The sequence below is a fragment of the Mirounga angustirostris genome, unplaced genomic scaffold, assembly GCF_029215605.1.
Source record: "Mirounga angustirostris isolate CCGP_5_RB_7025 unplaced genomic scaffold, mMirAng1.0.hap1 SCAF_3, whole genome shotgun sequence".
NCBI classification, from domain to species: domain Eukaryota; kingdom Metazoa; phylum Chordata; class Mammalia; order Carnivora; family Phocidae; genus Mirounga; species Mirounga angustirostris.
In genome coordinates this window covers 13,439,601-13,500,548 of record NW_026991711.1, presented here as the reverse complement: position 1 = coordinate 13,500,548, position 60,948 = coordinate 13,439,601, and the positions used below count along the sequence as shown (strand labels likewise).

At 39.9% G+C, this 60,948-nt stretch overlaps 1 protein-coding gene across 1 annotated transcript; it reads left to right on the top strand.

The window, feature by feature from the left end:
• The first annotated feature begins 732 nt into the window (after nt 1–732).
• Nucleotides 733–35,980, top strand: RAP2A (RAP2A, member of RAS oncogene family). The gene is made up of 2 exons (XM_045869623.3): nt 733–1,318; nt 32,090–35,980. Exons 1-2 carry the CDS (start codon nt 1,005–1,007, stop codon nt 32,325–32,327), a joined length of 552 nt encoding a protein of 183 aa, XP_045725579.1. The 5' UTR covers nt 733–1,004; the 3' UTR covers nt 32,328–35,980.
• Nucleotides 35,981–60,948: the final 24,968 nt, after the last annotated feature.

Genomic DNA, 60,948 nt, shown 5'->3' with positions numbered 1-60,948 from the left:
GCAACGTCGCCGGGCGTGCGCCTGGCTTCCGCGGACTCGCCTTCGCCACCTCGGGCAGTGGGCAGAGGGGCCATGCAACCCCTCCCTCAGCGTTCTGAGTCTTAAAAGAAAGCTTCGCTCCGTTGTATTTATGTTCGTTCCCTCAAAAAGGCTTCTCGTTACGTTGATGCAGGATAAAAACCCAAACTCTCAGTACTGAGAGACTGGGTGGTGTCAAGCAAAATCCCTCACCAACACCTCCTTTTGAGCCTTGCCCGTTTCTTCTTTTCACTCTCCGCCTCACGTTAAAGCCTGCAGATTGCTCCGGCCCCGCTAACATCTTGTCTCCCCCAAATGCCGAGCGTGGGATTCTCCAGTTGACCAGGTTCCCGGCTCAGGCAAGCGAACTGCGCATGCTCAGGACGCAGGCCCTGGGGTTCGACGGGGCGTGCGGGGTAGGGTGGTGTTGGGCGGCAGAGGAGGTTGTTTATCTAACCGCGAGCGGAGGCTTCCGCACGGCGCAGTCTCCCGGGAGCGCGCGCGGCCGGTCGCCTAGGCGACGGGGAGCAGGGGCGGGGCTGCGCCGCGGAGCCCCGCCTCGTGTCGCCGAGCCCCGCCCCCGGCAGCGCTGCGGCTCCCGCTCGGGCGCGCGCTCCGGCAGCCGAGGAAGCTGCGGTGGCGGCGGCGGCAGCGGGCGGGGAGCTGGGCGTGGAGGCGCGAGGGGCGGGGCGGGCGGGTGGCACTGCGGGCCCGCGGCTTGGGCGGCTCCGGTGGCTCCGGCGGCTCTCGCTGGCTGCTCGTGCTCAGTGCCTGCCGGCGCCCGCGGGCCGCGTTGCCGCCCGGCTCGGCCCATGCCCAGGGCTGCTGCTCCCTCCGCCGGCGCCCGGGGGGTCGCGGCGGCCGTGAGGTGGGGGCGGCCGCGGGAGGCGGCGGGGCCGGCCGCCGGCGCAGGGTCCGGGGGCGCAGCGCGGCGGCCGTAGGTCTATGTCGCGGGCGGCGGCGGCGGCGGCGGCCGCGGAGGGACGATGCGCGAGTACAAAGTGGTGGTGCTGGGCTCGGGCGGGGTCGGCAAATCCGCCCTGACCGTGCAGTTCGTGACCGGCACCTTCATCGAGAAATACGACCCCACCATCGAGGACTTCTACCGCAAAGAGATCGAGGTGGACTCGTCGCCGTCGGTGCTGGAGATCCTGGACACGGCGGGCACCGAGCAGTTCGCGTCCATGCGGGACCTGTACATCAAGAACGGCCAGGGCTTCATCCTCGTCTACAGCCTCGTCAACCAGCAGAGCTTCCAGGACATCAAGCCCATGCGGGACCAGATCATCCGAGTGAAGCGGTGAGGGGGCCGGGGGGAGCGGGCAGGGGGCTTCGCGGTGCTGCCGGCAGCCGACGTCCCGGGGCCAGAACTCCCCCGTGCTCTGGGTGGCCGTGGACAGGGGGAGCTGTCTGGGGAGATGGCTCTGGGGGTCTCATGCTCTATAATAATTTTTTTTTTTTTGCCAGCATCACCACCACCATCATCTTGAATCTCAAATTTGAGTGCTTTGTTTCACAACTCAAATTTGGCATCCCGTGAACCTACAGCACAGCTCTTTGTCTCTTGGATATTATTAGTAGCACTTGTGCAGAACCCCAAAGGAAACAAAGTTTAAAACTTGCAGTGGGAGAAAGGGTTGGGTAGGTTTGTGTTGGGAAAGAGGGGAGCTCTGCAGGCATAGTGGAGACATTTTCAGATTGAACAACAACAAAAAAATCTACCTTGGCAATATTTGACAGCAAAATTGCTCACACATATATGGTAAAAATGTCAAGTCCAGAGGAAAGACACCTTTCTCCTCTCTTAAAAGATTGAGTGGTGCCAAGGCGTTTTACAAAAATGAACTGTGCAATTAAGACGAAACTTTAAAGGCATTAAATTATTTGAAGACGTCCTAACAGTTCAGTGAGGTTGAGAGAGTTATTAGCATATAGGAGCCCAGATATGCCATTTACGTTAAAGAATGCGGCTTAACTTTTTTTTTAATCCAACTGCCTTATCCCCTCAAAAAAAAAAAAAGAAAAAAAGAAAGGGAAAAAAGCATTCCTGGAAACAAAACTGAAGTTTCTTCAAAGGTGTAACTCAAGTATTAGCTAATTTAAAGTTAATGCAAACAAGCTCTTTCCTGATATAAACTCTTTTTTTTTTACAGTGTGCATTTTGAAAATATGGCTTGTAGCTTAAATGGCTTAAAATACTTGTTTTCTCTTAAATATTAGTATATATTTTCCTATAATTTCAAGCATCAAAAATGTAATAATAGTTCAAAGTTTTAGCAAATTTTTCTAATTACTAGTTGCACATTATTGTTCTGTGTGATTCTTATTAGCTAATAATTGTTAATAATTTTGATATAGTGTAATTTTTTTTTCTACCTAACTCTAGCTTTAGCCCTAAATTTGAAGACATTTACTGAAAGATAGTTGTAAGTGAACTGTAGACACAATCACGTTGTAAGTCAGAGTCACTTATTTTGAAAGAGCAAAGACCAAGTCATGTGTACTCAGTAGGTACTCAAAAATTCATTACAAGAGGTGGATTTTTAATGCAACATATGATCAAAGGGGATGCCCTGTCCCCATCCCCCTTTAACTCATTGCGCATACACTTTAATAGCTAAAACAAAATTTTGTATATTATTTCTTGCTAAAACTCAAACTAGAATAAAATGAATATTTTCATGGTCTCTGTTGCCGTTCTAAGATCTGTAAATCTGATAGTTTTTTACTTCTCCAGTCTCATTTTCTTAAAGTTAATTGCTGTAGATAACAAACGAGCAGTTTTGGTGCTAAATTTAATAAGTGTATACTTAAGGGGCTACATTGCAGTGACTGAAATCCTTAATTAGTACGCCACCCCCCATACTACTAAAAAAAAAATACAGAACAGGGCAGTCTAATACATTGTCACGTGTCAATCTTAAGCCATATACATACATCAAATAATAAAGTGAATGCCCCAGCTGCTCCAAACTTCATATTTAAGTGTAGACATATAATTCAAACATTGATAAAAGGGCAAACTTCTTGACAGAAGCCTAGGGGACAGAATATGGCAGAATATCCTCAGATAGTTTAGTCCACATGATTTTGTAGTTTCTTATGATTTAGTGGAGATTACTAATAGTGGGCTAATCTAAACCTGGTATGGTGAAACTATTTATTTGTTTGCACCACAACCAAGGTGCAAAAAAAAAAAGTAAAATTCTACTTGCCTAGGTGTCATTTTACTCACTAGTCTCAGTTCTTGATGTAAAAAAACCATGGGTCAGCTGACGTCAAGTTCATAAACTCTTTTCACTGGAATTCATCCATCATATCCGTAAGGACCCCTTGGGCCCTTCTGTGTTCTGACATTCTATACCTCACCCTAATTTTATCATCTGGCCTCCCAGCCTATAACATATTATAAATAACTTACATAGAAAGAGAGGATCTGTGTATATTATGTATATTAGAAGATAATAGATAATGCCTATATGATGCTAAAGTAAGCATTAAATGTGCTAGTAATTTAACTCCTCCCACTTGAGAATAAAACATGATTTTCGGGGCACCTGGGTGGCTCATCGTTAAGCGTCTGCCTTCGGCTCAGGTCATGATCCCAGGGTCCTGGGATCGAGCCCCGCATCGGGCTCCCTGCTTAGCGGGAAGCCTGCTTCTCTCTCTCTCACTCCCCCTGCCTGTGTTCCCTCTCTCGCTGTGTCTCTCTCTGTCAAATAAATAAATAAAATCTTTAAAACAAAACAAAACAAAAAAACATGATTTTCAAATAAGTAAATTTTCTGTTCTTTTTGGGAATCAGTTTTTAAATTAAGCAGTTGCTATAGGAAGTATTCAGTAATTATTCCCTCCTCTCTGCCCACTAGCTGCTTTACATATTACAACAGTTGTTTGGGGGTATTTAATATCACCATAATGCCAGTGACAAAAGTGAAGTGCAGAGAGATTCGGTATTTTACCCAAGACCAGTCACTGATGGAAGGATTTAAACCAAGATCTGTTACAATCCATGTACTCTTCTTCTATACCAGGCTGGCTTTGAACTTGTTATTTACTGGCAAATTAATACCCAGCTTTTGGTCTAGGGTGGCATTGTTCCATACAAGTATAATGTGAGCCACAAACGTAATTTAAAAATTTCTAGTAGCTTATTTTTTTAAATTATAGCAGATAAAGTTAATAAGGCATTTTTTAATGTACTATTTGCCATTTTAATGTGTAACCAATATTCAAAAATTGAGATATCTTACTTTCCTTTTTATTCTAAATTTTCCAAAATCTGGTGTGTAATTTACACTCACAGCACATTTTAATTCAGATATATTTCAGGTGCTCAGAAGTCACGTGTGGCTGCAGGCTACCATATTGGGCAGTACAGGTCTAAGGTGTATATATTGCAGGGAAGCAGTAAGCCTCAGTTTCCTTATCTGTGAATGAGATGCACCCTTCAAAGTCTTTATTAGGATTAAATGAGATAATTTATTTTAAGGTGTCCAACACAATACCTTGAACACAGAAATTGCTCCAAAATTCCAGCTATTCTTTTATTAATAACCTTGTCACCCTATCTTCTTTAAATTTTATCCTTGATATAAATGTAATTTTAGAGGAAATAAAGTTGTGACTGCCTTTTGAAATTCATCGCCTGATGTAGACAAGATGAGAATAAAAAGCAACTGGGATTAAAACAACCCTTGGAAAAATTTTGCTCATATATTCTCAAAATATTTTCCCTTATTAAAGGCCTTATGGGAAAGGGGAGGAGACTGAAGATTTAACTTCAAGAATAGCACCAATTCATGGCCAGTGACAGTGAAATGGAGCTTTTTATTGGATTGTTCTTGTATGGAATGTTGTGCTCTTAGAAAATGTAGAACAAGCCCATACTCCCTCAAGTGTTTACAGGTGCAGAGGCATTCATCTACTTACACTACCTCCTGTCCAAGCCAAGTGGCCCAACTAAAAAGGCTGTATTTGTTAATTCACATACTTTCCTTTTTCAGCTTGACTTCAGATGAGAACACACACTCAAGGAAGTGTGATAGGGATATAGAATATGTTTCAGTTGAAATAAAACTAGAATTTTTTCTGATTTCATAATTGCTTCTCCCATTCCTCCCCGGGTAGGCCATGATCCTGACTTAAAGTGTCTTGGAACATGCCGTTCAAGGCCTGTTGTTCTCAGAATAAAGCCCAGAAATCTTCTACATGACCTTCCGAGGCGCAGCATGCTCCTGCCCGTGTCTGCCTTTCCGGCCTCACCTTTTCAATCTCCTCGTCCCTTAGGTTCCAGCACCCACACCTGCTTTTAGTTCCTTGAAAGTACCTGTCTGGGCTTTCCTTGTACATGTAGCATTTACCTTTTGCAGTTAATTCCTACTCATTTTCACCCCTACTTAAAAGATTTCCTCCTCAGGGAAGCCTTCTTTCCCTTCCCAAGCTGAGTTAACTCCTTCCTGTGTTCCCACACTGGATGAAATGTCATGCCTCACGCCTTCCCTGAATCATGCATACCTCAGACCTCTCTGCTACCCTGAACTTCCCTCTTCTTGTAGCACTCACCGAAGTTGAACTATTTGTGTGATGATAGACGTGCAGTTGGTCTTTCTCATTAAACTCTAGTCCTGTGTGGCTAGCACAAGCTCCTGGCAGAGAGGAAACGCTCAAGAAAAAAGTGTTGAAAGAAAACCAGTGTTTGGAAAGAAAATTATTTTTATTGTCCTTTAGCCTTGGTATCCCTGAACATTTTAATTTTATAGGTGGGAGAGACGATTCTTAAAAGTCCGTTTTGCACGTGGAGTAGGTGGTATCCCTTCAGCTCTTAACATTCTCTCACAGTACTTGTACCTACTTGGGGTGACAAGGGAAGGGGTGAAGTTTAATAAGAATCTCGAAGCATCAGGAGCTCCAAAGCCTTCCAGATGGAGGAAGTGGCATGGAAAACTCATACAGTATTTGTTGGCTGTTAAATAGACCAGATTGGCTAAACTAGGAATTCATATACAAGTGTGAAAGGAGGGAGGTAAGGCTAAAAAATGTAAAGCTAAGTTACAGAAGGTTAAACAGTTTGGACTTGATCTTGTAGTAAAGGACCGTGATCAAAATTGGTATAGAAATGATAACATGGAGATGATGTGATAGAAGGTTTGGTGACAATAGACCAGAGTTAGGGGGAATGATCCTGCAATATTGTGATCATCTATCCTAGTTTTTGTGTGAAGTAGAAAGATTCTGAATTAGCATGATATCTGCAGGAACAGAAAGGAAAGAAGGGATGCGAATAATACTGTAAAGAATGAATTAAACTTAGTTGGGGGGGAGGGTCAAATGTAACCTTGGACACTTTGAACATGAGTGAACGGGATTACAGAGGAATAGTGGGGGGACATTATTTCTGTGTTGGAGATGGTAATCATCCGTATAGATGCACCTAATAAGTAATTAGAATATTTGAATAAAGCCTGAAAGATCACTTTACATATGAATGTAAGGACTCAGGATCCTCCCTGTAGTTCAGATGTGGAGAGTAGATGAGACCTCCTGGGTAGAATAGAGAGAGAGAGAAATGAATGGATATGGCCAGAAATAGAATTGTAAATGAATATGGCCAAGGATAGCACTTGAGAGTTAAGATATATAGAGGAGGCTTCACACGTTACTATATAGGCTAGAAGGCATGGGGGGAATTTTAAGATTGGGAAAAAGAGAACAGGAAGAGACAGCTGATTTGCACTACCCAAAGTGAAATTCGTTACTATTTTTTTTTTTTACTAATATTTCTATATGATTTAAGCGATCACTTTTAAGTGACCAAACTGATCGTTTGCACTTTTTCTCCTCACAATAAGTATCCATAAAAACCTTCTCTAAAATAGAGGCAGATGGCCAATTGCTACACATAGATCTTGACCCATGACAGATTGGTGCTGTGGAGCCAAAACCAGGGAATACATCAAATGTTTGTCCCAAGTAAGTGGAATATCTAGAGTCTCCCACCACTCCTTCCTCCACAAACACCTTCTTCCCCAGTTTGATACCTCTAGTAACCAAAATTGTCATTGGAAGCTGGGCCTCCAAAGTACAGAGCACCTAGAAGTCATGAGTCACTTTTTATAGCCCCAAGTATTGTCTTGCTGAAGGGGAAACTTGTATTTGCCACATTATGAAATTAGAACATTACAATATCGTGCCTTTCTCTTTGCTATCCCGAGATTGGAATTGTTTAAGTTCACTTTGCAGATGGAGCAGATGATCTCCCTTCGGCTCTAACATGCTGTTGGTACTTCTCTCTAGTGGGCGCCATGAGGGAAGAGGTAGGGTTCAATATGAGCCTTAACGAATGAGCAACCTGTGACCCGCAAATCTTGTCTAGTTAAGATTTGGTGATAATTGTGTCAATGAAATCTATAATCAGAGGGATCATTCCTATAATTTTTTTTTTAAAGGGAAAGGGGGCAAAAGTAATTTAAGTAGCCAACCGTTCTACTACTGCACACAGACAAAATACATCGCCTGTCCCTGCATATTGACATAACTCCTCCGGCAGGAACAAATGGATGATTTGAAGGTGACCTCACTGACCACCCAATGAGAAATATTTGGGTCACCAGGCAAGTGGATGATGTTGACTCTCTAGCACTCTTTAGGAAAAGGTGGAGTAATGAATAGGTAAACACTAAGGAGAAGGTGGAGGAACTGATAAAATGTCTCTAGATGACTCAGCCAACAGGAAGACCCAACTAAGTTGGAATCCTGTTATTTGTTAAAGTTTTCCAGTTAGTAATACATTTGAGTGTTTTCTCTGGGTCCTCTTCCACTAAATTATATGTCACACTAAAATGCATAGATTATACATTTATGTATATTTCTAAGCAATAAACTTTACATAAAAGCATGTACACCATACTTAATTCGTGAGGTGTTGTTTGTTTTTTGTTTTTTTTTTTTATCAAGGGTAATTTTGGTTACACAGTTTTTTCCTTAGCCATTGTCTTTAAACCTAAGCCCCTGGGGAAGGATGTGTGATTCTACTCTAGGGTTTTTGTTTTTTGCTTCTGTTTTCACTTTTCCTTGTTAATCTGTTTCTCTCTCTCTCTCTGTTCTTACCCACTATTTTATTATGTACTTATATTTTTCTGGCTTATGGAATAAAAAGAATTGTAATACTCTACAGTTTTTTTGGAAAAATATCTGGGTTTGGATATGAGTAGCCTCTAATATGAGATAAAACTGATGGAGACAGAATAATTACAAAAGTATAAATGTAGAGATATTATTTCCATAGGAAATGCATCATGAAATTTTAAGAGTGTGCAGAAATACTTTTTATTTCTTACTTTCACAGTTGTGGTTAATTATATTAAAAATTATTCTCAGCCTGGCAGAGAAAAGTTAAGTTTCTTAAACATACTGTTATGCTTTACCAGATCAAACTGTGCCCTTCAGTAGAATAATACCAGTAATGGTAATGCAATGATCTTAGACATCTACATTTCCATAAAGTGTGTAAGTAAAATGTAGATATGTTGGTAAAGTTTAAGGTTATCAAAATATCTAAAAATAGCATATCTCTAGTTGTTAACATGGTATATACCGAATACTCTTTCAATAGATTTAACTTTATACTTCCAAAAGATTGAAATCTCTTTGGAACTATTGGGCCCAATATTCCAACTATTTCACCTTTTATTCTTGTAGGAAAACCCTAATAAAACACCTACATTAGCCTGATTTTTAATACATTTCAGTTTATATTAAAGGTCACAACTGTGAAAAAAAATTTTTTTAGGCCTGTGAGTCAAAATAAAATTATTGGGTATCTGAATCAAATATCAGCAGCATTTTGTATTGAAATCATGGTTTGGTAAGTCCAGTAACAAAGCAACATTGGGAGTCTTCGAATCTGATTCATTTTATTACTTAATGTTGAAGATACTGCATATTGCTGAAAACTCTTATCTGAATAAGCTATTTAAAATAGATGACAGTGTGTAAATTAAGTACACTTGTGAAGTATACATTCTTTTTACTCAAAATGCTCAAATATATTCACTGTCAGAATTGGATAGATTATTGTTTTTGCTTTGTTCTGTTTTTTACTTTCTCTAATAATCTTTCTTTTAATATGTTTAAGGTTTGAAAACATACCAAAATTGATATTTTAAGGGCAAATATAATCTATAATTTTTGTGTTTTTAAAATTTATTTTTATTGAGATATAATTGACATACAACGTATTTAGTTTTTTTTCCACTTAGTAGAATTATGCAAGAGAAACATTGTAAAATTTATTTAAAACATTTAGAAGTGTCACTCCCCATAAAACATGATAATTTGATATGTGTATACATTGCAAAATGATCACTACAATACGTTTAGTTAACATCCATCACCATTCATCGTTGCAATTTTGTGTGTGTGTGTGTGTGTGTGATGACAATTTTTACAATTTTCTCTTACCAGGTTTCAGATATACACTACAATATTGTAACTGTAGTCACCATGCTGTACATTAAACCTCCAGGACTTACTTATCTTGTAACTGGAAATCTGTACTTTTTTACTACCTTCACCCTTTTCTCTCTCTCTTTCACACACACACACAAACACACATGCATGCATGCACGTGTTCACATACACACCCACCCATCCTGCCAACCACTTATCTGTTCTCTGTGAGTTCAGGTTTTTGTTTTCTTTTGTTTTAAGATTCCACGTGTACATGAGCTCATACAGTATTTGTCTTTCTCTGACTTATTTCACTTAGCATAATGTCCTCGGGGTCTATCCATTTTGTCTCAAATGGCAGGATTTCCTTCTTTTTTATGGCTGAATAATATTCTTTTTGTGTGTCTGTGTGGATATATGTGTATACAGACAGACAGACATACCACATTTTCTTTATCCATTCATCCATCAATGGACACTTAGGTGGTTTCCATGTCTTGGCCACTGTAAGTAATGCTTCGGTGAACATGGGGTGCAGATATCTCTTCGAGATAATGATTTTGTTTGAATAAATACCCAGAGGTAGAATTGCTAGGTCATATGTAGTTCCACTTCTAACTTTTTGAGGAACCTCCATACTGTTTTGCATGGTGGCTGCACCAGTTTGCATTCGCACCAGCAATGCACAAGAATTCCTTTTCTCCACATCCTTGTCAACACTTGTTGTTTCTTGCCATTTTGATAATTACCATTCTGATAGGTGTGAGGTGCTATCTCATTGTGGTTTTGAGACGCATTTCCTTGATGATTAAATTACCATTTCATGTATTTGTTGGCCATCCATATGTCCTCTTTGGAAAAATGGCTTTTCAGATCCTCTGCCGATTTTTTAATTGGGTTGTTTGTTGTTTCGTTTCTGTTGAGTTGTATGAGTTCTTTATATACTTTGGATACTAATCAGATCTATGTTTGAAAATATTTCCTCCCATTTCATAGATTGCCTTTGCATTTTGTTGATGGTTTCCTTTGCTTTGTAAAAGCTTTTTAGTTTGATATAGTCCCACTTACTTATTTTTGCTTTTGTTACCTTTGTTTTGGTATCACATCCAGAAAATCATTGCCAAGACCAGTGTCAGGGAGTTTTCCCCCTATATTTTCTTCAGAGTTTTGTGGTTTCCGATCTTATGTTCAAGTCTTTAATCCATTTGAGTCGATTTTTGTGTATGGTGGAGATATTGATCCAGGGTCATTCTTCTGCATGTAGCTGTCCAGTTTTTCCAGTACTATTTACTGGAGAGATTATCCTTTCCCTATTGCATAGTCTTGCCTTTGTTGTTGTGAATTTGTTGACCATGTATGCATAAGTTTATTTCTGGGTGTTCTAGTCTGTTCCATTGATCTGTGTGTCTATTTTTATGTCAGTGCCATACTGTTTTGGTTGCTGTAGCTTTGTAATATAGTTTGAAATCAGAAGTGTGATGCCTCCAGCTTGGTTCTTCTTTCTCAGAGTTGCTTTGGCTATTCAGGGTCTTTTGTGGTTCCACACAAATTTTAGATTTGTTCTATTTCTGTGAAAAATGCCCTTGGGATTTTGATAGGGATTACATTGAATCTGTAGATTGCTTTGAGTGGTATGGATATTTTAACAGTATTCTTTCAATTCACGAGCACAGAATATCTTTTTATTTATTTGTGTCTTTTTCAGTTTCTTTCATCCGTATCTCACATTTTTTTTAAATTGTTATTTCTGTCAAAAAACAAAGTATTGAAAAAATAACACATCTCCCTGTCTACTTCTATGTATTCTCTCAGCAGTGGCTTTCACATTTTCTTAATCATGGCCCTCAGTAAGAAATACATTTTACATTGTGACGGTACACACAGCATAAATACAAGTTTCATGAAATAATAGTTAAATTTGTTATGTTCCTTGTATTATATTTTCTATTTTATTCTTATAATTTTATTTCATTGTTTTTAAATGTTCCTCTTGATCCACTAAATTGATCTCATCACTCACAATTTGACAACTGCTATCCTAGAATATTTGTACTCTAAGGAAAATAAATAGAACTATCTCTGTAATTGTTGGAAACAGCATTTATCTTTTCCTGCTTTTCCAGTTTCCAACAACCCTATATAAATGCTACAAAAATGAAGTGCTTCCTAACATGAGTTAGTAAATGCACTCTCCATTACAAAGAAAGATAACATTTAGTCACTAAACAAAAAGACATGTAAAGTCTATCTTTGAAGAAGCATTTATTTCTGTTGGTTGTGCATATTAGAAATATGGGGACCTCTTTCTCATTTGTCGTGGAATTTTACTCAATCTGGTAAGGCAGGAGAGGTCCTGCCTTGTGAAGACTTTAAACAGAAAGAGATGTAGTAGGATTCAGCCCGGGATGTGTGCTTATTACAAGGATTATCCATCACTACAACAGGTTGCTGAGGAGGTTTGGGAAAGTGATCTTTATTAGAGCTTTGGTGCATCTGTCCAGGATGACATTGATTCAGCTCTCCCTTTAACAGTAAAAATAGATGAAGATGACCATAATTATATATATCTTAATATCACTTAGTAGAATTACCCAAGAGAAAGGTTATAAACCTTTACTTAAAGCATTTAGGAGTGTTATTTCTCATTCTATTCTAGGAGCAACCCTTAAAAATTAATAATTCAGATGTGGAAATACTACATCATATTAATAATTCAGTACATATTAGTATTTTCTGCTTTATTAGGTATCTTTACAGCTTTCTGTCAATGAAATCTTAGAGAGTGTTTTTCTCTATTCTGGGATGGAGAATTTTGTTGTTTTATTCTGAGTTCTAAATTCATCCATCGTTAGATTTCCAGTGATTATAACATACTGCATATATGATAATTGCTCTAACTTATTATTTTATTTTACCACGCATACTGATCTTATTTATGAAGACAGTGTTAATCCAGTTAAAGCTGATTCGCGGTACTTATTAGTCACATGATTTGGGGCAAGTTAACATTATCTGCACCTCAACTTCCTCAACTTCTGTAATATGGGTATAATACTAACGAGATAATGAATGTAGTGTTTCTTTACATAGTAACCCTAAAATATCCGTAGTAAAGTTTCCCCAAAAATCACACACATAGGAATGCAACTCCAGCATTTATCTGACTTTATAAAACAGTGTACTGCCACATGATTTCTTAAGAATTAGACTCAATTGCGATTGCCTTACCATATCTAGATAAACTATATAGCCAATCTGGTAGTGTTTTTCCATCTTTTTTCCCATTGCTTTCTATCTGTGTCTGAAGTTGCTAGTACAGTATGTTACAGAAATTTAGCATAGACCCTGAGTGTTTTGTCTTTGCCTTCCCGTAGAGACTCTGTTGGCTATAAATGGTGACAGTATGTTTTTGTGACTCACAAAGAATTGTGATGATTTTTAGTACATGTATTTTAAGCATAAGGAGTACTTTATAAAAAGTGATGAGACATATAGGGCGCCTGGGTGGCTCAGTTGGTTAAGCGACTGCCTTTGGCTCAGGTCATGATCCTGGAGTCCTGAGATCGAGTCCTGCATCGGGCTACCTGCTCGGCAGGGAGTCTGCTTCTCCCTCTCCTGCTCCCCCGTCTTGTGTTCTCTCTCTCTCTCAAATAAATAAATAAAATCTTAAAAAAAAAAAAAGTGATGAGACATAAGTATTTGTTAAATAACACGTCTTTAAGTTGATAATGATAATAGACCTTTTTATGAATACCAAAAACTATACAGGGGGTGAAGACAATTTTAACACTCTATATGGCCAGTTTAGATAGGTAGACAGAAGACAGATGGCTAGTGTAGAGAGAGAAATATGTTGACAGCTTTTTAACAATTTGATTGCAGAAGTCTTATCTGTCTTTGTATAAAAGTCATCACTGTCAACATTAAATACTATAGTTTAACCCACTTCATTTGCATAACATTGCTCTGGGCGTTATGCAAAATCAGTACAAGGTAGTATCTGTCCTTCTGGTATGCCAAAATGTTCTGTAAGTGAATATATATTTGACAGTGTTGAGTTGATGGTATATAGAGAGAGGGACAAAATGCATTCTCTAAAACAATTTGATTTCTAAGTTTCAAAATATTTTTCCACCAGAAAACATTGCTTTTACTAGGCCACCTTTTCTAAGGACTTTTTCATGCATTGTAACTTGTAGAAATGAAAAATTTGTCTCTAAGAGTAGTGCCCACAATGATACATTCACTTTGTTATGTTTAGTATATTTCGATCCTCCCTGGAAATGAAATCTTAGTTTCTGTTTGTATTTGGTTATAGAATGGTTTGAGCAGAATTGTTATTTTAGGAAGCATTAGAACAGAAAACTGATTTGTGGAAAATTGAGAAAAAAACAATAGCTAGTCGTCAGGGAAGATAGCTGGGAGCCTAGCTAAAGATAAAAGTTGATTATCAAGGATAATCTAATATAAAGAAACAAAAAATAAGCTTTATCTTTATATCATTTTTTGTTTTTGCATTTAGCAAAGTAAGTATCCAACTACAGTGTATATAAAATTATACTGTCCAAAATATCATTCCCCCCCCCACCCAAATGATCCACATACACTCAAGACTATTCTTTATCTGCTTTGGAACCAACACTTCAAACAAACTTTGGCCACCGGTGATGTTGGTACAGTGAAGGGCTGGATGCCCGTGGTAAGACAAATAGTTAAATACATTTATGCACACATACATGAAACCTAACTGGAAATTAAGATAACTTTTTTTAGTTTATTTTGAAGAGCAAGGGATGAGAAAAGAATTTCTCCGTGGTTAATTCAGTTCGTGCATACTGACTAATATAATACTACTAATGAGACAGAACTTTTTTTTCCAGTGGTCTTGCATTGAGGAGCAGTAATGTTTGCATAAAAAAAAATGTCTGTTCTTGCTCTCAAATGGCCATTAACCAGTTTCAGCGTGCTGGGTCCTTAGTGAGGAAGGCTCTAAACAGAGTGTTCATCTCAGTGATGGAGCTGCCCTGCGGAGCGCTGGGTGGGAAGGACCCTCCAGCAGCGTGCGGGCTCAGCAGGGTGAATGCTGTGCCTACCAGCCGTAGTTACCCTGAGGGAAGCAGCCAGTGTGGCCTGTTCCCATCCGTGCCTAACATGTCAGCGCCCTGATTATGAGAGCATACCTCCCAGAGGTACATACATTTGAAAGGCTGCCCTTGATGACAGACAGTGTTTATTCCTAAGGCCTTTCTGAACAGATCATCTCTTTTGATTGAGGGAAACACTTGGACATTGATGGAAGGAAAGGGTTGTTTGGGGGAAGGAGATTTGGTCCATGGCTCTCATCAACACATCCTATTAAAATAACAAGTCTGGAAGCTTTTCTTTTTGGCCATACTGATTGGCTCCAAACAATCCCATGCATCTTTTCCTTTGATTAAGTATCACTGCTTTGATCTCGTCCCTTTTTTCCAGTGGTGACCCTGTGTCTCTGTTTACCTGGGGCAGTTCAGGTGTCTGTTGCTGTGGCACATTTTTGTACAGTGCCCATTTCCATCTCAAGAGTATCCCTGGGCAATAGATTATATGGTCATTCTAGACTCTTAACCTCAAATTCCCTGTTTTTAGAATCTATCACCATTTAAATCCCATTTTTACATATATTTTTGTGATATCTAGTCTATATAGAGTCTGTTTTTTTGACCAACATCCTTTTGTATTGCATTTGTTGATGTGGGTCAACAAATCCTGATAAACTGGGACTTTTATTCCGTTTTTAAAGATGACATTTTTTCCTAAACACGCTGGATTAAAGATGGCTACAGAGTCTTTACACAACTCCCATCGAGAGGAGGCTCTGTCTCCCCTCCCCTTGAGTCTGGGCTGGCTGGTGACTACTTTGACCAACAGAGGATGGCCGAAGTGATGCCAAGCAAGTTTTGGGCCTAGTCACTAAGAGGACTAAGCAGCTTCCACTGTGGTCTTTTGGAACCCTGAGCTGCCATGAAAGAAGTCCAGCCAACGTGCTGGAGATCCCATAAAGAGGGCTGAGACTACGATGGAGAGTAGCCAGCCCACCAGCATTCCAGGCCTGTGGTGAGGGCCATCTTCGACCCTCTGTTCAGCCCAGCCGTAACTGAACACCACTGACTGTGCCCAGTCAGTGCCACGGGGAACAGCAGAATTGCCCAGCTGAGCTCTGCCTAAATCCCTGACCCATACCATCATAAAATACAGTAAAATGAGGGTGGCTGGGAGGCTCAGTCGATTGAGCGTCTGCCTTCGGCTCAGGTCATGATCCCAGGCTCCTGGGATCGAGCCCTACGTCGGGCTCCTTGCTCAGCGGGGAGCATGCTTCTCCCTCTCCCACTCCTCCTGCTTGTGCTCTCTCTCTCTCTCTCTAATAAATAAATAAAATCTTAAAAAAAAAAAAAGAAAAATAGTAAAATGATTATGTTAAGCCATTAAGTTTGGGGGGGGGGTTTTATGCAGCAGTAGTTATCTGAAACAACAAAACATTTATAGGTACACATGTTATTTTAGAAGTTATTTTGATAAAAGAGTACTATTGATCTTTTGGATTTCTCTGTGAAGATCTTTAAAAAATATTAACGATAAATGATAAGTGAATCCATGAGTTGATGTATCTTAACTCTTAAGAGGTGGCAAATTGATGTAAGCACCTACCACCTGCCCTCACATTTACCCAGATAAACAGGGCCCTCACAATTTATCTGCCCTGTGTCATTTTACTCTCCCCACCCACACATAATTAACTTTGAAGATCACATTTGATTTTATTGAGAATGTAACATATTAGGGGCGCCTGGGTGGCTCAGTCGGTTAAGCTTCTGACTCTTGATTTCGGCTCAGGTCCTGATCTCAGGGTTGTGAGATCCAGCCCCACGTCAGGCTCTGCACTGGGAGTGGAGCCTCCTTGGGATTCTCTCTCTCTCTCTCTTTCTCCCTCTCTCTCTGCCCCTCCCCCACCAACCTCTCCTCCTCCTCCTCTAAAAAAAAAAGAAAAGAAAAGAATATAACATACTAAAGTTTAGTTTCAGCAGAAAATCTTAAGTATATTTGACATATACTGCCATCTAATTTAACAAAAAAATTTCCTTCCATGTATTTATTTGGTGGTAGACTGCTTTGATTTTGATTATCAGGCATCTGGCACATAGAAAGTTGTTGAATTAATGAATATAGGTCCCTTCAGGTCATTACATTCTGCATTTTGGCCATTTTCCTCCCAAATATCTGGAGACACCCTCCCCCTCCCCCCACCACGAATCAGATGAAGCATTTCAGTATCTAATGCAAGGTATAATAAAGAATAAAAAATAAAATATTCTGGATAGTGTTCATCCAAAAATGCTTTTCTCAGACTGGTGACCAGGGATATTGTTTCTGTGACATTTCCACTGTGGTCTATACGCAAAAACTGTTGTATTTGAAGATCTTCATTTTATGTACTCCTCTGTTTGCATATTTATAAAAGAATTGATTGCAGCATTGCGATAGAGGTACGTAGATAGAAAACATTCCTAGCCCTTGTTTTCCTGAAGGCCCAGATCTGACTGCAAAGGGAGCACGGCTGGTGTAAAGCAGACGCCAGACTTTATCCCAGAGCTCCTAACTCTCTTCGGAGTTTTGTTTTGTGTTGTTCTCTGTTTTCTTTCATTATCTCACTAGGGCTGAGCCATGGCTCATATCTAATGACTTAGCAGTGTTTGGAGTGAGAAGATGACTAGAATAAGAAAAGGTAACTTCTGTTTGGAGAAGATGGGAAATTGTCAGCCTTTGATAGTAGAAGGAATCACATTTACCCTGTTTTTTTCTCAAATCGAATGGTCTTCGATAGACGGTTAGATTGACTCATCCTTGCCAGACCAACCGGAGCCAGAGATAGAGGAGAGAAGATTTTATGTAACATTTTTCGTACGTTTTTTACAGATCTATCACCACAATTAAGATTCTAGAACTAACTTAACTAACAGATGGTTTGAGCGAATTTTGAAAAGAATAATTAGCATTTCTGTAGTATTTTACAGTATCCATAATACTTTCATGGCTAATTCATGTAAACTGCCTAGTGGTGTCTGGCACCTAAGCCATCTACAGATGCCAGCTATTATTAGGAAAATCACCACCGTCGTGCTCCTCAACATAATGCCTGAGTATCATTAATATTTCTGTGTCACAAATAAGGAACCTGCGGCTCAGAAAGGTCACCTGACATCCAAGGGAGCAGAGCTGGGCTTTTTCTAGGTCCCCTAAATCCCAATGCAGTTCTCTCTCCCTTAAAATAATGCACTCCATCAGGATTTTAGCCAGGGGCCAAATTGTGGTTGACCTTGACTCTTAGCCTAGGGATAAGCTTTATCTAGTCATTGCAAAGCCAACACATTTTTTTTTCCTGAGGTAGCGGGTTCAGGGGGATGGGGAGAAAACTGTGTGCAATGTTTTAAGATAAATATCGTGTCAGTGGCATAAAGGATAGAATACAGAGGTGAGGAGTTGGAGGTGGGATCAGCTAGGAGACTATTGCATAGTTCAAGGGTTTCTGTAGCAGGAATGAAAATGAAGGGACAGATTTTCTCACATCCAGTAATCCTTGCTCTCCCCATCCTCTGTACTCACTGTACTAGACCTGTTACAGCCCCTCATCCCAAACCTGATTACTATTAAAGGCTACTGAAGACTTTTTGCTTACCAGCCATTCTTCCTTGCTGGCTCCCACAGAGACTTTTTACAACTATTTCTAATTTCTTTTACTTCGGTGTTGGTTTGAATCATTGTCTGTAGCTCATCCTTCTCCTTTGGCTGCTGGTGAGCACCCTAACCTCTGCCAATAGTGGTAGTTTACAGCTCTTTCATTGTGCATTTGTTTGGTTTTGCATTTTCCATCTGTCACCTGTTATTCTCCTGGTTCAAAAAAACCCAAAAAAAACCCTTTTTAATAGATATCACCAGTTGGTCTTACGCTGGTTGAACCAACCAATTATAGCATCATGTGTAACTGATGTGTTCTTCCCCCAAGGTCTTTATTGCTGGAGAGAAGAAATCCTAATTCTCTTGTCTAGAAACCAAGCTTTCTAGACATCCGATGTGTTGGGTTTTGAGGTTAGCTTTTTCTTTCAGTTTTATTTGGTGCTGTTTGTATTGTAACCTGGAAAGTACGAAATATTTTGATATCCTTTGGTGCTGTTTGTATTGTAACTTGGAAAGTAGAAATGTTTTGATATCCTACTACAATCGTAGAACAATCTCCCAGGACAAATACTGCTCTATTCACCATTTAAAAGTTCCTAAAAAGTTTAGCTCTTCATAGCTTTGCTGCATCTTTTTTTTTTTTTTAAAGATTTTATTTATTTATTTGAGAGAGAATGGGAGCGAGCACATGAGAGGGGGGAGGGTCAGAGGGAGAAGCAGACTCCCCGCCGAGCAGGGAGCCCGATGCGGGACTCGATCCCGGGACTCCAGGATCATGACCTGAGCCGAAGGCAGTTGCTTAACCAACTGAGCCACCCAGGCGCCCGCTTTGCTGCATCTTTAAATCTTCTTCATTCAAAAGTAGCTTTTAAACAGTATTTGTAATTGATCTTTAACTGTGTACCAGAGACATGGGAGTTTTCATTCGTAAACATTTTTGTCAGAAATTCTGAAATGAAGAGGTGCCAAGAAGATGTATTCTGTAACTTAACCTGGTAAAAATGTACGTAACAGTTCAGAAAACTTGCTGTTCCTGAGCACTTGACTCAGTGTAGTCTCTTCAAGTACAATAGTTAGACCTGTTTTTAAATGCACAGGTTTCAGATTGCAACTCTCACTGAAGGTAAAACGCATGTTTTATGTCTGAACACATTTATTCCTTTGATAGATGAAAGCTGTGTGTTCTTCATATATGCATCCAAGCTTGAGTTTTCCCTGCTATTTAAATTATGTAGGAAGACCCGTACTTTGCTGACAGATTTTTAAAATGATATATTTTGATTTGGTGACTGAATATATATTAAAATACAGATTGAAATTTAGCTACACATTAAAGTATCAAAGATAGACCAATCACTGCTTTTTTCTACCTTATTTTGGGTATCGTGAATATTGCGCTTTAAAAAAAAAAGAATCAACTGGTTTATTCAGATAATTTTTTGCATTTGGTTTTTAAGTGACAAGATTTTAGGCCTCTAATTGTAAACACTTCCTTACAAATAACACATTATTGGGGTAGAAAATCTCCATTTCTAATAAATAAAAAGCCAAATTAAATGTGTAGTCATCTCTGTATTTTTTCTTTTTAATAGAGGTATTTGAAGTGCTGTGGTTATCTTGATAAGCCTGAAAAGAACTGTGCTCAGATGAATCCAATTTATAGATCGGAGAGTGAAGAAAATGTTCAAAATTATTATCATTTGTATTTCCAATGACATGTACTTCAGTATTAGTATTCCTTACGCTTTCAGTCTTCAGCCAGTTTCGAATATAAATTAAACAGCATAGAACCTGGATGAAATTTAAAATTGATTAGCAGCGTTCAGCTGAGTAATAAACTTAACTATCAACTGAATCATGCGCTTTATGTGCCTTAAACCCCGTAGCCAACATGCATGCTCACTCAGTTTGTCTTGAAGGTTATTTTCTGTTCCTATTTTAATGAGGAAATCATTTAGATAATTATCTTATTTATTGATTTTCTTTTTGCAGTTTCAATTTATTTTTTTTATTGAGGTATCACTTCTGTGCTGTAACGTGCATCCATCTTAGGGGTCCAGCTGGACAAATCCCAGATGAAGAGGCAGGACAGACATTTCAAGGAACAGCAGTTTCCCTCATGTTCCGTCCCTGTCACTTCCATACTGAGAGACCAACACAGATGAGTTGTGTCTACTCCCGAGCTGCTGACTTCTGTCCTTCAGCATCCTCTTTGTGAGAGTCATCCATGTTACAGATAGCAGCAGGTAATTCCTCCCTGAGCTGCAGTAGTCCCCTTGTATGTATACACCATGGTTTCATTCTCTCTCCTGCGCATGGGCATTTGGGTAGTTTCTAGATGGGGGCTATTTTGATTAATGCCTCTTTGAAGATTCTGCATACATGGACACTTTCTCTTGGTGTATACCTAGGAGTGGAATTATTGGGTTGTAGATGCATACGTTCAGCAGTAGTAAATACTGCCAAGTGATTTTCCAAAGTAGCTGTACCAATTTCCTCTTCCACGGATCCTATCAGTCTTTTTAATTTTAGCTAATCTGGTAAGATTCTAGTGGTACCTCATTGTGGTTTTAGTTTTTGTTTCCCTGGTGTGTGATGATGTTGAGCACCTTTTCACATACTTAATGATCATGGGTGTCGTCTTAAAAGAAATACCTGCAAGTGTTTTGTCCATTTAAAAACTGTATTGTTGTTTTCTCTTGTAGAAATTCTGTATACATTCTGGATAGAAGTCCTTTGTTAGATACGTGTGTTGGAAATACCTTTTCCCAATTTTTGGCTTACCTTTTCACTTGCTTAATAGTTTCTTTTAATGACCATAAATTCTTAATTTTAATGAAGTCTAGTTCATTAACCTTTCCTTTTATGGTGAGTTCTTTTTTGTGTCCTATTTAATATATTTTTCTAAGACTCTTAAAGACTTTAATAAAATAATAATTTAGAAAGAGCTAAAAAATGTACATTTATAGTGTTGCGTAATTATCATTCACAAACTTTCAGAATTAAAATGTCCAAGTGTTTGGTAAGATTTGAAAGCTAAAATATCATTCTCTTTTTATTAATAATTTGAGAATATATAGGAAGACCTTCGAAGACCAATTTGAGTGGCAAATGATTTTTATCTTAAACAGTAGAAGAAAAGTTTGTCTCTGGAGACAACATACATCTTTAAAGAAACTCACAGGTATAGTCAGTAAATGATAGGTGGAAATCCAGAAAATATTAAGGTAAACATGAAGTGAATAACCTGAGTAGGATATTTTAAAAATAAAACTTTCATAGGAAAAAGAAGTAGCTAATTCTACGGGAAAATAATCATTTTGTAAACTTGAAGCCAAGAGGAGGTGATCTTTAATGCTTATTAAGAACTCCATGATAAACCAAAATCTTCTTAGTAAGCAGTAGTGATTTGATAACCAAGATCATTTTAAACATGGTCACAGTGAAAGTGTATTAGAAACAGGGTAATAGGCATATGGTAGTTCCCTTTGGGGTCCTATGTTCTTAGTCGTGAGATAAAACTATACTTGTAAAAACAATAGCTTACCTATGAATCATTTCTGATTTCTCTTTGCCAAAACCCCACTGCCTGCTCTGTGTCTTTCAACCAGTCTATTAGTATATCTTGTTGGTACAAACTCCAAATGTATTTTATATCTTCTTTCTTTCCATTGTCATTGCCATCATGCCAGTTCAAGTGCTTGTTGTCTCATGCCCAGAACACTGCAGGTGTCTCCTATCTCCCTGCTCCTGTTGTGCCCCCCGGATCCATTCTCTGCCTATTAGCCACACTGATCTTAACACACACGCTTTGTAACTTCCCTGCTGAATGGCCTTCAGTGGTTTTCTCCTGTTCTTATAATAGTGGCCATCGGTCCTTTTGATCCCTCCTACTCTCTCCTCTTGCTCTTTATGATGTAACCATGCCAGTCTCCTTTTTGTTCCTGAATAAGCCTGCTTCCTTCCTACTGCCTTTTATATTTTCTTCTGTCTAAAATGTTTAATTCCAGGTTTTTCCCATGGTTCATTCAACTTCCTATCTTCAAGCTTGTGCTTCAATTTCATCTTCCCCGCAATGCCTTCTTTAATCGCCCGGTGTAATTAATAGTGGCTTGCCCAAGTTAACTGTATAATAATCACCATCGGTTTTCTTCGTAACAGCCATCACGATCTTTATATTGTCTGTTTTATAGTGGTTCCTCCAACTTGAATGTAAACTTCAGGGACCTCTCATTTGTCTTATATCCCTAGTCCCTCACACAATGCCTAGTGGATACTCAAGAGATACGTTAATGAAAGTCTGTGCACCCCAAATTCTTAATGGTGTAAAATGTAAATGAGAGTTCAGACAAATGAGCTAATTCATTACAAAAGTAAGGGAAGGTATTTATTAAAAGAGATGAAATTTGAGTGGTAGTTAGAATTTGATTGGTGGGAAGTGATGAACTGCTGAATTCTGCACCGGAAACTAGTATTGCCCTGTATTTTAACTAACTGGAACTTAAATAAAAACTTGAAAAAAATCAAAAGGTAATAAAAATAACAATTTGGGGCGCCTGGGTGGCTCAGTTGGTTAAGCGACTGCCTTCGGCTCAGGTCATGATCCTGGAGTCCCGGGATCGAGTCCCGCATCGGGCTCCCTGCTCAGCAAGGGGTCTGCTTCTCCCTCTGCCCTCTTCCCTCTCGTGGTCTCTGTCTCTCATTCTCTCTCTCTCAAATAAATAAATAAAATCTAAAAAAAAAATAAAAATAAAAAAAAATAAAAAAAAATAAAAATAACAATTTGATTGGTGAGGGCCACTACGGTCAAATGACCGCCGTGAACAAGGAAACAGAATTTAGAGCAGAAGATTCTCTTTGGAAAGTTGTAGGAAGTAAGGTTGAATTAGATATGAAGGGCAAGAGTTTGGCTAGCTGAAGAACTAAACAGAAAGGTTTAGGTGTGATATGGTTAACAGTGGAAGCTAATGTCAGCCCCTGAGGAGGGGCTATGATTTTTCTCTGTGACGTGCTTTAACTGTATCCCACAAGTTTTGGTGTGTTATAGCTTCATTTTCTTTCTCTTAAATCTTTTCTAGTTTTCCTTGTGATGTCTTCTTTGACCCATGGGTTATTTAGAAGTGTATGGTTTCCAAATATTTGTAGATTTTCTAATATCTTTCTCTTACTGATTTTAATTTAATTCTGTTATGGTCTGAGAACATATCTTGTATCATTTCAGCTCTTTGACATTTGTTACAGTTTTTATTAGCTCAAATATGGTCTATCTTAGTGACTGTTCCCCACACTTCAGGAGGAATGTATTCTGCTTTTAGTGAGTGGAGTATTCTATCAATGTTATTAGATAAAGTTGGCCAATAGCCTTTTGCACTGCCACACAGTTCTCACAGTTGTGGTCATCTTCCTGGTAAAGTGGGCAAAGAGAAAAGAGAAGGAAAAACCGAGATTTCCCATATAACCCCTGGACCCCACACATGCATAGGCTCCCCCATTATCAACAATCCCCACCAGAGTGGTACATTTGTTAGAATTGATGAACCTACATTGATACATCATAATCACCCAAAGTCCATAGTGTTTACTCTTACCTTAGAGTTTACTCTGTGTTATACATTCTGTGGATTTAGACAGATGTTTAATAACTTGTATCCATCACTATGGTATCCTACAGAGTATTTTCACTGCCCTAAAAATACTCTGTGTTCCACCTATTTATCCCTTCCCTTCCCCATCCCAATTCCTGGCAACCACTGATCTTTTAACTGTCTCTATAGTTTTGCATTTTCCAGAATGTCATATAGTTGAAATCATACAGTATGTAGCCTTTTCAGATTGGTTTCTTTCACTTAGTAATGTGCATTTAGTATTCCTCCCTTTCTTTTCATGGCTTGATACCTCATTTCTTTTTCATGCCAAATGAAATCCCATTGTCTGGATAGACCACAATTTATTTATCCATTCATCTACTGAAGGACATTTTGGTTGCTTCCAAGTTTTGGCGGTTATGAATAAAGTTGCTATAAACATCCATGTGCAGGTTTTTGTGTGGACATAAGTTTTCAGCTTTTTTGGGTAAATACTAAGGATTGCTGGATTGTATGGTAAGAGTATGTGTAGTTTTGTAGGAAACCACCAAAGTGGTTTTAACATTTTACATTTCCACCAGAAATGAGAGTTCCTGTTGCTTCATATTCTCACCAGCATATTTGGTGGTGTCGGTGTGTAGTCGGTGTGTAGTAATATTTCATTGTTTTAATTTGCATTTCCCTGATGATGTATGAGGGTGGAACATCTTTTTATACGCTTATTTGCCATCTGTATATCTTCTTTGATGAGGTGTCTGTTAAGGTCTTTGGCTTGTTTTTTTATTGGGTTGTTTTCCTGTTGTAGTTTCAAGACTTCTTTTTATATTTTGGATTATAATCCTTTATCAGATGTGTCTTTGTCAGATGTAAAAATATTTTCTCCCTCAAGTGCCTATTTAATACATTTAAAATGCCTGAGTAGCTTTGTCATGATCAATTGGTCCCTCACAAACTATTAGGAATCCATTCTTCTGATACAGTGTCAGCTCTTAATTTCTTGGAAAGCAGATTATCTTTATTAACCTTGGTATGGAGTATCCCTGATAACTTTGAATATCTTTTTAGTGTCATTACTCTCCTTGCTTAATTTTTATATTACATTTACAAATTTCTCTCTGTTCTTCTTCAGTATGCATTCTGTAACCAAGAGAAAGTCAGAGTGGAGGATTGTGGTTTCCTTTCATTATTCAAACTAAATTACTAGAAATGCCCTTTTAAGATGAATATTCAGTCACTTCAAAACAAGTCAGTCTAGAGGAAGAGAGCAGCCTTACTTAGCTCATGTTTTCCATCCTTACAAGAAGTATTGATGTTTCATGCTAGCAAGCTGTGCTAGGAGCCGTCACCTCCTAGCCAAAAACAATCCTTTTTCTTCAATACTTTATTGAAAGATTAAAAATATCAACCCCAAGGGTGGGGAAACAGGCACTCTTAATTTAAGCACTGTTGGTTGAAATATATATTTTGGGGGGCACTGGGTGGCTCAGTCGGTTAAGCGACTGCCTTCGGCTCAGGTCATGATCCTGGAGTCCCGGGACTGAGTCCCGCATCGGGCTCCCTGCTCGGCGGGGAGTCTGCTTCTCCCTCTGACCCTCCTCCCTCTCATGCTGTCTCTCATTGTCTCTCTCACAAATAAATAAATAAAATCTTAAAAAAAAAAATTTAAAAAAAAGAAATATATATTTTGGGATGTCAGTTAAGTCTATGTGTGTGTACCCAACAATCTGATGCACTCACTTAGAAATATGATTTTTCTGGTTCAAGGGTTATGTTGTACACACACAGACACACATGTATACCGTTGAGACGGAAATCACACTTCTAGGTGTAGTTCATCAGATTGCTGTTTATGTTAGTAAAAAAAAAAATGGGATGGGAGCCCTTCATATGTACTAATAGGGAAGGAATAATTAAATTATGGTACAGTAGTGTAGGACCTATAAAATGTAATACTCCTTAGCCCTTAAAATGTATATCATTTATTGAAATAGAAATTTCCATGATACCAAGTGAACATTGAAGCTACTGAATATGATTGGTATAATCGCCTTTTACAAGAATTTATATCTATGTTTATATAGATTCACATGGGAAAATAGTCTGGAAGGCTATATACCAAAATAGTTAGATTGTTCTCACGGAGATGCGACTAAAAACATTTTTCATTTTCCTCTTTACCCATTTAAATATTGCTGGGGATTTTTATCATTATGTATTACGGTTGACCCTTAAACAACACAGGTTTGAACTGTGCGGGTCCACTTACATGCAGATTTTTTTCAGTAAGTACAGTATAGTACTATAAATGTATTTTTTATGATTTTCTTAACATTTTCTTTTCTCTAGCTTACTCTATTGTAAGAATACAGTATGTAATACATATAACATACAAAATACATGTTAAACAACTGTTTATGTTATCGGTAAGGCTTCCAGTAATAGTAGGCTACTACCAGCTGTTTTGGAGGAGTCAGAAGTTATATGCGAAAAAAAAAATTATATGAGGTCAGCGGCCCACTTCCGCATTGTTTGGGGTCAACTGTACTTACTTAATCTGACCAGGGAGAGGGGAAAGAAAACCTATTTTCATTTTGGAGAAAAGAAAAGATTTCTATATTCAAAAGGGTAAAAGAACTAGAACCTCTGGGAAGGGCCAAGATGTTACAAATGACAGCTCATGAGATCGGGATAAAGTTTTTAACATTGACTTTTTAACACTAATGTTTCACAGAAGTGACAGAAAGGACAGAACGGGTTGTTTGAGATAGGAGTTCCGCATCACTAATGAGGTTCAAATATAACCATTTGGTAAGGTTGTCATGGAAGTGATTGGAGCATCGAGTGGTTTGACATTTTGCCTTGAGACTCTCTCGGTAGATGAGATTTTTAACACGGGTAGAAGGTTGAATAAGGGGACCTATAAAAATCTTTCTGATGTTCATTCCTGAATTCCGAGAGAATTGTAGTTTAACCTGCTTGTGAAAAAGTGACTTAAGAAGAAAGCAGCATGATAAAATTTACGCGAAACATGGCGTTTTTTAAATATGCTACAATGTAACACCTTCCAAAGGGAGTTAAAGGGGCTGACAGTAGGGGTTTCTGTCTACAACTTATCACTGGTGAATAAATGAAGGGAAGGAGGAATTGATTCTGGACTTGCCACAGTGGAAAACCAAGAACTATATAAATATGATATTATTTGGGGTCACGAAGTAGTAGATGAGGCCAGTGATTTCTAAGCCCTGCTGAACCTCACAATTAGTCTTCAGAGCTTACACATATAGATACATATTTTAATAGGCTCTTTGTGGGTCCTGACCCCACAGATTCAGATTCAGTAGCTCTGGAGTAGGGCCTGGGGATCAGTATGTTTTAATTCTCAAGTAATTTTGCCGGTCGGCCAAGTTTAGACATAACCACAAATAAGATATACATACATACACATACACACGTATCAGGACAGTTACCAAAAAAGGAGAAAACAACATAAAGACCATTGGAAAGCATCAAATGTTTTGAACTCTCTACAAAGCTGCCTCACGGCGAAGCCTATCCACATTCTCCCTCTGGGTGATGCTGGAGCCGTATTGCTGATGTTCCATTCAGTGCATTAAGCAGACCTACTTAAAAGAACGAGTTTTATTTATCAATACATTATGTAATCATGCTCGTGAATACACGATAAGCAATCTGAAAATGCATGTTGATAAAACGTGTGTTTGTCTGCAGACTCTAAACTGATTTGAGCTACATAACCATAACCCTGGGCATGCCCTTAAAGGAAATGTCAAGGAAGATACGCTGAAGTTGAAGAGAAACCAGCTGATGTTTAAGACGTGGACAAGGTGGTATCCTGCTCGTGATCAGGTTAACAGTAATATGTCGACTGAATATTTTTTGGAATTTTGCATCTTCAGTTTCACTCCCAAATGATGTTAGTTAGGGGGGAATTGAAGGCAACTGGTAAAACTATTAACAGATCTAGAACATAAAAGGAACTGCCATCACCTACTATCCAAGTGCCTAGGCTTCCTAAATAATAGAGTTGACCCTGTCATAACTGTCACATTTGTCTTCTGAGGTCACTTCTGCCACCCAGATTCCCAAGTTCTCTTTAGCCTCCAGTGAGCTAGTTCCCTGCACCAGAGGGTTTCAGGCCGCAGGAGCTGTGGGAGGTGATACAGATGGACCCTGCAGGCCATGGGCTATTCCCTGAACCACCGCACGCGCTCCCCCCTCACCCCTCCCCCCCCCCGGCTTCCACATTGTCTGCTCCAGGTCCTGCTGGAATGCTCTTTCCCAGGCACCCACTCGGCAGACTCCCTACTCCTGTCATATCTTTTTGCTCACACACCACCTTCCCGAGGCCTACCCTGATCATCTAATTTAAAATTGCACCTGTCCCCCAGTCCCCGCCCAGACCTACATTTTCTTTTCTCCAGTGCACTTAACCCCTGTCAGTAATTATTTACTCGTGTTTATTGTCAGATGTCTGTCTCCTCTGCTAGATTGTCATCACTGTGAGGGCAAAGATCTGCGTTGCGTTCATCGATGTATCTTAAGTGTCTTGACTAGCATCTGACACACAGTAGGCTCTTATCAAATAATCACGTGTTACGTGGGTGCATAGATATATGACGCCTTGGTTGGTTATCGCTAATTCTTTATGCTGCTGCAGGCTGCTTTCAGTAGAGCCTCCCGTACTCCCGCAGCTGCAGCCGTCCCTCAGCCGAGGTCCCGAGTCCAGCTCCCAGGCAGGAGCCGCTCCACGGGTAGAGTAGGAAGCCTCTACTGCTTGGTGTCTGGTCCCCACGAGATGTGGGGTTTCCCTACATTTTGGCCTTAGTTGTGCTGTATACTTTCACATCCCTTGTAGACATCAGCCTGTTGGGGTTGTGCTGAGATCAGCGCTCAGCAATCACTCGGTAAATGACACGGATTGATTATGGGAGTGGCCCACTATGTTCTGATTTTTAGCTCAAGAGTGCCTTAGAAATGGTCTAGTCCAGCTCGTGTTATAGTTCAAGAACCAAGAGATAGTTAATTTTCCAAATTCACAGAACTAGCTGGAAGCGGTTCTGGGACTGGAGTCCTGGTCTGGTGGTGTTTGCTGGTTTTTAAGGACACCGTTTTGCTACAGCAGGAAGGAAGGTTCCCCCAGGCCCTTCTCTGTTCCGTCTACACAAGGCTTTGCTTCGTTCCCTTTGCCTTCGTTCCGTGACTCCGGGTCAGTCTGTCCTGCCCGTCTGTCCTCAGGAGCTCCTCGCCTCCATCAGCATCTCTTGCATCTGACACTCGGGAGAGGCAGTGGGCGGGAGGGGAGAGAAGCGCCGCCCTGCTTTGATCGAGTCCTCGGGGGTTTCTAGGTTATCTCGTGAGCTTTACAGCAGCCCCGTGTGGTAAGTGGGAGCAGACACTCTTACTCCTTCCTTTACTGACGAGGAAGTGAAATACAGGTGAATCGAGTAAATGGTTTGCTCAGTCTCGCAGTCTCCGTGGCGGCGCTGGATGCTGAGCCTCCAAATCCTAGTTTAGAATCTTTTCTACTGTGTCATATTTTAATGTTAACAGAAAGAGACAAAAATTTCTCACCATCTGCTATTCTGAAATGTACATAATACCTTTTTTTTCCTGAAGACCTTAGTCAGTCTTTGAAAGTCTTCTGAGGATATCAGTCTGGATTTCTCTAGCATTTTTAGCGTGTTGGTCTTAGAAAAGACCACTGACAATTCGAATAGCGATATAATGGACAGGCTCCCTGATAACTATCTAAATTGTCGTCTTCATTTGACAGTCATTAAATGCTTTACATACGGACCTATGTTCGTGGTGTTCTGGTTGCCCTTTTGAGACTCTCTTGGTAACATTTATTCAGATTCTTGATTCAAACAGTGTATCCTACAACTGTTACTGATTTGATATTTTTACAAGTTTTGAAAACCCACATATATGTGGTTTTTATTTAGGAGTGTAAGAAATATTTCTTTACATATAAAACACGATATATTACTGTATTTAAACTCAAAAATATCCTCTAAAATGTCATGCTTAACTCCTACTAGAAAGTGACGTCTTGTCGCTGTCCTTGTCGTTAAGTCTTGTAAACAGATCAAAATTAATTTTTAACCTAATTAAATTCAACCAATCCAGTGACTGAATTGTATTAGTGTTTATGTTACCCTCACTGCCAAACAAAGTGTTTTCAAACGCGCTGTGGCGTATATACTCTCATAAGAAAAATGAAGCGCATTATATGTTTGCGAGTCGCCTAAGGAAGGGGCATCGTCCCGACGTGACTGGCACCGGTAGCCCCTGCCAGGCTTCTTTGCACAGGTCAGGAGGGTTGCATGCAGAGCACCCGATACACAGTGTCTGTAATGCGCCGTCATCTTGCGGCCGTTTGTCCTTCCCGAGGCCCCGGGCTGCACAGAGTTGTTGGTGGGTGAGGGTCCTGGAAGGTACGAAAGGCCCTCGGGTCCTGTGTTCAGAGTTCTCGGTAGGATGGGGCCAGAAGGCATAAGGCTTGCTTGAGGTACAGTGAATTCATGCCAAGTCCCCGGTAGAAGTTGGAGTTGTCTGAATCCGTTTCCTGCCGAAACGATACCCAAGTTCTAGACTGACCGGTGATATTGTTACCCCTACACATTTTTAAGTGGCTTTCACGTTTCAGACCGCCACGTGGCACGCTGCCTGGAACGTGCCCTCTGTGGAAACCGCTCTCCATTTGGTCTCGTGCCAGAGAAAAAAGCGAGCCTCTGCCGAGAATACAGTTTGCCTTACAGGTTAGAGTGCGGGGAGAACCCCGTCGTACCAGGATGATGGGATCGTGGAAGTATTCTCGCTAATCGTAGCCATCGGCCCTCACTCAGTTTCCTGAAGGATAGAAACTCTGTACGAGCCCCGCCCCGGTGAAGTCTCCGCCCCGTGACAGTTTTCTGGCAGATGAGCTGTGTCCAGTCACGTTGTTATTGCTTGTGTGCCATTTTGCAGTTGCTTTGTTTATAAATTAGAGAGGCATTCTGCTCAGGGGACAGTACAAACACACACACGCATTGATTTATACTATGAAATCACAAGAAGCTTTTAAAATGGTGTTTAGAGTAAAAATGAGAGCCTTATGAAAATATATGAGCAACATTTCCTACAACAAACATAAAAATAGTAAATAAACATGCAGAGTAACACCATGTATTTTTACACAGGGAGTAAGCATCGTAAAGAAAATCATCTTTAGGTACCAAAATGACGTAGGGCCTTTCTTCTTTCTTCCCTTCGTATCATTTGTTATCTTTACTAGTCGAGCCTTTTCCTAATGTCATAACTCACAGTCACCTGGTGTTATTCTGTCTGGCTCTATAACAAAAATACCATAGACCGTGTGGCTTAAACAACAGGAATTCATTTCTCACAGTTCTGGAGGCTAGAAGTCCGAGATCAAGCCTCTGGCAGATTCCAGGTCTGATGAGGGCCCGCTTCCCTAGTTCATAGACTCATCTTTATGTTGTGTCCTCACACAGCGGTAGGGGCGAGGGAGTACTCACCTATCCCCTTCATATACAGAAGGGCACCAGTCCCATTCATGACCTGTTCACCTCCCAGAGGCCCGACCTCTTAAATACAATCCCAGTGGGCCTTAGGTTTCAACGTCTGACAGGGAGGAAGGACACTATGACACACCTGTTCTGTTTAGGAAGGAAAAGAAGAGACAACATCAAATAAAGCTAATGATTGAAAGGTTTAATCCATGCCAGGCTGAAAAGAACCATGATTGTCTTTCAACTGGCCAATCTCGAGCAGTTTTATAAAGGGATAGAGTGTAGTTTTATTTGATAGTTTCCCTCCTAATGATCTCTCCTCTCTTTTTTCATATTCAGGAACTATTCGCACATGACCAGTGTGTGTATTTATGGAAAGAGTAAAAATGCTGACAATTACAAATTGTTTGTTTTTTCAGCAGAGCTATTACCTCATCAACTGATATTTTGAGTAAGCATCTCTTAAAATGAAAAAAAATTTAAATTAATCCACCTAACAAGATTTATTCTGAGATTCTGAGAATAATTTTCCAAGTATATCTGGAAAGGTAAATTGATTTTCAAAGATGTATAATTGATGAATTAACCTCATTTTCAAAAATTTACGATCCACTATGGGAGCAGCTTCTGAATGCCCTCAGGTAGGCATCAAGCCAAGTGGAGCAAATAATTTCTCACGCAACTGAAGACAATATTTGTAGTAGAATAGAAGGACAAAAGAGAAAATGCGTTTTAGCCGTTGAATTTTGTGCTAACTTCTACAATTCATGTGTGTCGTGTACTCTCTTGTAGATATGAGAAAGTGCCAGTCATCTTGGTTGGGAACAAAGTGGACCTGGAAAGTGAGAGAGAGGTGTCCTCCAATGAAGGCAGAGCCCTTGCGGAAGAGTGGGGCTGCCCCTTTATGGAGACTTCCGCTAAGAGCAAAACCATGGTGGACGAACTCTTTGCGGAAATCGTGAGGCAGATGAACTATGCCGCACAGCCCGACAAAGACGACCCATGCTGTTCTGCATGTAACATACAATAGCATTCAAGTGCGGCTGTCCTGGACGGGACCCGCCCGCCACCGTAGGCGACACACCTCGTCCGCCCGGCTGCGGAGCTTGCAGGATGTGTGGTGTGAATCTGCAGCGAAATAGCAGCCCTTATTCAGCATCGAGCAGTGATTGTCAGTTGCTATCTCTGAGTAACATTTGGGTTCAGTAACTCCAGTTTCCGCCACGGTCCTCGGTCTCCTGTGTGCACGTGCAATTTGAAGGCCTAGCCAGTCGGTCTACAGGGTGATCTCCTCCGAAAGCTACGATGGCCTTGTCTCTGGGTTGACAGAAGCACCTACTGTATACATTAAAAATAACCATGAGAGAGAAACCAGAAGAATCCCTATGACCACTTACAGTTAAAATATTTTGTCTTCTTTAAAAAATAAATAAATAAGTAAAGGAGAAATATTTTCCTAGGAGAGTACTGAATTTCAGGACTTGAGATAGTGCTTCTAACCAATGTATCCCGTCGAGTAAGATAACAGCAACTGACCTGCCGACAGCATTACAGGGAGCGAATCTTTCCTCAGCTGACGTGTTCCTGTTTCTCAAAATTGATGCCTAATTGTAGTTGTTATCCCAATCTGTGACGCGGAACTCACTCGTGCATCGGTCCTTGATAGAGCAGAGGTCAGAACAGGTTGTGGTAGGAATACAGTCTGGCTTTAGAATGTGTTAAAATCACCTGCTTTGCCACAGAAGATGGAGGCTCTCACAAGGGTTTGATCCGCATTAAAACCCCAAGCCCACCCTCTGTTAACAAAGCAGGGATGGTCTTAATTACTTTACTGAACAAGAAGGAAGCAACTGTAACGGGAAGATTGCCTAGCCTTACTCACAAGACGCGTTCTGGTAGATTAACTAGTACCATCGTGTAAGGAAAATGAAGCCATGCTGTATCCACATGTTCCCATTCGCAGAAACCTCACAGGACAGCACAGATATCTTGCATCTTTATGCTCGTTAAAGCAGCAAATTCCTTCTCGCCGTTAAGGGCTATGGTTGTGGTGTGATTCTTGGCTAACCTGCTTTCGAAATCAAGTTTGCTATAGCAGAGCTTTATTGCAGGCATCTAAAAATTGAATAACCACGTGAAATAATTTGGGCTTAAAAGTAGAACATAAATTATAGAGTGGAAGGCAAGGGACAAAAAAAAAAAGCCCACAAAACCACAAAACCTTTTATCTTTAATTTTCCTGGGGAATTATATAAAGATTTTCTTATAACAATTTTGCTCTGATTACTGAAGGGCAAAGCTAGAGTGAATATTTTGTTTTGAAAAGGTGCTCAAGCTCTGACATTTTTGGTTTTCATAGCCGTGAAGTATTTATCATTTGCATGACTAATGGCACAGGAAAAAACCTATTCATAAGTTTTTACAATCAAGCGTAGAAGGGTTTTCAACCAACTTCAGAGTCATAGATGCTGAAGAGAGTCTCTTGAGCTAATCCTCTGGAGATAAATCTGGCCTTCAGAACTGCACTGTCACCGAGCCTGCGATCTGCGTGCTCGCCTCACACTTTGCTGGCTTCACACACTTGTGCCAGTAACCTCTGGTCTTGCGTGTGTCCCTGAGAGAAGAGTGTGTGTTTGTGTGTGCATGTGTGTTTATTGTTCCTAAGAATTTGGCACAAGTCAGAGATAATTGCCTCTACTGAGAATCCGTACTGCAGAACATCGTGTATCAAAAGCCTTTTTTTTCCCTTTTAAATTGTTTGCGTGGGCTTTTTTTACACATTATGGAAATCATTGCTGGCCCCCGAATGCTTAGTAAGCTGGCATTGAGCTTAGAGGATAGCAGAAAGGTGGCTAGTACTTTTCACAGATGAGAAAACAGACATGTGGGTACAGGTCGTGATTGTGAAAAATCTTGGAATTGTGAGTATTTGCATTCTTCAACATAGTTTTTTCTTACAGCCCCCAATTGGGAAGCACCTTGTTTACAGGACAGAAAGTTCCAACCCGTTTTCTTGAAACCAATTTCGGTATGTCACAGTTGAGTCAACTGAAAACATTTAGAGAAGCCAGAGATTCAAGAAGTATGATTTGTCTACAGAAATAGAAATACTTGCTAGTGAATCGGCCGAGATTCGAAGCCTCTAACTTCTCAGAATGATGGTTTTTGGTTTTGTTTTTAGAATTCCGTGTTTAACAGCAATTTATGACAACTAAGATTACATATTAAAAACATCTGTAAAGACTCCAAGTTTTACACTATGGATTGCTATGCAGACCAGAAAAAGAAGTTAAATAATACGAAAGGTATGGCAAAAACGTAAGGTGGAGAAGATTCTCATCTAACCATTCGGATTTCCGTCGGGAAGTGTCTGTGTCAGACAAGAAGGCGGGCTTTTGCTGTACAGACGTTGCCAAGAACCGATCTGGCTGCCTGATCAGTGTTCGCACATCTCCCTCCGTGATTAGTGACAAAGCATCAAAGATCCCCAGCAACGTGGGAACCCTCTTGTGCCCTTCCTGTTGGTGTTTCATCCGGTAGGAATATAACTGGGTTCGAACGAACGGGTTGGTGGAGACGTTACTAACAAGCTGAAGAACAGGATGAAATGACACGACGTCACAGTGGCTACAAGAGAAAAGTCGGCGACCTTGCGTCGCTGTTGGTTTTATGCCCTGATCAGACTAGCAACTAGTTAAGTGAAAGTTTTTCTAACATGCCTTAAAAAATGTTATGGTTTGATCCAAAGACCCACTTTTTCTTTAGCTGTTTGTGATAAGCTTTTCTTTTGTTTTCATTTTGCCTCATTTTACTTTCAACAAAGGCGGCTTTTTTTTAGGGTTTTTTTTTTTTTTTTCTTTTTTGTTGCAGCTTTTTTTGGGGAGGGCAGGGTTGTTTTTTAAGCTGTGATAGTGATGGTAACTGATGCCTTTCGTTTTGTTCAATTTACACCAAACAAGCCAGCATCTGATCAAAAGCATTACATAAAATCTTCCTTAAACTATCGAAAGGTGCTTCGATGATTTTCTCCTTTGGTTTGTAGAATTAGAGCTGAACTTTTGACTAAGCGCTTAGAGTTGCCATCACTTTTCTGTGGTAAAACTACTGATACTTGCTTTTTCTTTATAAGGAAATGTTGCCTAAGGATGTCTGCTGTTTGTTTTCAGGAGTTTTCCAGTGGGAATGTTGTCTGCGTATGTCTGAATGTGAAAAGTGCGTATTTTGTTTGTTGCCGTTGGTTTTTTTGTTGGTTTGTTTTGTTTTTTAGTTGTTGTTCTTCTCACTAGTCTTGTGTTCACACTGGTAAGCTTTACTTGTCTCCTTTGCCAATCAAATGTTAAAGACTATGGGGGTCTTTCTATTTTATTTTTTTTAAATAACGTGTCATTGTGCATCTATTAAATCTTGATCAGGGTTTCAAGAATGACTGCAGTGGGTTTTGGAAACAGACTTATCATTATTGATTTGGGGTTTCCCAGAGATATAGTTCACAGTTAATTGTTGAGCTCTAATACAACTGACCATTTAAAATTGAACAACAGTTTATTGTTTTGTAACAATGTCAGTTGTTAAACCTTGACATTTCGATTAAAACATGAATTGTAGTTATAACTCAATGCAAATTCAACAGTTGTATTTGGAGTTAAATTATTTTAACAAATAAATTTATTTAATGAAACTTCCTCTGGATTTGTTTGGTTCGGTGTGGTTTTGTACATGTTCGTGAGGGAAATGTGTTCAAAATGTAGGAAAACAACTAAAAATTGCCATAGAACAAGTTTAATACACTTGATACAGAAATATTCAAGCTGAATTAAATCGAGAATGCATCAGATAAAAAGGGAGGTTAATCGACCATGTTCATATCCCTTAAAAATAGTAACACGAGAGACTTTAAAATCAGTAATTATAAATATAACCATCTCTCTGTAAATAGTATTTTATATGTTTTTATGATAGTTAGCTAATTTGAAGTCTCAGTGCTAATGAGAACAGAATTGTTCTAGATCATTAACATTAATTAGCAGTTGCTCTGTGGTCCTGCTCGTATCACTAAAATGTATCAGTGTCCTTCTAGTGATGGGTTGGGGCTGTCTTTTTGTTGAGGTCTGGTGGATTTTAAGGTGCCAGAAGCTGGAGGTTGCTGAGCTGCAGGGCTGCAGGGCCTGCCTGTTCTATACGGGGCCCTGTGAATGTTGACAGATGCTGTTAATTATGTGCAGCCTTCAGCTGCTCTGATAAGGAGCCCATTCATTCCGTAAGCCAATTTAAACTATGCCTTTTGGTTATGTCGCCTTCAAACTCTGTTGAAATTCTCTGGCAACATTCCACCGGTTTAGAGGCTTCATTGTTTTAGAATATAAGAATAATTTGAATGAATATAACAGAGGCACTGTAGATAGAATCTCAGATATTTAAAGGAAAATGTGCCTAAACTTTAGTGTAATAAATATCTGCTGGTTGGCTTCATGATCTCATTTGAAGCATTTATGAAGTATTTAAACCTATTGAATTCTAATTTCAATTGGGAGAATTTCTTTATGGCTGAAAAGTGGTATTTTGAGCAAGTACTTGGGAGAAAGTGGCCTTTTATTGATAGTTAGAGGTCCGTGAATGGAAATATAGGTAGCTGGAGGAATAAAGGGCCACCCAGTTTGGAACCCATCTGATCCCGCAGGACCTGCGAAGCAGAGAAAATGGTCACAAACTCCATAAAAAAGCTGCTAACTTATTTCCTAATTTTCAAAATGTAGGTTACATGTAAATACTAATAAAACAGGGGCTCCTGGGTGGCTCAGTCAGTTAAGGGTCCGACTCTTGATTTCAGCCCAGGTCATGATCTCAGGGTGGGGAGATCAAGCCCCACGTCAGACTCCGTTCTGAGTGTGCAATCTGCTTACGATTCTCTCTCCCTCTCTCTCTCTGCCCTTCCCTCCACGCCCCTCCCCCCGTGTGTGCCACATGTGCTCTATCTAAAAAAACAAAACAAAACAAAACAAAAAAACTAATAAAACATAGGGACACTTCATTTGTTAAATAGATAAACTAGTTTCACATTGTTTAATCTTAACTTTTTTCCTGGTTTTGGTGTTTGTTTGTTTTTCCTTTGCAGTATTAGGTTTTTGAAAGATTTGCTGCTCTTCCAGGTCAGGTGATATGTTATTTCTTTTGGTATTTTCTTAGAATAGTCGTCTTCATGTTACCGTCTACAGATTCCTCCAAGTCTTACTAGTAAAGAAAAAGGTAGAAGACTACGTGCTTGAAAGATTAAATACAAAGATCTATTTAGTACACACAAATTAGGAAGAAAGAAAACTGAAGGAATGATTATTTGGTTTGGTTTATGGGAATTTGTTTTTTTTTTACAAAATCTTTCCATTTCAAAGACTCCGAAGTATGAAAGGTTTCATTGTTTTATCATATGATTGCAAGTTTACATGGACAGTATTTAGGGTATGGTTTACATTTTTATCTTTAAAAAATCAGATATTAGTAAAAAATACAAAGAAGAAAGGGAAAAGCCACCCAATTTCCAAATCTCCAAAACAACCACGTTGACATTTGGTGTGTCTTTATATGCATACGTACATGTGCGTGCACACACACACACACACACGTAGAGGGATAAATGATTCCATGTTACTTTGAGAAACTGGCTCTAAGTACTAAAAATGAATCACCCAAGGTTATGCTAATAAAGTGGCAGAGTTGAGGTGCAGACCCAAGTTCTAACTTTAGATCCTTTTTTTCCCCACTGTTCATTCCTTCTCTTCAATGGTGTCCACTCATTTCAAGTTCACTCAGCTATTTTTTTTTTTAAGATTTTATTTATTTATTTGCGAGAGAACGAACAGGAGAAGGGGCAGAGGGAGAAGCAGACTTCCCACCAAGCAGGGAGCCTGATGTGGGGCTCGATCCCAGGACCCTGGGATCATGACCTGAGCCGAAAGCAGACGCTTAACCGACTGAGCCACCCAGGCGCCCAGCTCACTCAGCCATTACTCATCAGGGGTTACTCTTACATCAGGCCTGGTGCAGCAATACACAGACAGGCATAGACATTTAATCCCCGATATCCAAGACATCGTAAATGTCTTACCCCATTCAGGCTGCTATAACAAAATGTCATAAACTGGGTAGCTAGTACAACAAACGTTCATTCCTCCCAGTTCCGGCGGCTGGGGAATCCAAGATCGAGAGGGGTAGGTTTGGTGTCTGGCGAGGGCCGGCTTCCAGCTGACTGCTGATTCCTCACTGTGGCCTCCCAGGGCAGAAGGGAGAAGGAGGCTCACTCAGGTCTCTTTCGTAAGGGCACTAATCCCATTCGTGAGGGCTCCACCCTCATGCCCTCATCCCCTCCGGTAGGCCTCACCTCCTAATACTCTTTGGGGATTAGGTTTCAACATAGGAATTTTGCAGGGACACAAACATTCAGTCTACTGTACCAGTCTTGTCTTCTGGCCTTTCCCTTTCCATCAAGGCAGATACAGATTAGGTCCCTGGCAAGAAATAATTTATTTCCGTACTTTTACATACCGGAACTCCAGTAACCCAGGCCATGCCAAAGTCCTGGGCACAGCCCACAGAGTCCATAGCTGGCTCCTTTCTTCCCAAGGCCTGTGGGACCAGCCCAAATTATTCCCTCCTGGGAACTTTGAGGAGTCTGTGTGATGGATAAGGGTGGATGACTGTAGGCAGGGCTCCAGGGCTCTGCTGTTACACAGCGTGTCTACTTCCTAAGGAAGCACTCAGGCTAACAATAGGATCTGCAAGGGGCTGGATCCTTGATGGTGGGCATTGGGGGGCACTGTGCTAGTTTGGGGACACCAGCAAAGCTGAGAGGGGCAGAGGGAGCTGTATTTCAGATACTACATTGAAAAATGCTGACTCACCAGTGTCCTGGACCTTGGCCCATCTCAGGAAATGATGAGTTAGGGGTGTCATTGAGAGAACACTGTCCAAAATATCCAGGAATCCCTGAATCCTGTCTGTAGTCCTCACCACGTCATCCCTGAGGGAGGTATAAGTTCATGTGAAACCACCCTCCCACAGTGACACATGCACACAAATGCACACATGTATGTGTGCACACACACCCACCCTAAATCACCAGGGTGACGGAATGACAATTACTTGCTGGAGCTTTCCTTTTAAAGCCTAAGTGCAGAACTCTGGTACACTGTGTGGACCCCAACAGACTCAGGTCTGCTAGAGGAGCCTAGAAGGAGAAGCAGACCAAAGGCCTCTGTCTACATCTATCTTGAAGCCTGAATCCAAATCCTGAATCTTGCCTCTGCAATGCAATGGCGAGAACACCTCTGCTAGCGAGAAGAAAAGAAAGAAACCAAACCAAAAGCGAGTTCGGTCCTGCACCTAGCACGGAGCTCCCCTGGGCCATCCTCCCCAGGGCCTGACTGGGAGAAGGGAAGGCAGCTCACAGGAGGATGACACCCCAGGAGGAGCTGCCTCCAGACTCATTTCACTTCACAGGGGAGAAGAGGGAAGAGCAGGGAGGCCCTGGCCTTTATCCTGGAGGTGCCACCTGGGCAGCCTGCTACACGGCTAAAGGGAGCTTGATCTGACTGCCCTCCAGCAGCCATCCTCCTTTTGAGAGTGGAACAGAGATGGAGGTGAAAACCAACGGGGGCAGCTTTTTCTCCACCAGAGACCAATAACACCTTTCTTGTAAGTAGAGTTTGAATATGTTTTCCCTCAACTTATTTCATTTGCTTCATTATTCACTACCTTTCAGTTCATTTACACTCTGTATCAGTTCCCTATCACTGTGTAACAAATGACCCCAAAACTTAGCGGCTTACAACAACAAACATTTATAATCTCACAGTGTCTGTGGGGTGGGAGTCTAGGCATGGCTTTGGTCACTCACAAGCCTGCAATCAAGCTGTGGGCTGGGCATTCAGTCATCTGAAGGTGTCACTCAAGGTAGATCAACCACTAAGATCCTTCAGTGGTTGTTGGCAGGGTTCAGTTTCTGTAGGGCCATTACCATGAGGCCCTTACTTCCTATTGGCTGTCAGCTGGAGGCTGCCCATATGGGCCTCGCCATTGGTCAGCTTACAACATGGCGGCTGGCCTTCTCCTAACCAGCAGGTGAGAGCAAGAGAGGCATATGAGCAAAACAGAATCACACAGAGTCTTGTGTGTTTATCTCGGAAGGTATACCTCACCACTTTTGCCCTATTCGCTTAGTTAAAAGCAAGTCACTGTGTTCAGCCCACACTCAAGAAAAGGACATCACACAAGAGTCTCAGGATGGTTGAGGCCCCTGGGTGGCTCAGTCGTTAAGCATCTGCCTTCGGCTCAGGTCATGATCCCAGGGTCCTGGGATGAAGCCCCGCATCGGGTTCCCTGCTCCGCGGGAAGCCTGCTTCTCAACCTCACCCACTCCCCCTGTTTGTGTTCTCTCTTTTGCTGTGTCTCTCTCTGTCAAATAAATAAATAAAATCTTAAAAAAGAGTCTCAGGATGGTTAATTTTATGTGTCACAGTGACTGGGCCATGGGGTGCCCAGATATTTGGCAAAACATTCTGGGTATTTCTGTGAGGGTGTCTTTGGATGAGATTAACGTTTAAGTTGGTACACTGAGTAAAGCAAGATTGTCCTCCTTAATGGGGGTGGGCTTCTTCCAATCCACTGAAGACCTGAAGAGTACAAAAAGGCTGACCTTGCTCCATATAAAAGTGAATTCTTCCTGCCTAACAGCCTTTGCACTAGAATATTGACTTTTTCCTGCATTTAAACTCCAACTGAAACATTGGCTCTTCCTAGGCCTCGAGTCTGCCAGCCTTCAGACTGGGATCATACCATTGGCTTTCTTGGTTCTCGGGCCTTCAGATTCAGACTGGCACTGCATTATTGATTGGCTCTGCTGGGTCTCCAGCTTGCTGACTCAACTGCAGGTCTTGGGACTTACCAGTCTCCATAATCTCATGAACCAATTCCATGTAATCAATCTCTATATAAATAGGTCATACATACATACATACACACACATACATACATACATACATCCTATTGGTCTGTTTCTTTGGAGAACAACAACTAACACAGGTGTGAATATCAGGAGGCAAGGATCATTGGGTGCCACCTTAGAAGGCCACCTACCACATAGTATTATGAATTTTATTCCATATTATTGCCCTACTTAGAGAATTAGGTCCCACAATCCTAAGGATTTCAGTGTGCTCTTTTTTTCCATTTATCTTGATTTCAATTCCTCCCTTACCATCATGTATACCTCTATATCTAGAAAAAATGTCCAGTGCACGACAGACATATAGGAAGTCCTTATCAACTATAATGCTAACTAGAAGGGCAGGAGCCAATTATGTTTAAGTATGGAATATTACATAGGGATGAGTTAAATTTAGCTTTCCCCATTCAAGTAAAATAATTTCCCAAATACCTATTTGGGATAATTCCCAAATTGTATTCCCAAATCAATTCCCAAATACATTTCCCAAGTGTACCATACCAGAACAGTTTTCAAAGGAAATTGATTGGCCTTCATTAAGTGATAAACTAGCATTTCGACAGAGTAGTCTTCCATTGGTGGACTTTAGAAGCAATTCTGCTATTTGCAGTGAGGGGATGGGAGGGTTGAGTTTTAACTTGTTACCTTTAACCTCTCTTACTCAAGACTAACCAGACAAATTAATAAAATTAATTTTAAGAACTATAAATATCTGATTTCTTTTTTTTTTTCTTTGTAAATTTGGTTCATAATTGTCAGTAACAACGCAGGTTAAGTCTCTGGTGACAGTTGATTTAACTGTCAATTCATTGCATTTACCCAGTTGCAGATTAACTGGCTTGGTTTATGGACTATCCTAACAGGCCCATGAAATGAGATTATTTTCCTCCCTACAGAGATTCTCTTTCAGAGAGCCTTGGTAATTAAGAAGCAGCTGATAAGATCTCGTGGTAGATATCTGAGTGGGAGGAACTGTTCTGATTAAATCAGGAGCATGAGACCTGGGGGGGTCCCTCTCTTCCCCCACTAGACCACAAGCCCCAAAGTTTGTTTTTTTCTGCTGCAGAGGAGCTAGGCAATGCACTAATCAGGACTACTTCATTACCAACCCCACTCCCACCCCCACTATTTCCAGGAGATGACAATATCACAGGTCACCGTGGGACCTTAACCAAACCAGATAGTCTACAAAACAGTTTCTGCAATTGGCTAATAAAGAATTTACTATAGTTTGAGGTGTGCTTGTTTTTTAACTGACCCATAACCTACCTACAGTAAAATGCCCCAAACTTGTGCATATACCTCCATGGACTTTTACATATGTAACCACCAACCACATCAAGACTTAGAACATTTCTGTCACTCCAGAGGGCTTCTTTGTGCCCCTCTCAGTCAATACCTACAGCCCAGAGGTAAATGCTGTTCTGACTTCTTTCACCTTTGGCTATTTTTGCCTTCTTCAACTTTGTATAAATTAAATTATACAGTATGTATTCTTCTGTGTCTAGATTCTTTTGCTCAGCATTGTGTCTGTGAGAGTCAATCTTGCTGCTCATGTAGCGGTAGTCTGTCCTTTCTTACCATTGTATAGTGTTCTTGTTTATGAACACATTTTATTGATACAATCTGCAGTTAATGGACATTTGCTTTTTTCCTAGTTTGGGTCTATTATGAATAAAGCTGCTATGAACATTCTTATATGTAATTTTGGTGGACAGGCACAGTGCTTATGTCTCCCAGGTAAATATCTAGGAGTGGAACTCCTGGATCCCAGGTAGGCTCGTTATTTGGCTTGGGTAGACAGTTTTCTCAAGTGGTTGTACCAATTTACACATTAACAAGCAATGGGTGACAACTTCAGTTGCACATGTCACAGGATGGGCTCCCTGGGATGCACGTTCTGCGACAGAGCTTAGGGTGCAGGGTCTTTTTTACAAAGTGCCACTGGGATCTCTCACTTCTGTGGGAGAAAGTAAGATTGGACAAAGAGGCTGAGCTGCCATGCAGGGCTAACAACAACCTGGGAGAAGGGCGGGGAATTAGAATGGCCCCTCAGAATTGTCCCAGGTTGGGTCAAGTTGGCTAATCATTTATGCCCTCCATCCACCAGACACAGTGACCTTGGGTGAGATGCAGCCTAGACAGTCTCTGAAGGACCGGAGATGGAGGCCTTCAGCCATGTCAGCAGCTGGGGCAACAATCGCCTTATTGAAAGGAGAACCAGGCGATGCCTCACAGCATCTACCAACTCCGCACACCCACACACATACCTATTGCTGTCAGTGTTTTTCATTTGAGTCATTCCGGTGGGTGTGTAGTGGTATGTCATTGTGGCTTTTACTTTGCTTTTCTCGAAGGCTGATAATATTCATATGCTTATTGGCCATCGGTTATCCTTTTCTGTGAAGTACCTGTTCAGGTCTTTTGCCCATCATTTAAATGTGCTGTTTGTCTTTTCCTTGTATATTTGTACTTCTTTATATTTCCTGGATATGTATTTGCAGATATACCATCCTCGTCTGAAGCTTTCCTTTTCACACTCTTGTTGGAGTCTCTTGACGGAAGTCCTTAATTTGAATGAAGTCAATATACCAATCTTTTCTTTTATAGTTATTTTTATTCTTTTGAAGACATCTTTCTTTACTTTGGGGTTGTTCTTGACCTCAGTTTCCTCAATGGTATGCTAAGTTGACCTTATGCACAGAGTCATTGTAGAATAATTACTTTTTTTTTTTTAAATAGGCTCCACACCCAGCATAAAACCCAACATGGGGCTTGAACTCATGACCCTGAGATCAAGACCTGAGCTGAGATCAAGAGTCGGACACCATCCAGGTGTCCCTAGAATAATTACTTTAATCATACAGAATTTGTTGAATAAAGATGGAGTTGCCATCATTAATTAGTCTTTGTTTCATATTACTGATGAAATATTGAAACATTTAATTGGCAGGTTTGGCTCTTGGCCAGTGTATCCCCAAATGTATTTTACCAAGTTTGTGTTACTAAGTCTGTATTAAATAGGAAAAAGAATTTAATGATCAAATTAGTTTGAGAAACACCTGGTTAAACAAAGTTAAGCAGGTTTTCTACTATAGAACTCCTTGGAGTCTTCAATATCCTAATATACATTATATAACTTCAAGAGAGATGTTAGATTCATTCTGTCTCTAAATTATTTGACCATTGAATGCTTTTTTTCCTCAGAACATTCCACAGGACTAGTGTTTCTCAGGTCACTAGATTGGTAGGTATATCTAAGACAAGTGGTATGATATCCAACAAAAAAGAGGTCAAAAAAACTGAATCCAAGAATCCATAGTGATATACTAAAATGTCACTAAAAATGAGGGGGAGTAGCCATTTTTTTAATAGGAGGATCTAGTTAGTAAATATAGAAAGACATAGAATCAAGAAGTCATCATTTTACAATTTTTCACATAAAAGTGGAATCAGGCAAGGATCAACAATGTTAAGACCATTGGGTAAAACTGTTATAGGGAAATGGGACTTTCACATGGTCTCAATGTATTATTCCACAAAGCACTTCTTAATTGTTAAGAGAAAGAGTTAGCTTTTCAATGGAAAGATCTAGCTGACATGAACTGAACCAAGAGATCAAACTTCGCACCCCCTACAGTGGGATGAAACCCACCATGGGCCCTTGCTGTGAGGCAACGGGAAGTACCCCATGTCACCTGTATGGTGTTCTTGCCACAAACATCCTGAACCTAATCATGGGAAAGTAATCAGACAAATCTGCATTGTGAGACATTCCACAAGAATAGGTCTGGATATTTCAAAAACATTTGTCTCAAAAGACAAAAATAGTAGAGTGAGGATGAGGTGCTGTTCTACATTTAAGGAGACTAGAGAGATATTTTTAAGAAGAAAAGAATGGAAACAATGCCTCAACATCTTCCCTGCCTCCTTGTTCTTCACAGGTACAATGTGGTCCCATTAGCAAAAATTGATTGCATATAGGAAGCCTCAAAAAAAAAAAAAAAAGGAATACGGGGCTCCACCCCCAAGGGAATGCATCAAAATCTATGTGTGGGTATGTGTAGAAAAAGCTGGTCTTTCCCCTGATGTGGAAATTCAGAAATCTTCTTCCATTGCAGATTGTACTCTACCCCTTTCCTGCTGAGAATCACTGAATTAGGTTGGAGCTTTTCCTTTAACGTAAGTGATGCTCATAACACTCACTGCTCAAATTGTTCAACTTTCACCACCCTTATGGCTGACCAATACAAACTAAATATGGCCCGGGGTACTGCTGCCCAGTGGTAAAAGAGAGAGCAAATACGGAATTATGGAGTTTACCCTGTGAACCCCAATGAAAGATTGAAGATAGACATCAAATGTCCTCTTAAACCAACTCAAAATTTCATTATCCTTCCTCCCTCCCTCCCCTCCCTCCTTCCCTTCTTCCCTCCCCCACTTCCTTTTGTCTCATTTGCCACTGATGTGGGAAACAAAGGCAGAAGAAAAATTATTAAATGTCCTTACTACCTACAGCCCATTGACAAGTCCTTGAAACAGGCAGAGTGACCTTCCTCTAGGGACTCAACTGCCTGAATGTTAATACTTTGCTAAGGGCAAAAGGCAATCCTAGCCTGAGCCCGCACCCCCTGCCCAGGATCCTGTAAGTCTACTTTAACATATAAAAATTCCTTTGGAAACTTCCTTTATCTCTAAACCCCCCAAGATACATGTTGGCAACATCCCCAAGCATATGACCCCCCGAAATACATCTGAGTTTCTACTAAACAGTAATAAATGAACTTTCCTAACAACAGCTAGCCCCCTCAGGATCCTGGAAACCTTGTTTCCAAAATACCTGGAAGGCTTACACTATCCCCAACCCCCTCCCGACTTGAAAGTATATAATGGGCCACTCCTCATGGACCCCACTGCAGCTCTTCCTGCCCATGGGTCCTGTCCCCATGCTTTAATAAAGTCACCTTTTTGCACCAAAGACATCTCAGGAATTCTTTCTTGGCCGACGGCTTCGAACCCTAATGTCTTTCCTACATCACCACCAGTATCTTCCATGGACCCACGCAGCTGGATTTGCTCCACATCCTAAATCCATACAATTGCTATTTAAGTCATTAACAGTATTTCCTTTTGAGAATGATTTTGGGCCGGTGGTTGCTCTGGTGGTTTTTTCTAGTAATAAATTAGTTCACTTTAGCATCTCCAGGAGTTTTCGTTCACCACTCAGGGACATGTGATTTACAACTAAAACAAAACAAACTAAAAATTTTCTACACTCCTTTCATTCACTCACACAGCTAGTATTTCATTGTATAATTGTGTTAAGTGACAAACCTTTTGTTGTTGTTGTTGTCGCAAATATCACGGGCAACAAAACCAATTTCTTGTCATTAACTTTAAACCAGGACCAGTAATTAATGTTTATCCTGGTGTCTGTCAGGACTTCTCTGTCTGTGTCTCCTGAAGCTGTCATGTCATGGTCTGGGGGCAGGTAGGAAAGAAGTCCACATCCCATAGGCAGGATTGGCTCGGATGCTAGAACCTGGCTGGGGAACCAGGGCAGATGCTTCTTGGGATTCAAGGGTGGGGCTTTGGATGATAAGGCCTGGTAGGAGTGCTCGATGCGAAATGACATACTAAGAAGTGGGAAACCCTAACAGAGTGGCCAGCCTTCTCATCACTCCTGGAAGGCACTCCGAAGAGTAGAGAAAGAATACATCTTTTCTTCTTGTTTTATTTTATCTGCAGAATTCCTAATGCTCCTCCAAGATGACTGTGTCCTCTTTTCTTTCTTCCTACAATGACTTATCAGCCGTGGTCCTGAACAAATACCGTCTGACATTTTAGCACATCAGTGGCTTAGAAAAATATAATTAAAGGTAAAATGTACTAGAATCGAACAATATAGATAGCCTCGTTACTCACTTTTAATTACATTTGGATGGATCCTCCGTTGCCATGGAAACTCTCTCCTTGGGAAATTTTGGAGGCAGGGATCTGCTCCACGTTTCACAGTTCTGGATCTTAAGAAATTTCTTGTTCTATTTAGAAGTTTAGAAGCTATGCTGCCACCTTCCACTGTGGTATCATGCAAAGTTAGCTGTTGTAGTTGCTCAAAACAGTTAATACAAAAGGCATTGTTTGTTTTTCACTGTTACAAGTTGTTACGAATTCTTTCTATATGGAACTGTTTTCTTTATTGTGTATAGGTTAGTAGATTCATTAAACTTCTATGTCCAATATGGCAGCCATTAGCCACACCTGCATGTAGCTATTTAAATTTATGTTAATTAAAATTAAATAAAGTTAAAGTACAATTCTTTAAAGTACAAGTAGAACTACTTGAATTTCAAGTCACGTTGGCCACATTTTAAGTACTCAATAGTCATGGGTAGTCAATGGCTATGTATTAGGCCGGATAGATAGAGACCACTTCCATCATAGCGGAAAGTTCTATTCAACGACCCTACATTACAATAACAATCGTTTGTACCAGACCTGTTCAGTTTTCTTTGCTCAGAAACAGTAAGAGTCTAAGAACACATATGCAAGGCTCATTTCATGGGCTTGCAATCTGTGTAGTCATAAAGGGACCTGCACTTAAGAAGGACTCCATGCTTGGTTTAACGCTCTGTTGCCACGATCTTGCAACTCTTAATACTTTTGAACAAGGGACACAGCACTTACCCACCAGGCTTCTCAACTATGTAGCCAGTCCTGCATATATGAGATGGAGCTTGGATGTTGAATTGTTTCCCTTCCCTGGAGATTGGTTCATTTTCAGCCTCCTCCCCTATAGTCCTTAGAGAGTGAGGGGGATCAGCTGACCCATCAGGTAAAATTCAGGTGCCTGCAAACGTTTAAGGCATCTCATCAGAGACCCTAATAGGGGATTCAGCTTTTTTTTTTTTTAAGATTTTATTTTTAAGTTATCTCTATACGCAACATGGGACTTGAACTCGCAATCCCAAGATCAAGAGTTGCACGCAGTACTGACTGAGCCAACCAGGTGCCCCTGGGATTCAGCGTTAAATATATCCCTTCACAGGAATGCTAGAAGCCTAAAGCTGTGTCCCAGCACCTCCAACATTAAGAGAAAGCTGGGTTCTCTTTTGAACAGGTGTTTTCTAATATGGATTCTGAGTTGCCCACAGTGGAATTTCCTTCCCTTCAACAGCCTTGCCAATGCTCCTGTTAAAGCTTGAGCCTGGTTACTTTCACTCCTCAGCCACTCATTCCTTTATTCTCACAATCATTCATTCAACAACTATGAAGCATCTATTACATATGAGACACTGTTACAGATCTGAATAAAAAATTATAGGACACAGACCTACTGTTGCCATCTGGTAAATTATGTGCTGCAATTAACCCAACACTAACAGCAGATACCGGACGACAGTAAAATCATATGCAGCCTGAGTATCATCAAAGATTTATTAGCTGCTTTCCATGTTTCCATGGTCACATTAAAACAAAAACAGTAAAAACAGGATGAATGTAGCAACATTCTGACTGATTCATGTACTGTGTTATGAAGTTTTCCTCCAGACGAAATCTTGGTTGGATTTTTTTTTCTCAAAAATACATACCTACCAGAAAAAGAAAGAATAGCACAGGTAATAATAGTGTTAGTAATCATACAGTAAATACCCCAAGTCATTTTCACTTGCTTCTGGAATTCACTGCATGACATGCTTTTCTGAAAACTTTGATTCCTAATTATGCTTGAGTTAAACTAACATTGCACTGCTGTTGCATTTGGGAGCTTATATGATCCAGGTATGTACCAGAAGGCAGAGGGAAGACAGTATGTAATTAAACTGGCCAAAAAAATTTTGCAAAGCCAGAGACATTCATGCTGAGAATTTAAGTGTCATTTTAAAAAGTATTATACTCTCCTTTGATATCTTGGGGGGCTTGCAAGAATTCATACCACATAAATTGACTAGGAAATAAGAGCAAAGGGAATATAAAATTTAAAAAAATTAGAAAACAACAAGGGTACACTTACTATTCATAATGCGTGCCAGATGGTCCTATGTTTCTAAAAGCTGAGCTCTTCTTCATACTTGATTCTGAGTTCCCTGAAAGCCAAAGTCAAGAGGAAAACAAAACTATAGGATTTGAAATGTCCTTGAGTTGAAAAATAACCAGCTCTGGAGATTTGTTCCAGATATTTCTGTGGATCCCCATACAGGGCACACTGTATGATGTAGCAAATGATACCATCGACTACATAGTGGGGACTATTCTGTTGTTAGTCTTGTGATCCCCGCCACTCATTTATTCTTTTCGATAATTTTCTGGGTTTTCAGTAAAGGGGCAGATTTTGAAATAATCCTATTTAGAGTATTACAGAAAGATGAGGGTTTGTGTTACTTTCAGGCATAGCAGTATTACCAATTGATGGCAAATGAACTGTTTAAAATGAGATGCATGAAGAAAGGACCGTCGTGATGTGCCTCAGAATGTAGAGGTCAGGCTATTTAATAGAAAGACCCTTCTCAGATCTCTCATTATAAGGAAAATGTGTGTGCTGAAAGTGCAGGAATAGAAGAAACAGGAGAGAAAGCAAGACAGATGAGGGAGCAGAGAATTGTCCTGAGGAATTAACCCTGCTGGATTCAGAATCCTACACCATGACACGGAGGATGTCCCTTAGAAGATGCTAGACATTCAATGGAGGCAGAGCTGGAGTCCATGGGCTCTCTGGGCATGGCATCGGGGTAGTGTTTGGGGTTATTAAGTCTATACAGACTATGTGTGTGTTTGCTTTCTTTATTATTTCAATATAATTGACATATAACATTATATGTTTCATACATTCTGGTAAGAGACATAATTTTTAGAGCAGTTTTAGGTTCACAGAAAAAATGAGCAGAAGTATAGAGAGTTCCCATATACTCCTTGCCCCCGACACATGCACGGCCTCCCCCAGTATCAACATCCCCCACCAGAGTGGTGCATTTTTTACAATCAATGAACCTATGTTAACATGTCATTATCACCTAGAACCCATAGTTTACAATAGGGTTCACCCTTGATATTGTACATCCTGTGGTTTTGATAAATGTATAATGACATGTATGCACCACTATAAGCCCATATTTTTTTAATTGAGGTATAATTGGCATCTAACAGTCTATTAGTCTCAGGTGTATAACAATGATTCACTATTTGCATCTATTGCAAAGGGATCATCACAATAACTCTAGTTCACATTTGTCACCGTACAGAGCTACAAATTTTCTTTTCTTGTGGTGAGAACTTTCAAAATCGACTCTCTTGGTAACATTCAAATATGTAATATAGTGTCATTAACCACAATCAAATGCCATACATTACATCCCTGACTTATTTATTTTATAACTGAGAGTTTGTATCTTTCAGCCGCCTTCACCCATTTCATCCACCCCCACCCCTGGTCTCTATCTGGCAACTGACAATCTGTTCTCTGTATTTATCAGCTTTTTTTTTTAAGACTCCACATATAAGTGATAGCATATGGTATTTGTCTTTCTCTGACTGATCTCACTTAGTATAATGCGCCCTCAAAGTCCATCCGTGTTGTCACAGATGGCAAGATTTCATTCTTTTTATGGCTGAATAATATCCCATTATATATATTCCATATATATAAATATTCCATAAATAGGTATATATATATTACACACACACACACATATATACACACGCATATACCTACATCACATTTTCTTTATCCATTCATCCATTGATAGACAAGCCTATATATTTTTATCTTCAGAAAATCACAGTTCCTGGGACACCTGGGTGGCTCAGTCTGTTAAACGTCTGCCTTTGACTCAGGTCATGATCTCAGGATCCTGGGATGGAGCCCCACATCAGGCTCCCCTGTTCAGCGGGGAGTCTGCTTCTCCTTCTCCCTACTTGTGCTCTCTCTCTCTCTCTGGCAAATAAAATCTTTTTTAAAAATTTTAAAAAGTATATATATATAAGAAAATCACAGTTCCTTATAGTCATGTGGCTAGACTTGACCATGATGTCATCAAGAGCTCCAGATACAAGAACAGCCAGAACCAAGTCCTCTTGCTGTGCAGCAGAAATCTGTGGGTTCTAAGGCACTGGAGTGAGATAGATGGTGGGCTTTCAGTTCAAGAGATTTTTCCTGATTAACTCCAAGTTTGACTTTCTCTAGTCCGGGTCTGGAAAACTACACATTCTAGTGGGAGGTGAAAATAGCATGTATAATGAAAAATAATGGAGTGTGGGATAAATTTAATTAGGAAAAGCCAATTATAATTTTACCTCAGAAGACTGAGATGCTTAAGGAAGTGAATTGAATCTTAAAGTTAATTAGGCAATAATATATTGTACCATTTGTTAAAAATCTTTCTAAAATTTATGTGTTCAATTTCAGAGTTACAATAGCAATAAGTTTTTAGGTCCATATACCTGTTTCCAATTCCTCATTAAATTGGCCATGAAAATACTGAAAACTAAAAACTGACAAAGTGCCAAAGTCAAATAAATAAAATTAAAAATTAAAAAAAATAAATAAAAGTGCCAAAGTCAAGGTGGGATTTCTACTAACTGCATTATCCCCATATTTTACCACAATTTAACACACACACACACACACTCACCCCCACATTAACCTGAAGGCAAGATACTAGAAATAATTCCATGACAGTAAAGGAAAAAAAAAAAAAGATGTTTCTTATAACTATTGTCTCATCAATATTTAACACTGTTCTAGAAGTTTTATTCAATGACATAGGAAAAGATAGATAAAAAACAGAAATTAGGAGCGGCACCTGGGCGGCTCTATTGGTTAAGCCTTTGACTCTTGATTTCAGCTCAGGTCATGATCTCAGGGTCGTGAGATCGAGCCCCATGACCAGCTCTGCACTCAGCTTGGAGGCTGCTTGAAATTCTCTCTCCCTCGCCCTCTGCCCCTCCCTCCTCAAAATAAATAAATTTTAAAAATCCTAAAAAAAAAATAATAGAAACTAGAAGAAAAAAATGTCACAGGTACACAATTGTCTATTTGGAAAACCTTAGCAAATGAGTTAGAAAACTATTATAATTATTATAATAAAAAGGAACACAAATATACACAATTCAATGTTAACTATAGTCAATCAAAATATAATAAAGAAAAGAGCCCATTCATTAAAAAAAAAAGCAGGCGGGGCACCTGGGTGGCTCAGTCGTTAAGAGTCTGCCTTCGGCTCAGATCATGATCCCATGGTCCTGGGATCAAGCCCTGCATCGGGCTCCCTGCTCCGCGGGAAGCCTGCTTCTCCCTCTCCCACTCCCCTGCTTGTGTTCCTGCTCTTGCTCTGTCTCTCTCTGTCGATAAATAAATAAAATCTTAAAAAAAAAAAAGAAAAGCAAGCAAACCAAAGCACCTAAACAGGGGAGGTGATGAAGCTATGCTGAAGGAAACCACAAAGCTAAATGAAGTACCTGAGAAAAGTCTTGCTGTGACGTTGCTGAAAAATCCAGTACTGTGAATACATTACATTTCTTAAATGCAGTGTATACCCTTAATGCAACATCAGTCAAAATGCCAATTTTGAGGGAATTGATAAAATGATTATATAGCTCATCTGGAAAACAAATGGAAAGGAAGAGATTGGAACCTTTTAACAATGTAGAGAAATGTTGAGGGACAGCGAATCTTGGGTGCCTGATCTTGAAGTATCTGCTGAAAAATAAATAAATAAAATGTTATTTGTTTTGGACTCAGACCTAGTTGAAACTGTACTGACTACTAGTTGGGTTATCTTGGGTGAGTGGCTAAACTTCTCTGAGATAATTTTTTTCATCTTGAAAATTATTATATAGATATATATGTAAACAAAGAGTGGTTAGAATTAAGGGGTCATTTTATTTCTTAGCACAATAGCTACCACATGTTCTCTGTTATTACCTTAGACAACAGAACCTTTAGGGACACATATTCCATGAACCAAAAGAGAATCACTTTTCAAACTTGATAAAGCAAATCATTTACAATGAAGCCGTACTGTGACTCTTCACAGGCTACGATAATACCCATTGCCGGTAATGGTGTGGAGAGGTAGATCCTGGAGTGAAAACTGGTGCAACATTACTGGAGAGTAATTTAAAAATACCTCTCAGGAACCTCAAAAATGTTTCTGTCTTTGACTCGATAATTCTACTCCTAAGAATCTAACCTAGAAAAAAAAAAAAAAAGATAGGAATGAATAACTTGTTATGTTATATATATAACAACTCAAATATTCAAAAAAGAAACTATTAAGTAAAATATACCCACATGAGGATTTTTAGGCTATCTATATTCATGCAAGTAAAGAATTACAAATGACTTGATAAAATAATCACAGTAGAATAAAGAATATATATACTGTATAATCTCAATTTTGTAAGTTAAAATCATGTAGATACCTATATCTATTTACGACAGGAAGAAATATAAAAGTATCTCTGGTTTGTCGAATTTCTGTTTTTCTACGTTCTCTAAATATTCTACAATAAATAATTATTTGTTTACAATAGAAAATATGTTATTTAAAGTAACATATCTGAGAACAATTAGGCCTCTATAAATCAAGAAATTAAAGAAAAGCATGAAATCTAAACAGTCTTTAAATGAAATAGAGAAGACTACTTCCCTGTATTAGTATTATTTAGTTTAATTAATGTTTTGGCATTGATTTGAATTATTTAAAAGGCTTGAGGTTATCTCCAAAAATATTAATCATTCTATAATATTTATAAATATTAGAGAATAGAATGTTAGACCTAATATGTTTCAGGGGAATGACAGAATATTCCCTGGAACTGTATATACACATGGTTATGTTTTAATTGCTATTAATAAAGTTACCACTCCTGTAATTTTTCTGTCTCTCTTAAAAAAGAAATTCAATTAAAAAAATAATTGCGAGTCACAGTTATCTGGATTCTTGTTAATGAAAGTTCTATCAAATGAAAATTAGAGAGTACCTGTATATAATAATTTCCTATACTACTGAGGCACTGAGCATGACCCTCAGTACATATCAGATCTTGGTGAAAATTCCAATTTACTCGCTTGCTAACTGTAGATCTCGACTTTGTCCACATTATTTCACCTCTACCAACCTCGGTTATCTCAGCTAAACAATGGAGACAATTGTTAAGTGTTGTTTTGAGTAATTCCTGGCATACCTGCGGCTAACACTAGAAAACCCAGGCTTTGCCCCCAGAGAACTTAATTTTGGGGACAAAGTTTTAATGGAAAGATAGCACTGTGCAATTTAAAGAAGTGTATTTAGAAGATAAAATATACTCTCACAGCAGCACAGAAAAAGTTAGGTTTATGACAGAGTTCGTGAAAAAACAAATGGCTAAAATTGGAATTAGCAGACCAGAGGGTTTGTTCAAAGCTTGATTTGTTAGTTTGGCTTCTTTGGGGTTTTCCTGCCCACCCCCACCTGCCCCTCCGCATTCCTCCTTTCTCCCCAGCAGAGTGAGGAATTGAGTTTTCTGGTAAACTCATTATTCTGATTCACCAATATTACCATATTCCAAAGACTGTGGACACATTCCCAAATAACTCAAATCTGTTAATAAAATGTTCCTTATCTGAAAGTGCTCCAAACATAATCTTAGATTGTGAATCACAGATTGTATCTGAATCTCTGTAGATTCGAACAGTAGCTCAAGATCTTACAGGGTCTCAGGTTGTCCATTTGAACATTGCTGGCATTAAACAGTAAATGAAACCCTGGTCGTTTTCATTTTATGGCTCTCTGTGTCCTTTTGGAGTAAGAGTTTGTGACAACAAATGTTATAATGACAGCTATTGAAAAAAGAGGGGCGCCTGGGTGGCTCGGTCAGTTGGGCGGTTGCCTTCAGCTCAGGTCACGATCCCGGGGTCCTGGGATCGAGACCCACATTGGGCTCCCTGCTCAGCGAGGAGCCTGCTTCTCCCTCTCCCTCTGCCTGCCGCTCCCCCTGCTTGTGCTCTCTTTCTCTCTCTGTCAAATAAATAAATATAAATCTTTAAAAAACAAAAAAAACAAATTAAAATACTTTGGGAATCTTCTGTACTGGTCAAAAACAAATTGGGGCAGATTCTGCTGGGCACGGTGACTATGTGAATATACATAGAGGACTTAGATATTTTAAATGACCCTGTTTTGGACAGTTGCCTCAAAAAATGAATAAAAATCAAATACTGTGGTATTTTTATTTGGGGTATTTGTGTTGTAAATGTACACACTGACCTTTAGAAAGTCAGAAATCTCCAGGACTTGGGCAAATAAATAGGACATAGCAGAACAAATCTTAAATCCACGCCCCTTGTCTTTACAGTGTTAGAGAAGATAGAAAGTAGTTAGGGAACTCAAGAGGAAGAAAAAAAGGAGACAATACAAATAAAATATTCAGAAGTCTGTAAAGAAATTAATTTTAAGAAGGAGAATCAATATGAAAAGCTCAGTGTTATTTGGCACTGATCTTTCTGACTTTTTTTAGCCCTGGGCAGAGGGACAATGTTGATAGAAGAGGAGCTAAAGCATTCACTGCTGGCATCTAGATGTATATTTTGGTCCAAGATTGTGGGAGTTAATCGTCCAGGGGGAGAAAAAAGATAGCATTTGGTTTTGGCAGAGAGAGCTGTAGAGTTTGCAAAGTGGTGGGCCTGGACAATGGAAACATTGGCTCAAAGGTGGAAGGTAGAAACTAAAACCAAAGAATCCAAGGGTTGAAAGAGATTTGAGAGATCTTGTTGATCTGTAAGAGGTAAATGGGTTAATCAACCCACCAGGCCTGCACTAGTTGAAAAATTTCTCGTTAGTCATTCCCAATCTCTCTTAGAATCCAGTTACAGATATTAAAAGAATAACGTCCAGCTAAGTTTTGCAATATGTTGGACGAGAATCTCAAGAACAGTCTGCTAAAGATAGATCAATTTATTCACTTTAATTTAAGCATAAATGGCACACATCATTTTGTAGAGTGGAAGAAGGCATCAGAAAACTAGATATTTTAATAAATCAACACACAGTTGTCTCCTCGCTGATGACTTAGCATTCCCACATTTTATTTATTTATTTATTTTTTTAAAAAGATTTTATTTATTTATTTGAGAGAAAGAATGAGATAGAGAGAGAGAGCATGAGGGGGGAAGGTCAGAGGGAGAAGCAGACTCCCTGCTGACAGCAGGGAGCCCGATGCGGGACTCAATCCTGGGACTCCAGGATCATGACCTGAGCCGAAGGCAGTCGCTTAACCAACTGAGCCACCCAGGCGCCCCCCACATTTTATTTTTTTTAAGTAGGCTCCACACTGGTTGTGGAGCCCAATGCAGGACTTGAACTCATGACCCTGAGATCAAGACCTGAGCTGAGATCAAGAGTCTCACGCTTAACTGACTGAGCCACCCAGGCACCTTGAGCATTCCCATATTTTAAACTATTGTTAGACCTTGGTAAATTCTAGTCAGCTTCATCCTTAATCATTATACTTAGTATCACAGAACTTGAAGGTAACCTGGAGATCACCTAGTCCAAACCCTCAGTTTTATCCATGAGCCCAGAAGTTTATAATTGCCCAAGACTCATAGATGTTCCCCTGAGCCACAAATGCTTTATGTCCTAAACAGAGCTCACTTTGGTACAGAAAATGTGTTCCTTTTCTTATATCCTTTATTGCAAATAATAGTGAAAGCATTCTCCTAGTTGTCTTAACTCCTTTCCTTAATCCCAAATTTTTTAAATGAAAATTAAACAAATTTTGAGCTTTTTCTCTAAATTCCTGTAACATATTGCATACATCAGTGTCTTTCGGATTTTTATTATTGAAGTATAGTTGAGAAACATTGTTATATTAGTTTCAGATGTTCAACATAGTCATTTGACAATTCTCTACATTACTCAATGTTCACCATAATAAGTGTAGTCACCTTATAACATTATTATAATATTATTGACTCTATTCCCTATGCTGTACTTTTCACCTCTATGACTTACTTGTTTTGCAACTGGAAGTTTGTGCCTCCTTCATCCCAAATTTTATCATCTTCACTCGTTCATCCACCCATTTATCCATCACAGTTTATTTGGCAATGACTATGTAAAGACACTATGCATGGCTCTCTGGACATCAAGATTAAGTAGAATACAGACTCTGCTTTCCAGACCTCAGACAGAAAAAAAGGCTGATCTGGGAGATCCAGGTAAATCAAGCATTACCCTCCATTGATCCTTTTGGTAGAAGGAGGGACCTTCTCTTCTGTTAGAGAACGATAGTGGAAGGGGGATGGATGAGTTTAGTTAGATTTTAATTGTTGACTTCAACTTTCTACAAGGTATTCCAAACCAAGCAAGTGAAGAAATGTTGTGCCATTTTAAATGCATTTTTTTGAAGATCTTATGGTTTGGTTTATGGTCAAAGTAGTTTTGCTGGCACTTCAACTTGCTTCTACATGTTCTTACTTCTTACCTGTGCCTGCCTGAATGACCTTCAACTGTCTATCCATTCATCCTGGGGCTCCTAGTTCTCAAAGTTGAAAAAGAAAGCATGAACATAAAGGGCTGGTATCCAAGATCTATAAAGAACTTCTCAAACTCAACACCCAAAAAACAAATAATCAACTCAAAAAATGGGCAGAAGACATGAAAAGACACTTCTCTGAAGAAGACATACAAATGGCTAACAGACACATGAAAAAAAATGTTCATCATCATTAGCCATCAGGGAAATTCAAATCAAAGCCACATTGAGATACGACCTTATACCAGTTAGAATGGCAAAAATGGACAGGGAAAGAAACAACAAATGTTGGAGAGGTTGTGGAGAAAGGGGAACCCTCCTACACTGTTGGTGGGAATGCAAGCTGGTGCAGCCACTCTGGAAAACAGTATGGAGTTTCCTCAAAAATTTAAAAATAGAGCTACCCTATGACCCAGCAAATGCACTCCTGGGTATTTACCCCAAAGACACAGATGTAGTGAAAAGAAGGGCCATATGCACCCCAATGTTCATAGCAGCAATGTCCGCAATAGCCAAACTGTGGAAAGAGCCGAGATGCCCTTCAACAGATGAATGGATAAAGAAGGTGTGGTCCATATATACAATGGAATATTACTCAGCCATCAGAAAGGATGAATACCCAACTTTTACATCAACATGGATGGGACTGGAGGAGATTATGCTAAGTGAAATAAGTCAAGCAGAGAAAGTCAATTATCATATGGTTTCACTTATTTGTGGAACATAAGGAATAGCATGGAGGACATTAGGAAAAGGAAGGGAAAAATGAAGGGGGGGGGAATCGGAGGGAGAGATGAACCATGAGAGACTATGGACTCTGAGGAAACAGGGTTTTAGAGGGGATGGGGGGTGGGGGGATGGGTTAGCCCGGTGATGGGTATAAGGAGGGCACGTACTGCATGGAGCACTGGGTGTTATATGAAAACAATGGATCGTGGATCACCACATCAAAAACTAATGAGGTATTGTATGGTGACTAACATAACATAATAAAATAAAAATAAATAAATAAAATAATTGGAAAAAATTAAATTAAAATAAAAAATTTTTTAATGTAAAAAAATAAAAAAGAAAGCACGAACACTTAAGAATTTTCCCACTTGGGCACCTGGGTGGCTCAGTTGGTTAAGCGACTGCCTTCGGCTCAGGTCATGATCCTGGAATCCCTGGATCGAGTCCTGCATCGGGCTCCCTGCTCAGCAGGGAGTCTGCTTCTCCCTCTGACCCTCCCCCCTTCATGTGCTCTCTCTCTCTCTCTCAAATAAATAAATAAAATCTTTTAAAAAAAAGGTTTTTTTCCCACTTGTTTTTCAACACATTATTTGAGTGTGATTAGTGTCAACTTGTGATGTGTCTTATTTCTGATGTGCTTTCCGAGACTTTAAGAAGGATACTCTATTGCAACTGTAGACTTTTTTTTAAATGAAAAATTTTTAGTTCTCCAAAGAAAACCAGTATATGCTCATTATAGAAAAAGTAATCAAAAGTCTTTTTCTCCTGATTTTAAGCACTTTAAACTGAAAATCCATTCATGCTTCTAGAAGACTCTTCCAGAGTAGAGGTGCTAAGGTCCTGTGATAGTCTATTTACTCTTGTATCAAGGGAATCTACAGAGGGAACATAAGGGTCTTGATGGGAAAAGTCTGAGTTAGTCACAGCTTGATTGCAGCTCAGGTTGATGAGAGAAGGCCAAGCTTACAGCTGAATTTTCTCAAGTGGCTTGTTTTAAATTAAATGTAGTTGTGAAGACATTTGACTCCCAGCCCTAGCTGTGTTTTTTCACTCTCATGAAGGTCAGCACTGGGCCTTTCTTGTTCACGGCTGCCTTCTCTAGCATAAGACACCGAGTGAGGATGGGCACATTCTACCCTTGCTGACTGAGAGTTGAATTAAACCAGGAAATTATGACCCAATATGAAAATTTCTGCAGAGCATACCAGGTCATTGTGCCTTAAAGGACCTAGTGGTCCTTTAATTAAAAAAAAAAAAAAAAAAGAGGGTACATCCCGGGGTGAGAGGTTTTCCAAGCATAACCAAGCAGATTTCAACACAAATGATGGTAAGGAAAGTTTCTACTTCAATAACAATAATAGTTAATGCTTATTGTACTTACTATGTATCAGGTACTGTTCTAAATATTTTACAAATATTAACCAATTTAATTCTCACAGCAGCTCCTATTTCAGAAATGAGGAAACAGACTGATGAAGTTAAGCCATTTTGCTTAAGGTCTTATCACTGGTATGTTCTGAAGGTCACAAAGCTGGAATCACACAAAGCTGGAATGGAACATATAGCTGGCTCCAGAATCTGTCCTTAACCACCACACAAACCACTTCTTTAAGGGGCCCTTGATGGTGAGCTCTTCCAGCTAAACTAAACTCTGCAAGTTGTTTCTAGAAACTGTTCTAGGGTCTACCTTCTCCTTTGGGATCTACAAAGCTGCTTGAGAACTGTGCTTGGCTTGAGATTCAGTAGTGTTGAGTTGCTAAGGCTCTGTGAATTCTGCCTCAGGAGTGGGAGCTCCTGGGACTGTTTGGTTTATGGTCATACTAACAGCCCTGTAGACTGGCCACCATGTGTCACACCCTGCAGATCAACATGACATCTATTTGAGGCTTATGCGTGTCTACTCTTATCGGGAGAACACTGTATTCAGGGTGATTCAACATTTGGATGACTTAGCAATTAGAGATGCTTTTGTAAGAAGCTTCTAGAAGTCTCTCCAAGACTTTGGGCTCTCTGCCAGAGGGCACGGTAACAGTGCAGCCAACAGTCCACATCTGTTTCATCAATCAGTGTCTGCACAGGAACAGATGGTACCACCCAATGAAGATCGTCCAGGAAGATTTATTTATAAAGTGACAAGGTACAAAGCTGTGGGTGGGGCGTAGGGGAAGCGCAGGGAGAGGGCAGGTGCCTGAGCCAGTAGCAGTAGCCCTGTGCCGGCCCCTAGACCTGGGCAGGGATGGGGCGGGGGGTGCCTACAGCATCCAGAAGGTTCAAGGCTCCTGGTTGTTTTGAGAGGAGCATCCATCTCCATGCAAGAAATGGGGCCCTCCCAAGGTGATCTTACAGGGAAAGAACTGGGGGAATAAATACCCCATCCTCACTCTCTTTCCCTCCCCAGATCTCTTGTTAG

Bases quoted from the DNA above. Each gene is read 5' to 3' on its own strand.
- RAP2A (XM_045869623.3), top strand. From the start codon at position 1,005: ATGCGCGAGTACAAAGTGGTGGTGCTGGGCTCGGGCGGGGTCGGCAAA. The intron at 1,319-32,089 runs GTGAGGGGGCCG...ACTCTCTTGTAG, and splicing joins CAGATCATCCGAGTGAAGCG to ATATGAGAAAGTGCCAGTCA.